The sequence below is a fragment of the Brienomyrus brachyistius genome, unplaced genomic scaffold (genome assembly GCF_023856365.1).
Source record: "Brienomyrus brachyistius isolate T26 unplaced genomic scaffold, BBRACH_0.4 scaffold749, whole genome shotgun sequence".
Lineage (NCBI taxonomy): Eukaryota > Metazoa > Chordata > Actinopteri > Osteoglossiformes > Mormyridae > Brienomyrus > Brienomyrus brachyistius.
The window spans coordinates 1-63,917 of NW_026043024.1; the positions used below are offsets into that span (position 1 = coordinate 1).

A 63,917-nucleotide genomic window follows, 5' to 3' on the forward strand; every position below is an offset into this window, starting at 1 on the left:
CCCCCAAATCTTTACCATATAAGGTTTTCCTTCTGCATGTAGCAGTATTAGATACTGATCATAAATCTTCCACCTCCATACATACTAAACCTCACTCTAAACACCTCACTAAACCCCTTATGCCAAACCTCACCCTAAACCTCACGCTAAACCTCACCCTGTACCTCACCCTAAACACCTCAATAAACTCCTCATGCTGAACCCCACACTAATCCCCACACTAAATACCTCACTCTAAATCCTACGCTAAACATCTCACGCTAATCCCCACACTAAACACCTCGTGCTAAACCTCATGCTAAACCCCTCACCAAACCCCAGACTAAACATCTCATGGGTCCTCCTCCCAGGAACACGACATGGCCAGTCAGGTGCCGGAATCGCGTCCACTTAAGGTGGTCCCAGTGATGAAGCTCCTAACACGAATGTTGGCCACTGCCGGGGTACTATCTGTTCACCAGGCTGCCTCACTGACAAGCCCCAGAACTGGGGAAGGACATGGAAACTGACAGAATAAGCGCACAGCAAGCAAGAACTGCGGTCTGGCACTCCGGCTCCAGCATCCGGGGACTTACACATCATTAATCTTACATTTCGTATCTATTAACTCCTCACTCATGACTCCCCTTTGGACATCTCCCATCGGCCTTTATATGACAGAAACCAGAAGAACAAATAAGCATCCAGTTATATAGTAGCCTTATAAACACCCACACTGACCCATGACAAGCTGACTAAACTCATTAGTAAGTTAAAACCTTAAAATCTTTCAGTTTCCAGCATCTGGAACATTCCAACTCGAAAGAGAAACCGAAAACGTGGCTATTTGGCTGGAAGGGTCCGACGTGGGACTGTCTCGAAATTACGGGATGAAAAGTGAAGGGCAGTGTTTTCCTGTGACATCAATCTTCAGCAAAGCCCAGATAAGAGTCAGGCACCAACTGTTCTCCGCCAGGGCTGGGGGCCACAGCTAATGAGGGCCCAGTCAATCACAGACATCCAAATGACAGACCCGCGTTTAACTCCTGTGGAGGCATCGTCACATTACGGGACGGTCCCTCAGGAGCCGTGCATGACTGCCACACTTATCAACTGATGTGGCACACTCCAACTCCAACAAGGTGACCGGCGTTATCAAGCTGCCATTATCATGCCATGCCCCAGGCCGGGGAGGGAGAAAGAGAGGGAGAACAGACAGAGAAAAAGAGAGAAGTAACAGAGAGACTCAGAGGAAGAAGAAAGGGAGATTCGTGGGGAGATACCTTCACCATGCAAGCAAGGCATCCCTCATGTGACGGAGGAGATGCATCTCTCTGCCAGAAGCCACCCCCCTCCCCATACAAAGCCTTACTTCATCAGCGACACAAAGCCACTTTGTCCTGAAGGGCGGCGCCGTCACTGAGCAGGAGGTCGGGATCAGTGGGAGAGACGTGTAATGGCAGGCATCTGTGCGGTCACACGATCAGCTCAGGCACATGATCAGCTCAGTCACACAATCAGCTCAGGCACACGATCAACTCAGGCACACGATCAACTCAGGCACACGATCAACTCAGCCACACGATCAGCTCAGCCACACGATCAGCTCAGCCACACGATCAGCTCAGCCACACGATCAGCTCAGCCACATGATCAGCTCAGTCACATGATCAACGGAATGAAGGGAAATAAGGCGACTTAAGTATCATTAAGCCAATCGTGCTTCATACCTGATCCCTATTCCACCTCTCATGATAATGTGACTCTGGGCGACATAGCAGAATATGGAAGTTACCAGCTCACAAGCACCAGCTGTCTATGCCCTACTTTGCTGGGTGGTCTGAGGAATCAGACAAGGAAGGATCTGGAAAACCCAGCGATGTATTGGAGGAGTTCTGCTTCCCCCGTTCCAGGGTCTGTCACACAGTTTGCTTTTCATTTTCATGCCCCCACCCTCTCCCCACCTCCGTGTCACCTCACTGCTTTCTAACATGGAGAATGCATTTCATACCCAGAATGCATTTCATACCCAGAATGCATTTCATACCCAGAATGCATTTCATACCCAGAACTCTGCACGTCCCAGCTGCCCAGGGACACGCCCCTTCTTATCTATAATTAGGTGGGGGGTGTTGGCAAAGCCTCACTCCCCGAGAGCGGCCTTGTGAGAGTTGCCAGTGTCTTTAAGAAGCCAGATCGCGTGTCCTGCCTCAGACCAAACAGATTTTTAACTCAGCACAGCTGTTCCTAACATAACGCTGTTTGCCCCCCGCCCCCCCCCAGCAACAAAACACAAAAGGCCCCTAAGTGTCCCGTTTAGCTCAGGAATGTAGAGTCTTCAAAGCAGGCATGCCGTTTGCAGATTAGCTTCCAGAGAGTCTGCGGGAGTCCATCGGCAGAGTCAGACGCGACGTAAACGGCGTAACACAGAGGAAAGAGGGGATTCTACAGGGATCCATCCGTTCGTCTTTAACCAAATCGAAAGAAGCACCCCCCCCCCAGCCCACCAAAACAGGCCTACACATAATTACAGCTTATACAGATCCACATAAATCACCAACAGCGGGACGTGAAGGGACACATCAGTGCGTAAAAGCGTCCAGTCTGCGAGCACGTTAAACTGCCTGCAATTCTCTCTGGAGCCTCCCTGTCTGCCACTGTAGTGACGACTGGCCCAAGTTCCCAGTGTGTGATCGAGAAACAGAGTGTGGAAATGTCCGGAACAGGAAGGGGACGGGGGCCCGGGAATCGCAGGATGCGGCATCTCAGGTGGGTATGAATGCATCCTTTTTGAAAAGGTTTTGCGACTTTATCCATTTATACATGAACAATGCCAATGCACCTTGTGCAATGACAATAAAGACATTCATTCATTCATTCGCAAACACACGAAAACAAAGATGGAAAGCATAAGACTGTAAGGCTGTAATTCATACAGAGGGGCCAACCTGAGGGGCGGGACTGAGGGCACTCTGGGGACCAATCAGCTTTCAGCTGGGGCCAGTGATGCTGTAGCCCCGCCCCCATGTACTTCCCCTGGGTTTACATCCAAATCTTGAGTGGCGATCCTTAGAGCCGTCGGTGGGAAAAGTGTCACTGGACGAACCATCTTTTCTGAGGTCATCGGCCGTACGGCGACTCCCTCAGGCAGAAGTTGGCCTGACGGCAAGAATTGTTTGCTTTCTTTGTTAATGATTACCAGGTCAGACAGGGCACCCCGTTAACATTAATGTTAATACAACAGAACTAAAGGCGCGAGATCAGGCCTCCATACCAGATACCAGACGGGAGCTGGGGGGCTGCAGCCCGTTCAGATGGGTGACTCAGGTTTGAGTCACGCGTGGAGTCATCTAGTCCGTGCAAGGAACTGACACTGTTTAAATGAGTCAGCTGACACAGGTGCCAATCCAGTCCCTGCACCCCCAAGTGGAACGAGGAGCCAGTAGAAAGCCCCACCAGCCCCCAGGCTGTATTTGGTCAGGGGGGGGCAGACTGAGAGCCCGAGCTGCCTAACCTGAGTGTCTGAGCCTGTTTTTGGTTTCTCCCCTCTGCTTCCTGTTTGATCTAGATAAACTCTGCCACCCCGAGTCACACTGAGTCACCTCCGTTCAGAGAGACAAAGTCCGGCTGCCAAAGAACGTTCCATGTCACGGTAAATTTCCTGGCTCAGCACTTCATCCAGAAAGTTCCCCTGCTGCTCTCACGTTGCCTTGTGCCTCGTGTGCCCCGTAGGCGATCTGCAAGCAGCGGAGAATCTCGCAGCTGGGACAGATGGCCGGTTCTGAGCCAGGTCCACTTCCGGCGGGAGCCGACACGAGGCCGGCCATCCCGTTGGGCGCCGTGCACTACCTCCCGCAAGAAGCAGAGCCGGGTGACCTTTGACCCTGAAAGGATTGATCAGAAGCAGAAACACGGAGAAACTACTAACCCCACCCCCAAACCATGCCCCTCCCCCAAGACATGCCCTGCCAACAACAGTGCCCCTCCCTTAAACCAAACTCCACCCACAAACCATTCCCCGCCTTTCCATACCAACAATCTCAAAGACACCAGCATAATTCCACCGCCAGGACTGACTTCCTCTGGACGCCAAAGCAGAGGCGTCACCACGGCGACCTCACGGAGCCGATATAAAGTACGATTTAGATCGGCCGTTTTCATTCACTCGCTAAGGAACAATGACTTCCCCCGAGTCAGGGCTCAGTGGAGCAGAGAGACCGAGGATGTGAATGGGAAGAATTAGGAGCAGCTTTCATTGCTGTGGGGAGCAGAAGCCCATTCCCTCTCCAGACACCCCCTGCGGACAAGGGACAATGGGGTCCAGACAATCGGGATCAGACACTCCCCCACCCCCAACCTTCAAACATCTAGGAGTTCACAGCCTCCTCCTCTATCGCTCCAACTCTGCCCCCGGGAAACATCTTATAAACCCCCCAGGCTGATCAGACCTCTGACCCCTCTCCGGGAACTGCTCCACTGTCCAGCTCACTAATACCCCAGCTCCGCGGCAGCCTCCCCTGCTGGGGTGTGCAAATGGGAGTACTGCTAGGAGGAAAATCTGCCCCCCCCCTCCCATCTGCTTTCCAGCACTCTCTCCCTTGCTGCTCAGGAATGCTCAAACTCACATGGCCATGTACTTGCCAGAAGATTCCGGAAGATTCCGAAGGCTCCAGTCCACACAGACTTGGCAGGGAGGTCGTCGTTACACAAGTCAGTGGAACGACAGTCTAAAGACTTACAGCTTACTACGGTTTTACCCAGGGAGACAAATACAATACAGAGTATAAACTCCGATATAAGCAGAGCAGAATGGCCACCCCCCAGCTCTGACCAGCCCCCCCCCACCCCCCCAAGGTTATGGAGGGGTCATCTCCTGTCAGACACCTGTGCCACCTGAGCCTGAGAGACCACTGCAGCTGCCCCCACCCTCCTGCAGGCTATTGCTAGAAATTCCCCAAAACACTGCCACTAAAGTTTCCCTGGATGGGACCGGGTTACTGCATGAGAGATCTGCGGCGTCAGCCAATCAAGTGGGTCGTAGCAAAGCCTTCAGCAGCTTGTGTATGTCTGTGGGTGGGTGGGGGGCAGGAGCACCAGCGGCCCTTCAGGCGGTCTGTGCGACCCTGCTGCGGGGGCATTCGGACAACACCAAGGGCCCTGTGCGGACAGCGAGCCAGCTGGGACAAAAATACGACCAGCTCCTAAAGGACTGAGCCCCACCCAGGGGCAGAGGGCAGATGACGTGCTCGCTCTCCCCCCCCTCCCCCCTCCGGGGCCAGTTTAGGGGGAAGGAATGTGGGATTCTGCATATGGAATTCCGGGCTTTGGAATGCTCAACTTGTCCGTAGAGAGAGATCCCTTTATGGAGCAGAGGAAACGGGCTACAGAGACGGTGTGGGGGGTGTGCAGTCCGGGGGAGGGGGTGCCTGGAAGTGGGGGGAGGTTGCTGGAACTTACCACTGACGAACTGGATGCCACCGGCGGCGCGGCCGACGGCGCGGGAGATGAGCTCGGAGACGCAGCAGCCCATGAGGGCAGTGAGCGCCACCAGCAGTAAAAGCCCACAACCCACGCCTGTCACCACGGTGCAGATCCGCCACTCCAGGCTGGGGATGGCCTGGAATGAGGCGTAGCGCCCACACTGCTCCAGCATGACCGTGGCCTGCCGCTCCTCGTCCCGCACGGGGTATGAGCAGCGGCGGAACGTGCCAAACGACACTGGCTTGTCCATCTGCGAGCCAAGTAGCCAGTAGGGCATGAAGAAGCCCACGCAGCAGGCGGCCGCGCTCAGGAAGGAGAGCAGCGCCCACACCACGCCCACGCACGTCAGGCTGGACGCCATGGCCTCGCCGATGCCCCCCCCCCTCCGCGGTTCGAGCCCTCCTGCTCCTCTCGCTGCTTTTCTCTTCCCTTCGTACAGCCGCTTTATTTGATCCACATCTGTACGCACGCTGCTAGAAGCGCCGCGCGCCTCGTCCTCGCGCTGTCAGCTGGTCCCTGTGCAGACGGAACAAGAGTATATATTAACCAGTTAAGCATCCCGAATATCCCATAACTGTCGGCATTTGAAAACCATAAATATCCCATAGTACTTTACAGATACAACAGAGCACGTTTAACCGTGTGCTTGTGTGGGTAATAAGGTAAATCAACTAGTTTTAGACTTCGCAGCCACAAGCGTATTAAACATAAAAATCATGAAGTGTTTATAAGCATCGCATAATGACACTCGAGCGTCTTACCGAACCAGTTCGGCGTGAAATAAATTCGTGTAATATAGAAATTCAAACCAACCACAATATAAAAAAGACAATTAACTCCTTTCAGTGTCTCCAAACACATTTGTGCGCGCTCCTGAACAGCAGCGCACATCCGCGCTATCGCATCGGTAATTTTACAGAGTAAAGATTGCGGATCGGAGTTTGCAGAGACGTAAACTTACATGAGTCAGTGTCTCCGTTCAGCAAAACCCGTTAAGTTGTGAAGAAAGACGACACTCACTTAGGAAAAGGGAGCGATCATCCAGACAGGGGTATACGACTGGTGTCCGCGGGTCCAACTGCTTGAGTTTTAAAAGAGCATGCACTGCGATCCCTGTCACTAACCCCTTGGCGACCCAGCTCCGTTCCCGGGTCCCCTTCAGCCAATGTCACAAACGAGATCGCCCCTTTCCCCGTGCTGTGGGAGGACACAGACCGGAATCACCTCCCTCCGGCACAACCGACTATCTGTGTGAGTCCTCGGTTATACTGTAAGGTCTGGGCGCTTCGTTGCACGCCGATCTTAAAAAGGGACGGCGGTCCGTACGTGCATTGGCGACTGAGCTGTCAGTCAAAGCGAATCCCAGCCCAGTGGGCGGGACCTCAACACAACCACGCCCTCGGGCAACCTGCCGGCACGCGCGGGGAGCGAACACCGCCTGGCTGCCGCGCGTGTTACGACGCGTGTAGATTTATGATAAACTTTATTTTAACTTAATGTTAAACCTGAACCTGATATAGCATGTGCACTGCAACTTTAAAGAAAAATGAAAACGCATTTAAAACAGAAAGGTGAGTTGGTCACTCCGGATTAAAAAGTTTATTTTGACACTGATAACTACATATTTCGTTAAATTACATTGTTTTAGAAAAAACACGGTATTATGTTAACAATGTCATTCTCGGTCACATACTTGCACCTTGCCCCCACCAGCTTTACTTAATCTCCACTAATGGCTCAGACTTACCTCGCATGAACCTCGAGCATTCGCACCCATAACCGGACCCGTAAATCACGTCGCTATGCATCGGTCACGGTGCGCCGCAGACCGACCTCCCAGCAGAGCGATCTCTCCAGGGAGAAAGGGCACCAAGACGAACAACAGTAGCAAGAACGGGAGGCAATCTGAGATAAGACGGATGAGAAATGAACATGAGGGCGCCTGCCGGGCCTTGGAGATAAAGAGCAATGAAGTGAGAGGGGCCGGAGTAAAACGGAAAGTGAAAGGCGGAAACGATTCCTTACTCTGATGGCGGAGATACGAGAAACACGTCAGGAATTTTATTGCATAACCCAGTTGAATCTGAAAGAAGACATCAAACTGATTATACCGCCATTGTTAAGGTTTGTGCAAATTAATATAAGCACATAATTCTACTTAAAATGGACTTTTAATAAAATGCAAATAACCGTGTTTCAGCTTGACTGGAACAGGACATATTATTAATAATACGTTTCATAACGCCGCAGGTATGCCCCACATTGGTAATCAAACTTTAGTGGGTTTTGAGAAGTAAGGGTGATTGTATAGAAAGATCCGGATTATATAGTAAGTTTATACAGTAAGTGTGAATGCAGGAAAAACGCATCTCACAGAGCAAATCACTTCACACAATGGAATTTCTTTCCGCTTAAGCTTCTTGAATAGTGACTCATTATTTTACAGTTGGCTTGCAAACAGATGTTTTTCAGTCTTTTAATGAAAGGGTTTGTAAATCCCACGGTCCCCGGTGCTTCCCCAAGGCTGGATCCTTGCAGAGACTGGCTTTGGAAAGTTCCCTATCGTCGTTTGACACCCTTTTTGACATGTTGGTTAGAGGCTTGACCAAGTACTGCTAGCTAACTCGATGGGTGTTTACCCGCCTACTGGATTGACTAGTCCTTTTTGGGCAGTAGTATTGAGGTTTTCCACAGATCTAATACATTTTCGCTTATGTACAGACAGTAAGTCCCCCTGCGAGGGACGCAAGAGCGTCGCAGGGAACACGGCTGGGACTCGCCCTGCGAGGGACGCCAGAGCGTCGCAGGGAACACGGCTGTGACTCATCCTGCGAGGGACGCAAGAGCGTCGCAGGGAAAACGGCTGGGACTCACCCTGCGAGGGACGCCAGAGTGTCGCAGGGAAAACGGCTGGGACTCACCCTGCGAGGGACGCCAGAGCGTCGCAGGGAACACGGCTGGGACTCACCCTGCGAGGGACGCAAGAGCGTCGCAGGGAAAACGGCTGGGACTCACCCTGCGAGGGACGCCAGAGCGTCGCAGGGAAAACGGCTGAGACTCACCCTGCGAGGGATGCCAGAGCGTCGCAGGGAAAACGGCTGGGACTCACCCTGCAAGGGACGCCAGAGCGTCGCAGGGAACACGGCTGGGACTCACCCTGCGAGGGACGCAAGAGCGTCGCAGGGAAAACGGCTGGGACTCGCCCTGCGAGGGACGCCAGAGCATCGCAGGGAGCACGGCTGGGACTCGCCCTGCGAGGGACGCCAGAGCATCGCAGGGAAAAACGGCTGGGACTCACCCTGCGAGGCACACCAGTATGTTCCTTTTGATAGTAAGATAATCAGCAGCCTCACAAAGACACAGTGACTGGCATACTAACATGGGGTGTGTTTATGCTGGTCTGCGTAGCGGCATGCTAAGCGTCCGTCTGGCGTGTCCTGAATCCGCCCAGCAGCTTATCTCACAGCACAGTTTCCGGGGGAACCCCAGCATGCCGCCAAGGTGACCTTCAGGCCGTGTCTGCTGATGCTAATCAGCTTGCGTCTCGCGTGCAACCAGCTGTGGTGTGCATGCGCTTGTGTCTTTGGGGGGGGGTGGAGAGCTTGAATAATAAAAACATCCTTATTAAATATTCCAGCCTCGTGAGATCGACCCACATCCATCACAATCACCACCCCCCCTCGCTGAGTTACCTCATCCGACTGAGTGATAAATGACAGCGTTGTTGGCTCATGGGTCAAAAACAAACCTCAGTCTCACTGTCCCACAGCCCCCCCCCCCCCCCCCCCCAACTGGCTCTCATAGTCTCTCTGTCTCTCCCTGAGATTAATGGATGTTATGTGAGAAATAACAGTTCTGAGCTTTGGGGGAATGACGCCCTTTTTTATGCAGACGTAAAACACTAAGGTTAGCTCTATGAGATAAACTTGACTATAACTATTACCAGTACACCCCAGGACAAACGTAATAGAACCAGTTTGTCCACAAGGTTGTGTTTCTTTAAAACACTGGGAGAAGCTTCCGGAATTGTGCCGGGCCTGCGGGGTCTATCACACGCTCCCTTCTATTTTTGACATATGACCTACAAATCAAAAGAAGGAATCCTGAGACTGTATGGGAAGCCAGGGCAAATGGGGACTGTCACTGTGGCAGGGCCTCATCTCAACGAGGACGCAGCCAGAGTGAGGAATTCTGGGAAAAGAGTTGAGCGGAGGGGGGGTACGGGGACAGATCTGTCCCTTATAAGGCCACAGCCGCCAAAGGTGTCGCCATCACAAAACACTGGGGGGGGGGGGGGGGTCCTCTCCAGGGCTGAAGGGGAAGGATGGCGTTGCAATGACCCCCCCCCGTAAACGTGCCCACAGTGACATAACACCACAATGTCTCTCAGTCCCGCTCATTTCCTCTCCCCTCCGTCAAGGTCAGCTGTCCCCCTGAGCACATCGGCTCAGTAATATGGTGCTTAGTGGAGTAGAAACCAAACCCCGCTCCCCCCAGGTACCGCTCAGGGCTGCCCCCCTCCACCACCCTTCCCTGCGATGCTGTGGCCGCATTTGATGCGTGAGCTTAATCTCTGGTGTCAGGGCCTGGTTCCTTTCTTTGATTTCCCTAAATTACCTTAGATGATGCCTTAGAGCGCAGCTGCACTCTTTTCTTTACAGAGCAAACATTCTCTCTTGCTGGGCCTGGACTGGGCCAGCTGGTTCCTCCATGGTCACAGTCAGGCTGCAGGTGCAGTATCAGGTGCTGGGAAATCTGCATGCAAAAAGCAGACATGCAGAAATCATATGCACAAGAAGCAGACATGCAGAAATCATATGCACAAGAAGCAGACATGCGGAAAGAATATGCACAAGCAGACAAGCGGAAAAGCGAGCGTGCAGAAAGCAGATGCGCAGGACGCATGCACGCAGAAAGCGAACATAACGCAGGAAGCTGATGCACAGAAAAAGGCCGCCCTGAGCCCACAGCGGCACTGTGGGTTTGATGGCACCTATCCAAGCTCCTTTGGAGTGGCAGGACGTCACTGGTCTGTGTGTAACACCTGGTTCAGAGCCAGGGGAGGTGGAGGGGGTGAGTTGCTGGGATGGTGCCGAAAAGCACTGTGCAGTAAATCACCCAAACTCACCCTGCCAGTGTTAACCCCTTCAGTCCTGGTGATGATTTGTCATGATTATGCTTTGAGGTTTGGGCCCCAGAAATTGTAACGGTCACATTGACTCTGCTGATGTGCCGGGGGGAGGGTCTCTGACCGCGGATCCAGCCGCCCGCGGGCAGGCTGATGGTGGTGAAGCCCCCCCCCCCCCGCCGGCAGTGACCCCTCTGATCCTCCGGCACACCAGCCCCTGCTCTGTACAAACCGAAACGCCTCCGTCTCCCAGCAAAAGCTGGTTAGTGTGGAAGTTAATACTCAAAACAGGCAGAGTCACCAGAGCCTTCGGCGGATTCGCGGCCTTTAACTGTGAGATGAGCTTTTAACAGGCAGCCTGCGTCACTGGCTGGGGCTGAGGGGGCTGATCACCCACTAGTGATGAGACCCAATTTCTCCACAAATGACAGAGCTGTCACCAGAATTATGTGTCCATACAATAAAGCAAGAAAAATAAAATCACCTCACGATACCCTGCTCTGCATTTCAGCCCACCCTGGCAGATTAGTAGCACATCTGTTCACAGCGCAGTGACGGGTCGCCCGTCACACTAATTTCATTTATCCACTTATATAATTCAGTCATGCAAGTTCCTCTGTTTTCATCCCAAGCAAGTCACATTTATTTTTAATCATATATACTTGGTGTTTAATGGAGTTTTTGTCAGAATAAGTGAATGGAGGGGGGGAGGGGGACTAGCTGACAAGTGCAGGTCCTTAACCACTCACTGTGAGTTCTGTAAGCATTCTGGGATAAACGTATCCATGGCAACCAGGGAATATCTTTTAGATCAAATGGTCCGGGTTGCGATTGTGGGACTGCAGAGCCAGGCCCGGGCTGCATGGTAAGGGAAAGGCCCGGTGGCCGGCGCTGCTGGAGAGGCTCGGCTGGCAGCAGGCTGCGGACGCACCGTGCGAGGATCAGAGAATCACACCGGCCTGCCACCTCCACTGGAGACCCCTAGAAAGACACTCCGAAGTCAGCCCATGTTCAGTCATTTAAAACGCGTGTCAGAGCCAAACATGACTCAAAGCTGGTGGACCGCACTCATCTGTCTGCTCTCATTACACGTCATGAGCTGTTTGTCTGTGCTGTGATCCCGATTCGTTTAACCTCAAAACAATTATTGACACTTTACACACAAGAACTCCACCAGCAACCCTCTGAGTGAGAGGTTGTCATAATGTATCCCATGGGGATGTGATGGACAGGCCCAAAGACGGGCTTCATGAAAGTGAGAGCCAACACCGTATCCAAATTTCAGCAGAGTGGGCAGTCAGTGAGAGCTGGCACAAGACCTCACTGTGGTAGGCTCCTGAAAACGTTTATATGTATAAATTCTGCCATCCCAGTGACCCATTAACAGCCCTCCATATAAATATACATATAAATGCAAATATCAGTATTTCTGTATACAAATATTGATACGTAAATATAACTCTATGTATTAAAATGCTCGCGCTTTTCAGCTGCGCTTTTTCTTAATCGCGCACACACACGCGCCCTCCAAGCTTCGCTTCGCTGTGCCCAGGGTATTTTTCGTACTCTGTAAAGCGGCGAACAGCGCCCCCTGCCGGAATCCGCGACCCACTTTTCTGCGGCGTCAGACTCTCGATTTTGTCAGACGGATATCTGTTTGATGAAGGATAGCAGTGAAATAGTTGGCTAGGTCGCGTTATCTGATGGTAACATGCGACATGATGAGAAATCAGAGCGAAATGACGGCCAACCGGTAGGATCTGAAACCCCCGACCTTACCGATATACACATTTTGCGACATTACAGACTAAAATGCAGAGTGGTGTTACTCTCAAATAGTTACTTTAGTACTGCCAGAGGTTAGGTGTAGGGCAATAACTCTTCTCCATCTTCTCCTTTACGAGCTGATCCCGAACCGACACTACACAGTGTGAACCCTCACCTTGGAGATAACTACACGAAACCAACTGCGACTTTTAAAACTCTATGGACTGAAATTAACGGCAAAGCAAACAATAAATACACAATATGGATAAAAGTATGGGGACACACCTCTTAAACACTGAGTTCAGGTGTTTCATTCAGACCCTTTGCCACAGGTGTATAAAATCAAGCACCCAGCTATGCAGTCAGGTTTACAAACACTTGTGAAAGAATGGGTCATTCTGAAGAGCTCAGTGAATTCAGGCGTGGTTCTGTCATAGGATGCCATCTTTGCAATAAGTCAGTTTGTGAAATTTCTTGTTTGTTAGATATTCCATGGTCAACTGTAAGTGGTATTATTGCAAAGTGGAAGTGTTTCGGAACAACAGACCATGTCGCTGAGTGCTGAGGTGCATAGTGTGTGAAGTTGGTTGTGGTTGTTGTTCAGGGCTAGGCTAGGCTCCTATGTTCCAGTGAAGGGAAATCTTCATGCTCCCAACATGGTGGGAACAGTTTGGCCCCTTTCCTGTTCCGGCATGACTGCACCCCAGTGCACAAAGCCAGGTCCATAAAGACATGGTTGTGTGAGTTTTATCTGGATGAACTTGACTGGCCCGCACAGAACCCTGACCTCATCCCCTTCAAACACCTTTGGGAAGAACTAGAATGGAGACTGTGAGCCAGGACTTCACGTCCAACATCAATGCCTGACCTCACAAATGCTCTTCTGAATGAATGGGCAAAAAACCCCTTGCGAAACACATTGAACAAGATATTATTTGAGTAAACTCACTGGAGGACAGAGGGTTGTAAAAGGTGCTGTTAAAATGGGAGGATTACCGTCACGAAGGCCAGGGAACACTAGTTCAGTACTGACTTTGTTCATTTAAAAATGGCACTATCGTGTAAAGCAAAGATGATCTCTAGCCCCGCTACTATATTGCGCCACATGTCCAAAAAGCATATTAATAACAAGAATGAGCCATCTAGTGTCTGCATAGTGACAGTGCACCCCATCACACGGATCTATTTTATGTATCGTAATTACACCTAATAAGAGACTATTTTTACAAATTAGGATATTTATCGTTATCATAACAAGGCTATTACATTAACATCATGAAAACTAATAGTAAATACACTAAATGTAACCGTATGGCTTACTTGGGGGTCGGTGATAGACGTTACGTTATAGTGGAATGTAATTAACCTGAAATTGTTGCGTTTCGCTGTTGTTTCAGGACGTGCGTGCATTCACCACCAGGTGGCAGCCTTCGCTAACAAACGCAAAGCACTGCTAGTTCGACATCACTGAACTCAACAAAAATATATATATTCTCGACCGATCGTAGACACGAGATCTAGCGGATGAATAGTTAAGACATTGATTTGCGGCATGAAAGTTGTGAGCTCAGTATAGAACACGCTGGTCCAGAAGAGAGAATGCTGGAGTAATTCCAGAGGTATGGTGACGCTCTTTTCGTACACAAAAAGACAGAATCTTATAGTGTCCTTCATAAGAACATGACAAACATGTTTCTAGAGCAGAAGCTGACAGGGCTCGTGACATGCTGATGTCTGGTATTTACCGCCAATGTTTTTATTTTTCACTTCTGGCCTGCAGCGAAATACTAAACCTGAGCTTCGCCCTTATCAGGGCTCTGTTTCCAGGAACTCTGAGAAAACATTCGTGTCCATCCACAGGAGTGTGGGAAATGGGAAGATGTTTGGGTTTGGCGCTACTCCGCAGCCGTTCCTCCTGCTTTATTTGTGTTCCGACATACATGGATCCCTCTGGCAGGCATAAAGCTCCAAGACTGGAATGAGGCGCGGGGAATCCGCATCTGACCCCGGCAAACCCTGAACCATCAGAGGCTCGGGGGTCTAAATGGTTTTGGTGCTCAGACGATCCTACTCGATCATCCGTGTCATGACCTGCACTGGATTATACCTGATCCCAGGTGGGATCCCTGAGTCACCATTCTCCGGCATTGCTGTAAACATTCTGGGAGCCTTTCTGGGTAACAAACATGCTCAAAAGTTACCGACTGGAACAAAGCATCAGCGGGGGATCAGGGTTGCAAGTTCGAAGCTCCAGCGGACAGTCAAGGTGCCTGATTGGTTCAAGCTGAAACATCCAGGCCCATAAAAGTGACCATTATGTTATCAAGTGTGACAAAGCACTCTTTAATAAAAGCTTGATTCAAATCACATTACATGTCTGCTTAAATACATTCACCTCTGGACCAAAGTCATTTAAGCCAAACTATATAGCTTTCACTTGCACATTCCTGAACCCATTAAAAGATCAAGATTTAATGTCTCACATGACATTCCGGAAGACTCCAGGACTCTGGGACTGCAGGAACATGAACCGAAACCTCGACGTGGGCTGGGTGTGGTGGGAGAGAGCGGATTCCCGTAGACACCCTGGCCTTTTACAGATATCTAGTCCACCATCATTCACCTTTGATCACTGTGAGTTTCGGGGAAAGAGGCGGATGCACCGCTGAGACCGAAATGCATCCAAAGTAACTCGCAAAGACGATTGTGACCTTTAACACCAAAAGGAAAAGCAAAAATATTTTTGCACAAACCAAGTGGATCCAAACGTATCCTATGACCTCTGACCTTCCTGCGCACCTACCTGGTACCTCTTTCCTCCCGTCTCCCTGCGTTTTCCCAGAATGCATCTGACGGGCAGTTGCCAGCCCAAGGCCGCGGCCCCCGTTATCGCGGCAAGTCCTCAGCTCCCATGTCTGCTCCTGTGCTCCTGTTTAGTCTGTCAAACATAATCCGAGCCTCAAAACCCAAACAGCCCTGACCCAGAAGACCGTGCCAGTTTGAGCCTCCAACCAAACAGCAGGACCGCTCAAAAAATCGTGAAAAACATGCACAGAGATTGAACCAGAACGCTGTTGCTGATGCCCTATGTCTTCTAGGATCTGATCTCTGGTCTCTGGAGCAGCTCAGGGGTCATATATATGTATTCGAACGTAGCTTTTTTATTCTCGATTTTATGGTGAAATCAGACAGAATTACACTGAAAACCATAAACAGCCTTTAAATGGATGATCCTTTTGCTACCTGCCCTTAAAGCTTGACAGTGGTAGCCCAGCTATCACCCAGAGAAGGATGTGGATTTTGGGGGCGGGGGGGAATTCTGGACAAGGCTGCAGCGTTCTGCATCTGGAACAAGCGGTCCTCTTTAAATACCCCCAGACATCTCTGCCGCCCCCCCTCATCACCCTACCCCGGCCTTTCCAGGAATACCCTGATAGCATTGGGGGGGGGGGGGGGGCAAGCCTTTAGAGGCTCATTCTCTGCTCACCGATGACCCCCCTCGCCTGGCAGACCTACATACAGACAAGAGTAAATCAGTCTGCCAGCGCCAGCCTTTCTGTTACGTTGGGTACCTGTACTTTACGACAAACTTACCCACATGACTAATGACGTCTTTTGCAAGGAGACCCTACTCTGTAATTTTGTTCCTGTGTAACTGTCAAAAACAATAATAAAAGCGATGATCATTATGATCATTGTTGTCCCTATAGCAGCACTATTCTGTTCTCCTGTGTCACTTTACTGTAACGAGACCCTGGTTTAAAGGCTTATACAGAGTTGTGTTAACCCACAAATATGTGTTTGCTTATATTGCATTAAAGCAAGACAGGTCCAGGGACATTGTATATACACTGATGCTAAATATTAGCCAATGAGATCATGTGACTGTTCCAGCTGACCCATGTATGGCGAGACCGATTGGCTGCACCACTGAGTGTATACTTATACCTGCAGCAAAGACACACAGATGTGTAGCACTACTGCGAAGACAAGCCATCAATTCAGATGCGTTTTCTCCTGTATTCTGCCTCGGTGCTGTTTGCTCAGCCCTCTGCTCACACCCAACGTAGAGGAGAGCGTCCCGGAGCCAAAAAACATGGGAAATTTACAGTAAATCAGGCTGTTGACTGTAACCCTAGATTCCGTCCTGTTTTTATAAGGACTGGATACGCATCCAAAGTGTTGTCTGGGTGTGAACAAGGAGGATAATGATTTACAACTGAAGGCTACATTCTCAATATCGTGAAAATATCAGAAAAATTAAATTTTTTTTTGGAGATAAAAATTTCCTTCATTCCGAGGGTTACTTGCGCTGCTTTAGTTGGGAGGACACGCAGAGGGGAGAACATTCTGGATCGATTGGCTGGAGGTTTGTTCGCCACACGGTGCCAGCGCTCTGAGGGAGGTCATCCAAGCCCCCCCCCCCCTTCATCCCTGGGGTGCCGTACCGCATTGTACCGGCCCACACATCACCAGCAACGTCTTTACATGTGAAGCACTGTCAATGTGGTGACACCCCGCCCTCCCCGCTACTGCGTTTCATAACCCCCAGCAGATGTTTGCATAAGATGCTCATGTAAGCGCCCCCGGTGTCTGACACGCTCACACGGGGCGAAAGATGCACTGTGAAACAACATCAGGATGCACCGTGAAAACGCGAGGAGCGGCCGTGAGGTAGCCATGGCGACGCCGGCACGAGAAGGGTGGGTAACTGGGGAGCACGTCCAGTGGATCGATGTGGGGACTCAGCCCGGCCTCTCCTCAGCGTTAATCGGATCATGGCGGGGGTCCGATATGCACAGAGGACTGAAGCAGCACCAGAGAAGCAAACGTCCCGCAGCTGACGGACGGGCAGGCAAGGCATGGGGGCCCCCCCCATCATCAAGGTGCTAAAAGGTCAATCGGAGGTCAGGAAATAAATAAATCACGAATGGGGGGGGGGGGGGTGGGTACAGAGTGGCCGTGGCTGAGTATGAAAGTCGCAGGTGTCAGCAGAGGGGGAACTGTCAGGATAGACCCGCCGAGTCCAGATGCGGTTCGGGGCCGTGCAGATCGGTCCGTCAACCTGCTCCTGCCAAAACACAGCATCACGTGGCGGCGTCACATCTGTTTCCATGCGACACTTCAAAGCCCGACGCATTTAAGAACAATCAAGACCGCAACCAACCAAAAGAACACGCCTCTCTGATCCCCAATTGGATGCTCGGTCACATGTGACCGACAGTGAACAGAAGGGCTCTGAACAGGACATGAAAGAGAAACAGACCATTCAGGAACAGCCCCCGTTAGCCACTAACACGGGTTCATAGTAAGACATAACATAAAATAACATAAAAATGTTCTTAGGGCAGGACAAAAAAAATGAGTGGTCCAGAGAGGTAGCCAATCAGATTATAGAAGAGGTGGATCCAGGCAACAAAATGAGCTGAGACCAACCAATCAGATGTTTTGGTCCCACCTCCTCTATTGCTTGGACCCACCTCCTCTTCGATCTGATTGGTTCTCCCTCTGAATCAATCATTTTTCGCTCTGCCCTCAGAACATGTTTGTGTACGTTAAACTCCCACGAGGCAGCCACAGCTGACTGTGTTAACATGAAGTGAGATCCTTCACACGATCAGGTTCCTAAACCATATCGATGTCTGTGACATTAAGTGGTACATTTCCATAGCTTCCTTAAAGGAGAGCATCAGCAGTTGCTGGGGGGGGGGTGAGATAATCTCAATAAGCCCTGAGTTCCATAATTCCATATCCATATCTGGAGTTGCGGGTTCGGTTATGTAGGGACCGTGCTAAACACAATGTCACCGCTATTTTCCAGCCAGTATGCACAGGAGGAGAAGTTTCCCCTGATCTGGTTGCGTTCCAGTCATCGCGCACTTGAAAACATGCTGATCCATCTCTCCCTCCTGAGATCTTGTCCCCTGGCTGTCTCCAGGACGACGGCCCCGGTATCTGTGGGGAATCTGCTTAACTCACCGTTGGCGATGAGGTGGGCGGGCCCGTTCTGGCTCGCCGGCGTCCTGCCCGAGAAGAGCGATCTCTGGAATGTTCCCTGTCCGGGTCACAGGTGGCGAAGCGGTTAAGGACCTGCAGCATCAGCAAAAGCGTCCAGCCGTGAGGTTACCGGAAGGTGAGGATAGTGATTTACGGCAAACTGAACACAAATATCCGCATCAAAACAAGGATACCAGCCACGAAGAACTAACAGATAATGTACAACTAAATATCTGTACAAGTGAAAGCAGTAAAAGACTGTATTTTGGCAGTTTAAATGATGTAATTCCAATATTTCTCCATCGAACACATTTTCCCGACTTTATACATTCACTGGCTACACCACCATTGTGTACACAACCTTTTTGTGTTACTGCCGTTGCCATGGAAATCCCATGACCCAGCTCACAGACACAAACATGCCATGTAATGAAATCAACCCACTGTCCCTCTGCGGGCCCCCGTGACGGGGATGGGGGGGGTGGGGGGTGCAGAGAAACAAAAGCTACACATACGGGCCACAGATACACATGGAGACCGAGAAGGGGAGGCCTGAACAGTGTCCTCCCAAAGACTGAACACCAGCTTGTGTAGGATCCAGAAGAGGAACTGAACTCAGAGCAGTCAGCTGGGGCAAGAGGTTACCCTCATGCTCAGGGGTGTGAGGTCTGTCTCCGCAGGCCTCGGATGCAGGCGTACATGGTATTGGGGTGGGCATGTGGATAAGAAGCTATCTCTTCATGCTTAATGGGAGTCATGTGACCAAATCACGTGACTCTTGTGGCTTCCAAGTCCTCCATCCTGCACTCCATCCTGTTCCACTCCTTCATGCCCTCTCTCCTCCTCCTCTGTCTGCCCCTCAGCTGTTCATGCTGGACTTGAAAGAGAGTAGGAACCTGCTAAGCAAGCATCTTCACGTGTGTGGTGACCTCCCCCCACCCGCCAACAACAAAATGGCTGCCCTGAGGCATTCTGGGAGATAATATTAAACCAATCGCTTCCTGCTGAGCCTCAGGGACTGTCTGACTCACCCAGCCGGCAGGTTTGGCGTCTGACACGTGGCCCTGGTGTGTCTGTCCGTGTCGGTCACGCTGTGCTTTGAACAAAATCACAGTGAGTGACAGCAGCCCAGCACTGGGGAGACATACTAAAATCCCTGGGGGGGGGTGGTACAGTGATAGGATCTCTTTTGTTATTTTAAATTAATGTGCTAACGTCTTTCCCTTCTGTACAGTTATGCACTTTCTGCGTATGAATGCATATCACATGTGTTTAGCATGCTAGGCAAGCATCCATACATGTACATACACAGACAAACACACAAATGTTTGTATTCCTATCGTTGTGAGGACTGTCTGTTGATTTCTGATCCCAACATGCCCAGCCCTAACCTTAACCAAAAGTAACCAGACAAAATACAAGACTTTTTGGCGTTTTTACTTTTTGCATTCACAGACTTTTGTGGGAACCGGAAAAATGGTCCCCACAACGTCAAAATAACAGGTTTTTATTACATTTGGGGGGGGGGGCATTTGGTTCCCAGAATGTAATATAAACCTAATCCACACACATACACACACTCACTGAACTCCCCAGCTTGAAGTGAAGTGTAACTTAACCAGGCAGATAAGACGCAGACAGAAGTAAAGGGGTGAGATCAAAAGCATATTGTTCTTGTGTGTGTGTGGGGGGGGGTTACTGACAGCAGGGTGGACATGGAGCCCGCAGTGAGGAACAGAGCATGTGTCAGGCGATGCCACTGCAGCTGCTTGTGTGGGGAAAGGGAGTCGCTAGTTTATCATTCAGTCAGTGTCGAATAACGTGAATTACTGAGACAAAACAGACAGAATTGGTACATTACACCTCTAGGTGTCACTGTGTGCTACGCAATTGAGGCACCATCGCCGTGGCAACGAGAAGTAGGCCCTGTTGCTACTGATGAGCCAGCGGAGTGAAGAAAGGCTCCCGGACACGCCTCCTTTAGTTTCATTTAACAACATGTGACTGACACACTGACATTCTGCTCCACAGACAGACTGTACTCACACAGGTCATACTCAGACAGGCCGTACTCACAAAGACCATACTCAGACAGGCCGTACTCACATAGACCATACTCAGACAGACCGTTTGCATAGACCCTACCCAGACAAATTATACTTACACAGATCATACTCAGACAGACCGTTTGCACATAGACCATACTCAGACAGGCCATAATCACAAAGACCATACTCAGACAGACCGTACTCACAAAGACGATACTCAAACAGGCCGTACTCACATAGACCATACTCAGACAGGCCGTACTCACATAGACCATATTCACATAGACTGTACTGTAGCAGGTTGTGCTCAGGTCATGCTCACAAAGACCATACTCACACAGGCCGTACTCACATAGACCATACTCACACAGGCCGTACTCACATAGACCATACTCACACAGATCACACTCAGGCAGGCTATACTCACACAGCCTATACTGAGGTAGACCGTACTCATGCAGACTGCTTTAAAACAGACCACACTCAGGCAGACGTCCCAGGCAGACTGTCATTTGATGGACCATACTCAGATACTCAGTTACTCAGATACTCAGTTACTCAGATACTCAGTTACTCTCTCTGCCAGAATCAGCCAGCAGCCTCAGAGAACCTGGATCATCTGGGAAACATCCAGGTTACATCATCCATGGCTACCTCTGACAGCAGAAACGAGTGAGCAAGAGACAGGAGGGCGAATGAAGTCTGTGTACCCCCCTCCCTAAAAGATCATCTCCACCCACCCTTTCTCACTACCTCCTCTGTACACCCCACACTGTAAAATTTAACAGCTTGTAACCACCAGCCTCAAGTGCATAAGAAAATACAAAGAAACCAGCCATCATGTATGTGCAGCTGTGCGTGGGCCCCCACGGGACAGCATGGGGGTGCGGCCCCCGCAGGTCACGTCCGTGCTGTTGTGAGCAGGTCCAACACTCCGGCTTCTCTAGTCCAACAGTCGTGCCCTAAGCTCTGCCCCCTCTAGCCAAATGTCACCAGCCGCTCCTTCTGTTTTTAAAGACAGACCAGCAGAGGGCATGACAGTTAAAAAACTGAACGCTGGTTCATTCAGAGAGTTATCACCACAACAACAGGTACCTTGTTGAGTATGTCTGCGTCACCAAAATGGCCGACAGACCAGGACCGTGGAGGACAGTAAATCCCGCCAACCCCCCGCCAATAATCCCACCCCACAGACATTGACAGGATACTCTTACCTTTAATCAGGAACAGTGCTGCCCCCCCCTTTTCCCGTCTAACTTCTCTTAAAACTGTGCTTATATACCTTGAAATGCTTCGATGTGACTTTGCTGTGTCCCAGGACCCCCCCCCCCCCCCCCCCCCCATTAAGCAGCACTTTGTGGGCAGTCAGAGGTCGCTGGGTCCGCTCGCTCACTCACACAATAGCGCCTTCACATTGCGACCCAAACTACAGTCACGCCTCGTTGTAATTGCAGCCGAAATGTGCGGCGGGCATCGTCCTCAGCCTCGCTTTTCTCTGCGTAAATGTGATATTATTCACCTGCTATTAATAGCCATCTCAGCTGGCAAAATAAAAAATTAAAAAAGAGACGAGTCATATTTTCCAGAGGGCTTTTGTTGGAGTACTGGGGGGTGGGCGGGTGGGGGGTCGCATGGCGGAGGTGGGGGGGGAGGGGTGGGCGTGGTGGGAATCCACCCCCCCCCCCCCAGCCACCCACGTATGTCCGGGCTGGGAGCCACCACACCTCCTCACTTGGCAAACAGAAAAGAAACAGAACAAAGAAAACCTGTTTGGATGCCCTCCCGTGCCCGCCGTCAATGCCCTCCCGTGCCCGCCGTCAATGCCCTCCCGTGCCCGCCGTCAATGCCCTGCCGCGGTCACATGGTGCGCCTTTCACAGCCGCGTAAAAAGCAGCACGCAGCCTGACCTTAGGAGGCTCGGGCTGAAACTAATCACCTGTCTTTCCCGGCTCGCGTGTTACTAAAGAAGCGGGCTATTTATGACAAATCGCTACTGAAAATATGGGTAATTAGTGTCAGCATTCCGCCTTGTTTACATGCTGCTCATTAGCTTACAGTAAGTAGTCCTATAAAGGGTACAAGTGTGGCTGTTCGGGACAAGGCCAGTGGGGTCACGGCGCTGCAGAGCTGCTCTTATGTGAAGGTTGTAGAGAAAGGGGAATATGGAGTATGCACCCGACTCCCTCCATGCCCACAGATAGGCGACTCTCCAATGGAAGCCGGCCTTGGGTTTGTACTGGTGGCTTTTTGGTGGAAAATTCAGGCCTGTGTCTGCTGGGTGATGGTGTGACAAGACAGAAACTGGTGACGTGAGTGACACCGAGAGCTCTGTGCACAGTGAAGCGCGTCACTCAGGAGATCCGTGCACAGTGAAGCGGGTGACTCGGGAAATCTGTACACAGTGAAGTGGGTGACTCGGGAGATCTGTGCACAGTGAAGCAGGTAACCCGGGAGATATGTACACAGTGAAGTGGGTGACTCTGGAGATCTGTGCACAGTGAAGCAGGTAACCCGGGAGATCTGTACACAGTGAAGCGGGTGACTCGGGAGATCTGTGAACAGTGAAGCAGGTAACCCGGGAGATCTGTGCACAGTGAAGCAGGTAACCCGGGAGATCTGTACACAGTGAAGCGGGTGACTCGGGAGATCTGTGCACAGTGAAGCAGGTAACCCGGGAGATCTGTACACAGTGAAGCGGGTGACTCGGGAGATCTGTGCACAGGGAAGTAGGTAACCCGGGAGATCTGTACGCAGTGAAGCGCGTGACTCGGGAGATCTGTACACAGTGAAGCGCATGACTCGGGAGATCTGTGCACAGTGAAGCTGGTAACCCGGGAGATACGTGCACAGTGAAGCAGGTAACCCGGGAGATATGTACACAGTGAAGCGGGTGACTCGGGAGATCTGTCCACAGTGAAGCAGGTGACTCGGGAGATCTGTGCACAGTGAAGCGGGTGACTCAGGAGATCTGTGCACAATGCAGCAGGTAACCCGGGAGATCTGTGCACAGCGAAGCGGGTGACTCGGGAGATACGTACACAGTGAAGCGGGTGACTCGGGAGATCTGTCCACAGTGAAGCAGGTGACTCGGGAGATCTGTGCACAGTGAAGCGGGTGACTCAGGAGATCTGTGCACAGTGCAGCAGGTAACCCGGGAGATCTGTGCACAGTGAAGCGGGTGACTCGGGAATGTTTGCACAGTGAACTGGGTGACTCGGGAACTCTGTGCACATGCAACCCAGAAAGAATTCCTCTCCAAATTGAATTAAGTTAATTGATAAACTCTGGATAGACACCAGTATTATTAAATAATTACTGAAAATGTTAGATAGATTATTATCCATAAAAATCCATTTATTAATGCATATTGCTAGATATCGTCTTACAAAGGGTCCCCTAAGAACAGCAGTGAGATCATTTGTTTGCTGGCTGCTAAGTCTCTGAGTCTTTTACACAGACAGGGATGCATTTCCTTTAAGATTTTAACAACTCTGAGCCATTAGCTAAGTTCTCCCCAAACGAGCTTGACGGGCCGAATGGCCTCCTCTCGTTTGTAAATTTCTTATGTTCTTACGTTCCCGTCTCCTTTGCACGCAGGTGTTTGTCTGGACGCGGAGGTCAGTCCTTTCCGGAGGCTTCCGTTCCAGGGAGGCAACTAATGGCAACTGAATAGAAATGCAAAAGAGCCAAAGCGTAAAAATGTCAAACAGCCACTTCACTTGATTGGTCCATTTGTGCACCTCTAGCAGATAATGACAGATCTTAATTATTATTAATCAGTCATTCAGCTACTTAATTCAGGTTATTACCCAATCAGAATAATTTTGTTAATCATAGAAATGCATTACATTATTGTATGAAAGAAACTATGAGGGAAAGAAAATAGATCTGAAGCGACCTTTATCTAAAGGTGAGGGTTAGATGATCGTTATATTTCTCTCCTCATCAGAATGTCGCCTGTACTGGTGTTGGGTCGTATACTGACTGGCAAGCAGCTTAGGACTGCAAGGTTGTTGGGCTACCAAGGGCTGCTCATGTGCCCAAAAAGCCTGTAGGTTTAAAAGTTTGAAACTGAATTTGAGGTAGCTTTCTTGAATCCTGATTGGTGGGACTACCAAATGCTTTCAGTTTCCAGCTGCTCTACGCCAATGGGAGAGTAGCTAGGCTGTGATTTGACAGCACATTATACAGCAGAGGCCTGCCTGAAGGCCTCACTTGGCTGCATGGGAATCCCAGATGATGTCACGGTCCAGGACAGCCTAACGGGGAGGGGGGCCCATAAACTTAAATAGCAGCCCCGAGATCAGCGGAATCACAAGACTGATGCCATGAGACCCCGTGTCACCCCCCTGGTCATAGCAAACACACGGCGGCACATGGGTAAAAATAGCACTCCAGTGGCCCCCACCCTGCAATCATCAGCGCCACCCACCTCCCCGCCCACCACCTCCCTCTCGCAGCGTCCAATAAGAACAGCCGATAATAAACCCTGTTTTCCTGGCTTTACCGTCAGGTAAACTCAGGGGAACATACACCACTGAGTAGCTTCCCGTCTGGCCTTCACTTGGATATTTTGCACCCCCCCCACCCCTGGAATGAAAGGGCAGTTGTGTACCAGCAGGGTCATGGGCGAGGGCAGTCAGCAAGACAAGATCCTCATTATTAAAAAATAGTAACTGCTTGATGTCAGACCTTGAGGTATCACTGCTGATGGTACCCTGCTTGTTCTGGGAGAGAGGTCTTTATTATCCTGATGATACGTCACTCCCGATCTTACTGACTTGGTATGAGGTACAATACACCTCTTTTCGCCAAGAAACATCATTCCCCATGTTCCGCTCGGATGCGCAGCTCTCCGCCCCGCTCCTGAAAAGGCTGCCTTTGAGCGTCCAACTTCAGCGGCACTGGTAAGTGCCTCGGCGATTTTAATCCATCATCACGTGTCCCTGCGCTGGACAATGAGAGACTCCTTTGTGTCATCAGTGAATGACGGTTTCTGAGGCGATTGTCTGAGGTCTTCAGCAACAGACCCCCATTCACAGATCATTCTCGCTCAACACGGCATTTTCGCACTGGATTGGAGCCTGAGATGCCAAACTGGGAGCTGGTGCTCCATGTGAACAGGAATGGCGCACCACAGTCATGTGATGGCGTTTCCCGTTTAATTACACCACGCGGTGCTAAGTAGGTATTTGGTTGACAGCCATTGGCAGCTGGGTCAAAATGAGCTTCATTAGTACTTGGACTAGAACAGTGGTTCTCAAACTCGGTCCTCAGGCCCCACTGCCCTGCTTGTGTTCCAGCTATCCCTGCCTTACACACCTAGATTACCTGGATCAGGTGTGTTCAGTCAGTCAGAAGCTGAAAGACAGCTGGGACTCGTGTGTGGGGCAGGGATGGCTGGGAAACCAGCAGGGCAGTGGGGCCCGAGGACCGAGTTTGAGAACCACTGGACTAGAGGCTTCCGGGAATCTTGCTGCTGGGAGTGACACTCTTTGGCCAGTAGGGGTCTCTTTCTACTGTGAGTGGTCCCTTTCTGATAGGATTGCCCTTACAGCTGACTGAGTTCTTTGACAGTGGGGGGGGGGGCTAACCCCGCATTCCAGGCCCACTGGAAACATGAGCCGCATCACTTAAAACGGACCGGCTGAATAATTTCATACCCCACCATCCAAAAAGTTGGTTTCTGGCTGGAACGGCTGAGCCACATCACCCAGGAGGATGGTGCACATTGATGGGGGCATGTTATAATGTTCATGAAAAGTATGAATGCGCACCATTATCCCAGTGACTGTCAAGCCTCCATGAAAATTAAAGTTTTCACCCACACGCACAAACAGCTTCTGCAGCTTTCTCGCCAGGTGATTGGTCAGCAGCAGCTGCCCTGTGCTTTGGGCTGCACTCATACTAGTCACCCATTGGCTGCTTGTCACCCGAGACTCCGCCCCATTCCCCCAACGTTGCCTATACTTATTTACTGAGACACACACAGTCCCCCCGTCACCACAGAGCCAGATATGAGACACACGCATCGGTGAGAAACGCAAGCAGCCCCCGTTTCAGGAAATCGCTGTCATATTTTTAATGTTTAAATGACATGTAAAATTACATCTGCCGTGACTTTCTATTAGTGCGATCAACCCCAAGACCGAAACTCAAATGCTGTTGCCTTTCTCCTTTATAAGCAGATCCCCACAAGACAGCACGGTTTCCCCCTTCCCCATGGGCGATGGTGAGGACCCCTCCCCCAACGCCAAGGATAAAACCATCAGGCATCAGAGTTTCGGCCTCAATACACAATGTGCTTCGCGGTGACATCATCGAAGGCCACCTGGAAAATCCTTGTCACCTCCCAGCGAGATGCCGTGGGAAAGTTCACGGCAGGGACCTGCATCTCCGGTGGCATTCCGAACAGATGGAATTCCGGATCGTTCAGCACTTCTGGCGGACCTTGCGGCAACTTGGCTGCACTGTCTGCCACTCCCGTGGATCTCAGCCGCGGTAAAAATAGCGGGAAGCCCAGACATGCCAAAGCCTCCTGATCCCACATAATTACAGGTGATTTACACCTCGATCAAGATTCCTAGGTCCTTCAGAAGCCCTGCGATTTGAGCAGTTTGGACGTTTCCCGGATAGCAGAGCAGTAACCTGCTGCTGGTCACCAAACCTCATGACTTCAGTTGTGTACAGCAGACGGCACCACGGTTAAGTATATGACCAAAGTACCTGAATCATTCTGGTATAACATCAAGCTTTATAAAAGAATAATCATTAAAAGCCCCAAAGGATGATGAATGTTAAGATAAACCCAGCGCAAGCCGACAATGTGGAGTCCATGCCAAGTAAACGTCCCTGTGGTGAGAAACGGGCTCAAATTCACCTAGGCCTACTTCACCCCAGTGACCTGGCCTGCTTTACCTCGGCCTACTTCACCCCAGTGACCTGGCCTGCTTTACCTAGGCCTACTTCACCCCAGTGACCTGGCCTGCTTTACCTAGGCCTACTTCACCCCAGTGACCTGGCCTGCTTTACCTCGGCCTACTTCACCCCAGTGACCTGGCCTGCTTTACCTAGGCCTACTTCACCCCAGTGACCTGGCCTGCTTTACCTAGGCCTACTTCACCCCAGTGACCTGGCCTGCTTTACCTAGGCCTACTTCACCCCAGTGACCTGGCCTGCTTTACCTAGGCCTACTTCACCCCAGTGACCTGGCCTGCTTTACCTAGGCCTACTTCACCCCAGTGACCTGGCCTGCTTTACCTCGGCCTACTTCACCCCAGTGACCTGGCCTGCTTTACCTAGGCCTACTTCACCCCAGTGACCTGGCCTGCTTTACCTAGGCCTACTTCACCCCAGTGACCTGGCCTGCTTTACCTAGGCCTACTTCACCCCAGTGACCTGGCCTGCTTTACCTAGGCCTACTTCACCCCAGTGACCTGGCCTGCTTTACCTAGGCCTACTTCACCCCAGTGACCTGGCCTGCTTTACCTCGGCCTACTTCACCCCAGTGACCTGGCCTGCTTTACCTAGGCCTGCTTCACATCAGCTCTGTTCCCAGACCTGACCCCGACCAGCAAGGCACCACTGAGGTACCCTGAGCAGGGTACCCCCCCCCCCCCCCCGCCCTCCAAGCACTGCTCTCCGGGTGCTGAATTAGCTGCGCCCTGCTATGTCACATGCATGGGATAAATGCATGTTTCGTTGTTGCGCACTGTGGTGTGTCAACACTGATCACCTGGTTCTAATTTCCTTAAGTGCACCGAGGGTCCCCAGGCTGAGTGTCACATGAATACCTCTGAATGTTTAACTGTGTCGCTTAGTGACAGTATCACCGTGGGTAAAAGCAGACCCACCTCCTCCCCCAGCTAGTAACTGGGTGTAATAAGTGACACGGAGGTGAGTCCTGGGGCTGTGCTCACATTGGGCAGGGGGGGGTCTGGGCAAACATGGTTGACGACGGAGCGTCGATTTCAACACGGCTGTCAGAGAGCCGGAAGGAGGAGTAGTGAAGGTGGGGTTCCTGATGCTGGAGAGGAGAAGGCAGTGGTGGGGGGGTGGGGAACTGTCCTGGGGAACCGATGGGGCCCCATGTGAGTGGCACACACACACACTCACACATACCGGTTCGTAATTATATCTTTGTGGGGACTCTCCATTCATTTCTATGGTGAAAACTCTAATCTCAACATGACGCCCTTAACCCCTACCCAGCCCTAACCCTAACCATAAGGAACCAAGCAAAATATAAGACATTTTTAGTTTTTTTTGACTGCATTCACAGATCTTTGTGGGGACCTGAAATATAGTACATGTAAACATAATACACACAGACACACGATGGACCGTCGCAAAGGATCCTGGGAATGAAGTGTGATGAGGAGTCTGAGCCGGCTGAAGCCAGTGCAGTACGTAATGACAGGCTGCCATCACTCTCACACACGGCTAATTACCACCCTGCCGCTCACAGGCTCGCGGGCCCATTACATGTCAGGTATGAGTAAACACGTGTAAATACATATCAAACACATGTCAACACGTGTCGTCACCGGGCCGGCCACTGCTGGCATCAACATCATCTGCGGGGGGGGTGAAGACAAGGAGCCATTGTTTGACAACTCTAGCATTTTGCACATGGTTGAAAAAGGTTCGCTAATCCCTGTAGAGAGGCATTTCTGCTGTGTTTTGGCATGAAGATGATGATGATGAAGAGCATAGGGAGCATGGGGGGGTTGGGCTGAAGTAAAGTCGAGCAGCGTCAGAGGCTTGTCGACAGTTACGCATGACAGCGAGAGTCTGCACCCAGAATGCAGTGACTCACCAAAACTAAACAGGGAGTGGCTGGCATGAGACCGTGTGACATTATTAATCTCGGCTGCACTACCACCCCTACCACCCCTGCCCCCCCCCCCCGTCCCCAGACCAGCAGGGAAGCCAAACCAAGGGCCAGACAATTCTGCTCGCTTAAGAGAAAACCAGAGGGAACCGGTCTAGCCTGTGAGCACCATGGGAAGGTTGGGGGGGGGGCGGGGCTAGTGCGGGGAAGGGGGGTGCGAGATGGGAGATTATCGGTGAGAAAACTGGAAGCACCACACCCTATGCGAATTACACAGCTTTTGACACTTAAGTATGCTTGACAGGATGACTCGCTGGATCGGACCTCAAATGACGAGCGAGGACTGGGAGGAGAAGGACAAAAACACAGGACATGAGGACGGTGTGCGTCGGTGCATGTCGGTGAAGAAGAGGAGGATGGGCTGCATCGTCGAGGAAGAGGAGGATGGGCCACGTTGGTGTGTGGCAGTGAGGAAGCCAGTGCTGGTTCCTAGCTCCCTGACACACATCCACCAGATGGAGAGAGCTTAAAATATATTTTAATTCCACCATGAATCAAACTGCATGTTTCCAGTTCAAAAGTTCTTTGTTTTTGTAGGGCCCATGAGGGGAATTTATTACAGCTGTAACTGGGGGGAAATTGTAACCTCAACCCCCCCTCCAAGGACTCATTTGAGGTTTGGAGGACGCCATCAAACACAACGGGCGTCAGCGACGACAGGACCTGAAATGTGGCTGTGAAATCCATGCTGTTCTGGATCATTATGTGCCATTTGTCACTGAGCAACTGAACCGGCTTTCCATTGGTCAGTCTGCTGGAAAGAACTAGGCAGTGGTTGTACAGTGCATACTAATCCCACCCACCTTCAACCAAATGTTAAGTCATTCACTGAAACTCACTTCAAGAACTTGGGTCTCTACATTGCCCCCTACTGGACTGAGCCACCACCTGCAGTCTTATGCTATATCCCTCAATCACCGTTCTTGAGGGGTAGAGTCACCCATTAATGGTAATTAAGATGTCCAAATTTACTAGGTTCTAAATATGTAATTATTGGTCGCCAGAACCCATTGTGGTTTGGCCCAGTTCCAGAAGCTTTAAGGGAAAGTCTAGGGTGTTTTATTGGCAGTTAGAGCAGCTCATGGAAAAGCCTCAGATGAACACACCAATCCACTCCTTGCAGAACCAGTTATTCAGGCAAGCGTGATAGACGCCCCAGACTGGGCCTCTTCCAGCAGAAGCCCTCAAGCCAACAGGTAGCTGCTCCGTTGTGTCTGCTTTGCACTGGCCACAAACTGCCTGTCGGCACTGAGGACATCATGCATGCGAAGCAAAATGCGACATGCAGGACACCACAGATGGTCGCTAAAGGTCATGCTTGCTAAAAATGGAATCTACTACAATGGCTCCATTCAAGGCCAAGTTCTATGGCCTGATCTGAATTCACTAGGTACACGTGCTAAACGGGGAATTCATCCATAGTTCCCGCAAGCAGCCAGCAGAGAAAATTTTCACATGAGACGTTGCTGAAAACCCCCTCCCCCCCCCAGCCCATAATAATTTACCCGTTCCCTCTACTCTTTTGTCATTCGATCTCACTGTTTATTTTAGTTGCCAGAGCAACGCCACTGGCTTATCGCTCACCCAGCTCCCCGTGCCGGTTAATCTGCAGAGGAACACGCCGTTGCCGAGCTTCAGTGGCGACGCGTGACGTAATTCGCCAGGGTGTCGCAACACGGCGCGGCTGCGACTCGGATCCGGCGGCAAAACGCTCCAAATGTCGCCTAATTACTAAGTCAATCCGCTTTTGTGATGTGAAAAATGACAGGCCGTTTTCAGATAAAACCCTTATCAGTGGAAAATAAAAGCCTTTCAACCACCACAGAGACGAGAGAATCCCTTCTTTGGTAAGATGTGTTTTGACTATTTCACAGCACTGCAGTAGCGTCACGCACCATCCCCATGCGTTCTACCTCACTTCCTGTCATTCGTGTGCCAATCTTCTGCCAGTTTTGCCCATAAGACTAAAAACAGCACAATTGCAGTACCTCTCAGATGTCCATCCATCCATGCATCATCTGTAAAGGCCTCATCCAGCATCACTGTGTCTCCTGGCTCCTAACAGAAAATAAAAAAACATAAAGTAGATCAATTATATTCTTGTTTTTGCATGTTGCAGTTACACTTTACCTTCTACATACAGACTGGTCAGTAGCAATGGTGGGCAGGTTCTGCTAATCCGCCAACCACTAATTAGTGAAGCTATCTTTTTTGTTAGCGGATTAGCGTTTCCACTAACTCTGAAAACCGCAAGCAGACCAATTAGCTTCCGCTAACATTTTTTTCGCGGGTAAACTGAATAAAGTTCAATGCGTTTCTAAACCCTAAAATCAAACAAATTCGTTTCTGTCTGTTGTAAGCTTGCCTGCAACAGTCTATCTGGCGTGCTTCTGACTGACTACGTGAAAACACAAGACATGACCAGTCGATAATGTATTTACGGTAATCTGGGCTAAATTTAAGTGACCATGTATTTTCTGGGTTCTGATTGACAGAGCTATAGACTATTAAAGAGCTGAGACCCTCCTTCCTAGTTCTGGGCAAAGAGCGCCATGTTTGTTGTTCCCAAGTGGCTTCACTGAGGGCAAAGCATCAACAAGGACTAGTTGTGAAACAGGCCTTCTCTGACAAAATGCCTATATCTCGCAAACGGAATATCACTGAAAGAAATTTTAAATGCAGGTTTATTCCAGAGACTCTACAGAATCCAACAATACCCAATTGGTAAGTCCTAAATATCCCCTGGTAATGACTCTAGTGCAATAGATGCAGGGTTACCATATTTGGTGAGACGAAAAAGAGGACATGTCTGGCAATCAGAATATTTATCAGCTTACACGCCCATTGACCAATCAGGTAGAGATTTTCTTATGAATATTAATGAGTTTTCCATAACCAGCCTGTAAACCAAAAATTAGCATCTGGGTTAACACAGATAAGGTAACTTTACAGGACTTTAACCCAGTCCTCAGGGTTCTCCCAACTGCCCGCCATGACGTCCTGTCTGCTGGTCCCTGAAGACTGGCTTGGGAAACACTGACATGAGGTGCAATGTTTGGTGATTTATACTAATTTTAATGAATTTTCAGAAACGACAAAAGCCCCCCCCCCCCCCCCAGGCTGTTCTAGGATTACCTATAACAGCACAGCGGCTCTTTCTGGGGGGTCATTCATGGCTCCTCTGATCAGTCGGGAGACGCGTCCTGCTCCGCAAGTCACTCTCACCGTGATTCCCTGTCACAACACACTCCCGCAGCTCTTGGGAGGATTACGGCACGTAATCGGCAACGGCGTTTCGCACAAGCACCACATGACAAGGTGCCGGAATGACGCTCCTCTCACTGAGCTCTGTTTAGTGGCCTCGTGGGAGACAGGGGGGCGTTCCCCACTCACACCGATGACACGCCTGTCATTAGCCAGGACCGAAGGCCTGTGACAGTTAATTAAACTGGCTTTGTTCCACCGTCGAGAGGGAGGGAAACACACTGATAGTCACTCCTCAGTCTAAAAAGCCAGGCTTCTTCAAGTATGTGGGGCCACCTGAAATTCGTTACATCGTCACCCTTTCCTCCTATCGACAGTTAACCTTCTTACACAGCATTTGACTGCAGGGGGAAAGAGGGCGGGGTCGATCTCCATACCTGGGACAGCATCCCGTACATCTGAGTACAGCAGGTAGCTACGCAGACCACTGTAACGTTTCAAAAGCTGTAGGTTAATTAAGCCCCGAAGTTGGAGGGAGGGACCACTGTAAAGTATTAAACTTGAACCGTCTTTGTGAAATGTTACATAAATGGGTCACAAAACTGCATGTTATACAAGTCGTTCTGTATCTAAGTGCTTGTAAAACCAAATGGAATGATGTAATAGATAGAATTAATTGTCCCTGCTATGTCCATTACTCTTAATGCCTAGATGATGAAAGCATTGTTAAAATAATAATTAAAGAAATTGTGTTCCTCTCCCACGACAAACCATTAGCTAATTGCGTTATAATCTGATATTCTGCCCTGGGCTTTTCTGACTAACAAAACTGAAATTAGAAAAGCGAGGACGCTGTCACGAGTTGCACTCAAAACAGCCTTTCGCCGAGAATAAACAAAATTGCGGCGATTCGGCGCTCTGCCACTTGGGATGGGCGATTTAGCCGTTGCTGATTTGGCCACCTGTCGGAACAGCAGTGTTACCAACTGAGGGGAAAGAATTAAGGATCTGAAAAATCTTTAGAAAACTGAAATTATTTTATTCCCTGGGAATAATGAATTGAACCGCTATTGCTACGTCACCATCACGGAGCCCAGCGTCGCCAAAAACACCTTCCGTACACGACCCATTTGAAATAAAAGGCAACAACATCCCGAATATGCCGCTACATCTCTAATAAAGGGCAAATACATCTCCTGGTCTAATAAAAACAAATAATGTATTAAAATTACGGTACGTTTAAAAGTGCTGCCCGTCCTGCTTAAATTAAAGGCACAATGCTGACGTACACGGGACTCGTAAAAAATCGAGCAAAGATAAATATGAAGATAGATGCGAGCAATGATTTTTGTAATGGAAAAAAATGTGGTCCTCTCACTAAAATACTTAAAGCCGTACTCTTAGATGTTATAAACATGGAAGAAGGCCGCCCAGGGACGCTGATCCATCAGGGAAACCTGTGGGAGACTGCATGTTCATGTTCTTTAAATCCCGGTAAGTGGAACGTTAACCTGCAGCCGAGTGTCACATGACATCAGCCCCTCCACCTTAATATTTGTTGTAGGCAGCTCCGTTTACAGGCACTGGAGCAAGTCTGGGAAAAAAAACAAGAAATCTAGCTTTTTATCTTCCTACAGTTTTTTTCTGGATGACTGAAATAATGATGTAAGGATTCCCGTTTATGAACCACATATAAACCTGCATAATTAATGGTATGGTCTCATACAGTTTTACATCCTTTCTGAGGAGGTTATGGTAGCTATCAGATCTCTGACACAGTAAAGGGCTCTCATTTATACTCAATATAAGGCGTAAATAACATGAATAACGTGAACGTTAAACACTAAATGAGTGACTTGATATTCCGGGCGCTCCCCGCATCAGCGCTTTACACACCGCCGGTTGTTTTTTAAACGTTTATTTTAGCTCTGTGTGTTTTTTGTTTTTCGCATCTACTCTTCCTGGAAAAGGCTTTTCAGACGTAGAGGATCCGCCGTGCCTGCGCATCCAGCGGCCCCGATCGCGCTCACAGTTCCCGGTACCGCTTTAATTCTGTTTGCCCGTCGCCCTGGAAACGGGCCGAGGATCCACAACCGGACGAGCAGGTGGATCGGCGGGATGCACTGTGCATTTCATTCAACGGTACAGCATCTGCGCCCCTGGTACCAGCTACGAACCTGGGTTTTTAACCACAGTGCCACCTTCTGGTTTGATTTTATCCCAACACCACCTATTTAAAACGTTTAAGTGTGAAGTCTGTGTCTTTGATGCCCGTTTTGTTCAGCATGATTGTAAAGATGTTATTAATTAAAGGCACCGGATCAAGTCTGGAAAAAATAACCTAGCGAGGCTTATAGAAGCTTTTTATCTTCATCGATTTTTTTTTTGTGGATGGCCCTGCAAATAATGATTAGGATTCACTGCCTAAAATAAGTCCCGTTTATGAACCATAGCCTATACAAAACTGCATAATTAAAGGTACGGTTCTACGCAGTTTATTAATTAAACACTATTCTGCCGAGGTCGCTATGCAGAAAACTCCATAAAGTGTGTCTGCAAATTAGAAAAACTTCACCTTTGATTCTTGTATATAAAAATATACATTCATATTTTCTGTTGGTATTTAACATAAAATAAACAAAACTGCGTTTTGATATTTCAGATGCTACTGTTCGATTAACCAGCATTATAAATACGTTTCCTTTCACAGTGCACATCTTATTGACTAGAATAAGAATAAGTGGCCTTGCTGGATTTAAAAAACGATACGGTCTTACCATTAATCCCGCTAATTGCCACGGAGCTTTGGGAGTCAGCGCGGGTCTTATCATGTATGTACACTCAAGTGTCACATTTAAACAGCATAAATTTTAACTCAAATACCTTTACACACTTGGTGGGGGCCTTAATCACCGTCGTTGATGCTACTCTTAAAATTTCCCCCTAGACACATGACGCATGGTGCGGTTTGACCTGAGACAGATCCGCTGATTCCCCCGATGTTCTGCTCACTCGAACTGGCAGCCCGGGCTGCTGGTCCAGTCCTCGCTGATGCCGGGCTGCCGTTTCTGACTCACCTTCCGAACCCCTTTCATTACAACCTCCCGAGTTTCGGGGGTATAAAAGCACAGCACTCGTGCTAATAATGGTTTGCTAATTAAGGGCTTTTCCCCCCTCTTCTTTCAGGCTTTATTAAAAGGCAGAGAGAAAATGACCTTTGTTGCAGGGAGCTTTTAACGTCACCCACCCTTTATCATCTCTTGTCTCTCCCTTCCTGCCAGTTACTCCCAGAAATCCTCCCAATTATGGCCATTCATTTGGCCCAAGCACCCGACGGTCGATTCTAATTCGATTCCTCTCTATCACGCTCGTGGCCCACTTACTTATTGAAACGCTGTGTTTTTTTTAGCCCTCGTCGTGATGCGAGGCTCTGAGAGGCAGAATGAGTATCTGTCCCAGGGGGGTGTGCGGCTGACCGGGTTCCCCATGCTGAGAACAACACGTCCTGCACACAGCTGCCCAGAACCTTCCTCTCGAGGCCTCAAGGGGGTGCTTTCTGCCCCCTGGGTTGACATCAGGCTTGCCCGGGCCTGTCAGAGCTCCACCCCCCATTGCCGCAAGGCCTGTTGGTTTCCAGACACCACAGGAGGTATAAAACAGGATAATTATTCCATTGGTCCCGAATCCCCATTTAGTGTGCTCGTTAGCGCCCCCTGTGGGTGCGTTACACAATCTGTAACTTCCGCACAGACTGACACCCACGGCGATAGGTGGAGGAAGCGTCTTTTTCTCAGCATCCTCTCCGCTCCGTTGCACAGGCCACTCTGAAGCATCGCAGTACTGACACAGTACCGACACAGTACTGACACACAGCACTGCATACAATCTTCACCGCCCCCGCCTGCATCCACTCCGCATGGAACGGCGCAACTCTGTCCGCTCAACATCACATGTGATTAGCGGCCTTTGGGGGGGGGGGGGTGGCGTTGCGGGCGGGGGATTACGCTAACGACTTCATTGCTGTTAATACACTCTGCGCGGTAATCACAGTAATTCACAGTCATTAAGGCTCGCTTGATAATTGTGGCAATCATCCCTGTGAGCTGCAGTATGAATAATAATTGTTCTTCCAGGGCTCTCCGCGTGCGTCCCCGAGAGTCTGAAGCTTAAATGGGGGGGGGCGTAGGGGGGGCTGGAGGAGGATGGTTGCAGCTTCAGGGCTTCTCCGCTCCTCTTCCGCTCCACTGTCTTAGGTGTGTTTGTGCGCTCTGTCTCCATAGCAACCCAGGCGTCGATGCGGCCGCTCTCTGGAGCAGGAAGGGGGCGCCGCAGAGAGACGTGTCATCCTGATGTGTCGCTCTGATTTCGCCGCCTTCTCCACCTGTGGATTCCCCGAGCACATTAACGGCCGGCTTCAGTCATTACTCACTGCCACAGTGCGAGGCCGCCTCTCCACTGCACCGGAAACAGGGTTAGGGCTGTATTTTTCGGCCAGATAATGATCACTTCGCAATTTGTCGCCGATCCTTCCTGTCTCGTACAAAGCACATGGTTGGCACACGTGTGGAGTGTCCTCACACGGAACACACGTGCTACACGTGTGGGTATGTGACTCGCTCAGGTCGGGTGACGAGACCCGCTCTCATCCTGACTTCTGGCCCTGTCAGGAGAATTTCCTTTCTTTCTTGAATCTCAGACAGACACTCCATTTCCCCCTTAAAATGATACCAGTCCAATCCCGCCATCCCAAAAAGCAAATGAGTACCCCAGGGATAAGCGGTCCCAGTACGTTCATGCCCGGCTGAGAAGGTCGTGGGGAACAGAGGTACCGTCCCCTCACCTCCAGAAAGGAGAACGACATGTGTGCCAAAAACAAAACAGATCGCCCCCTAGTGGCCCGGGGGACCTGTGGAAATCCTCAGAGTCTTAGGCCCAAGAGATCAGCTTTCAAAGCGGCCCTTCACGCAACCACTTCGGCATGCCTGTCCGCTGACAGAACCCCCAGGAGCACCAACAGAGCACCTTGGAGTGAGTCGCCGGGTTTAGCACGTGTGTGAAACACGGGGTAGGTGGCGGGGGGGGACGCTTAGCTCACATGCCACTCATAAACATGCTGTCACCCAAGGCAACCCCACCATGCGTGAGTCCTCACCTGCCTTCACAGCACAACTGGAGATTAATCCCATATAAAAAGGCTTTATGGCTGTTATATTTCCTGCCGCCTTTCAGCGATGTTTATTTAGTCACATCTGGAGCCCTGTCAGTACGTAGCCTGTGTGTGAGGACACCGTGGCTGGGATTACCGCGGAATGCTACTCTCGTTTTTGCAAACATCGGGGACTAAACCATCATCCTGGCTGGAATTCTGGGATCAGGCCCATTCATGGAGGCTGCTCTTCCGTCCCCCGGATGGGGGGGCGCTGAGGGATGTGCTTATGAGGTAGGTGGGGGCGGGGGGCATGTGAGGCAGGTGGTGGGAGCTGACTTGACAGTCATTATGATGCGCTAATCTTTGACGAGGCTCACGGGAATATCGCCATTAGCAAGTCCCAAGGAGTCCGACTCCCCCGCCCCCCTGTGCCAGTGCTTCTCACATGAATCACTGTGGCTTCATTAGCCTCACTGCTTAACTAGCAGCAACGCGCCCCCAGCCCTCATCCACCCCCAGACCCCCTCCCCTGTCCATCTCACCTCTCAGTCTCACATTCATTTATTTACATTCTACCAACAACCCGCATCCGAGAGTCTATCAGGGAACTTAAACGAGGTAAAAACACCCCAGAGATGCAGACATCCGAAGATGTGAAGTTAAACTTCACGCCTGACCTCAAAACGTCTGACTGCTGTCTTTCTGGGTCTCCAGAGTCGCCGTTTTACGCATCCTGGCTGCTTTTCGGGTACAACGGCATGGCTCCCAGCTGAGATTCTGCTTGGACTGTGTCACCGGCCCGCCTGCACATTCACACGCCCACCGCGGCAGAGTCACGGAAAGGTCGAGTTCACCGTGATCAGGAAAGACCAAATATGTCAAGCAGAAGATCCATAAAGCAGGGGCTGATCTCACTGGAGACACACCTGAAGGCCGTTAAAATCACCAGCGGAATGTGTCCGAAGAGAGGATTAAGCTGCCTGGTTTTCTTAGTTTTGCAGGAAAAAATATTGGCAGAGAACAATAAGAACGCGGCTTACGTCTCTATCCAGGAACGTAAATTGCTAAACACTTCTGACATGATCACAACAGGCGTCCCAGACGAACACGTGAGGGAAATATCAGCCAGCAGCTTCCAGAGATAACACCAATCGGATCCCTCTCCCCACCTACAGCCCATTAACACGCAACGGGACATGTAAGCGTGTCACTTCCTGTCAGGGGATTCCGCCCGATTGTTTTGCTCCTTGCCTTTGTAACCGACTTACATCGACTTCCTTTTGCCGATGCCAGGTCGCCATGGCGACCAAACACACATTCCTCGTCCGGATTCAGTTCCACCGTGTTATTTTAGCTGTCCAGGGCGGGGGCACGCAGGGCGGGGGGGGGGGGGGGGGGGGGGGTGTGTGTGTGGGGGGGGGGGGGCTTACAGAATATGGCGTAGTAACGGAGTTTGTTTTGGCACCTGCTCAGGTGACTTCATCGCACGTACGCTCGAAAACACGAGGGCTTACATGTTCCTCTAAATGTCATGAAGTTTCCTAATACTGTCCACTAAAATAATGATGGCAAAAACAATACACCGCGCTCTCTCCAGATGACTCACAGCGCGTATCGCTCATCGCCATATCCCAGCTTTAAGTTTTACGCCCCAGCCAGGACCCTGAATGAACTCACGTGACCCTGCGATGGGAGAAACGTCTCCTCGCAAACTGAACGCAGCCTCATTTGATGATGCGAGATGAGCAGCTTACCCCAGCAATTGAGCTGGTGGCTTCGGGGGGGGGGGGGGGGGGATCATCAGCCCAGGGTGGCCTAATCCTAACTGGTCAACTTGCGAATGCTTCCCAGTTGTCCTGTGGTCACCACAGCAGCAGAGCCAGGGAATAGCAGGTGTGACGATGTCATCGGTGTTGCTGCCCTTTTGCTTATATTCTGCTTTCCTCTGTCACTGTAATACCCCCCCATTCCGCTCTTGCCCACAAAAGAGGGGCCCTCGCCTCTCCGCAACACCCACATCAGCGTCCAGGAACCGGCGTCTCACATTCGCCCCATCCTGCAAACGGCATTAACGCCACCCTCCATCCCCCCCCACACACCTGGGGCGTGAGCACCGGTGCCACTCACTGCTTAGTGGCCCACTGCGCCTAATGGGCCACAGCGTCTCAGCATGGCGCGGGGGGGGCTGTGAACGGGGGGGTGGGGTGGGGGCAACATGCCATAATGCATGAGTCCGGTGGGGGCACAGGCACAGAGAATTAGCCAGGCAGCCTACTGAAGATCTCCTAATTTGCCCCGCCATGTGCGAAGGCATGTACGTCCGGCCTGAGGTCGGCGCTGCTCATTACTCCCCAGGGAGGGAGCTCAGACAAGCAGTTAAAGGCACCAGAGTGATGTTAGGCCCTGTTAACAGGGGGATAAGAGACATTTGAAAATGATGGACTGGACCCCCCCGTCCCAGCTGTGGGCCTGGAACCAAAGACAGGGGGGCCAGAGGAATGGGTGGAGGAGACAGGTCATGTGACACTCTCACCCACCGCTGTACCTGACCGTATGACACTGGGTTCTGCTCTTTTCCACGCCGCAGACCACGATGCCCGAACCCATGTCCTTTGCTGCCTTTCCTGGTGCCCCCCGTGCTGGTGCCAATCCATTTTGGGGGGGTTTCACAAGGACCCCTGCACACGTTCTTCCAAACATCACAACGCCACAGCACAGCAGAGACACCCAGTTCCTGAAAACCTGATATTACATCCCTGGAAACGAGAGCTAATTAACGAGTTTACAGCCAAAAGCTCCAGCCCCCCCCCCCCCCCCCCCCCCCTTGCCCCCACTAAATGGCTTCCCTCTACACTCGGGTGCTCAATTTAAGCAAGATTAACTGACTGTGAAACAGGCAGCATCTGCTAATCTCTTTATTAGCCTGTGATCTTGAAGCGACAGAGACCTGCTGTCACTCCATGGGCCCCGCCCCCCTTTCGGGAAACCATAGCAGCCCTCTGCAGTGCATTCTGGGAAAACTCACCTGCAGACTTTTTTCATGTGATCTGAGATCATACCTTTGGGTCTAAGTATTCCAAAATGAGAATAGAATGGCAGAAAACCATTTCGAAGCACAGATAGGTCAACCATAACGCACACCCCACCCACGGTGATGATGAGGAGGAAGAGTGACCCACTTTACTGCTGGGAAGTTGCAGCCAAGGTTTCTGAGCAAACAAAAGACGTTACAAGCCTACCGTATCATGTCACAATGTCCAACACCCCCTTCTGCTGTTCGTGTCACCACGGTTACCCTGTGAGCCATCTCTCGCTAAGCCACAGACTTTACCCTAAACCGGGGCCCATCGTCACGGCAGCATCATCAGTGTCAGCCAGCTGTCTCTGGGCTGCTCCCACTTTAGCTTCCATGCACTCAATTGCGTCTCCTTCCTCTAGGCTGAGTCCTTTTGCTGCCAAAAAAGGCAGATGTCTCGACCAACCAATCAAAAGAAAGACTGGCGCTCAAACCAGTGACAGATGGATTACAGACCATTTGACTTGCTGCTGGTGTCTGAATGGCGAGTCCTCCTTTAAAGACAACCTCTTTGGATTGGCTGATTTAGGATATCTCGATGGATTTGATTGGTCAGACTTTGTCCAAGTCAAAAGCATAGAGAGATTTATTATTGTCCCTAAATTAAAGTATGAAGACCTAAACAACTGCAAAGATCTGACCGTGGGGCTCGTTCTCTGTGTTTGTCCGTGTGATTCCTGGCCATTCAAGGCACTCCCTCCCCATTAGGCATTAGGCATTCCGCTGGAATGTTGGGATCATTCCAGGACACTGAAGGTGTTACCTCGGCCCCCCTGCTATCGAATCTGGAGGAATAAACGGCAATAATTAAGGCTGAAATAGGTGAGGTCACCCCGATTAATTAAAGACAGAAACAGCTCTTCATCCGCTCTGCCTTTGGTGTGTTTCTTATTATGAAAGGACGGCAGTTTATGGGTGAAAGAGGGTGGAAGGGAATCTCACGGAGAGCAGAAAGAGAGAGAGGAGAATGGGGATGCAAGGACTGGGGTGAGGACAGCGATAAGGATAGAGATGGGGAGATGAAGATGGGGACCAGAAAGAGGAAAAGGACAGGGACAAGCACTAGGGTGAGGTTGGGGATGAGGACCAGGAGGAGTATGGAGATGAGGATGAGAATGAGGACAGAGATGAGGATGGAGACGGGGATGAGGATGGAGATGGGAACGAGGATGGAGACCAGAAAGAGGACAAGGACAGGGACAAACACGAGAATGAAGACAGGAATGGGGATGAGACTGAGAACGGGGACGAGCACCAGAAGGATGACAGGAACGAGAATGAGAACAAGTTCAGGCACAAAGACGAGGACAAGAACGGGGACAAAACTCACGTGTCAATTATTCCCTCCTCTTTAAGAGCGCGTCAGCTGAGGATCTTAACTTAAGATTCCCTTCAGCATTCGTAACCACACAAGACCATTGACCTGACGATCGAACAACAGCCCCCAACTCCCCCCCCAAGCAATGCTCCAAGCCTCTGAAGGAAGAGAATGTCAGACTATCACAGTGCACAGACGCACGCACACTGACTGTGGGCCATTTAAAGACACCAAGTTAAACATACCGCATGTTGGAGTTAAACTCACAACGCTGGACGCGTGAGGCTACAAACGCTTCCCACTGAGCCCGCATGGTGCCCCCTAGCGTCCAAAGCTTATTTAATTGCCTTCCCCACAGATGCCCACAGACAGCGCACCGGAAGGTTGTTTGGACACGGCAGCTGCCATATTAACTTAAAAAGAGAACATTTATCTACTGCCATGGGAGAAGACTCTTACTTTGAAAAAACTTCTCCATCCTCCTATTCAAGGCTTTGGCTTAAAGCAAGACCCGCACACCCGCAGGTATGGATTAGGCAGCAGACAGGGAGCTCAGCCCTCAAAGCCTGGAAGTCACCATAAACAAAGACGCAAAGAAGGAGATCCTGGCGTGTTTGGGCAGGACCGCCATAGATCACGCCAGGCCCTCACACGCCCGCTTTTGGCTGGGGGATCAAGTGACCACCCACCGCTGTCAGCAGCCACGTTTCATTGGTCAGGAATGACTCATGAGAGCCGCAGCGTAAACACTGGTCCTGAATCACCCTTATGGAAGGTTTGTTTATGGCAACTAATGTCAGTAAAAGCGAGAGTGATATGATGGCCCAGAGCCTGAGGACGGACAATGCAATTCAGACACCCAGGATAGCAAGTCAGTCGGCTTTAATTCAGGCTTAATTAAATGTTAGCTCAGCTACAGCGTTCCGGCTGGGCCCTCCATCTTCATGCTCATCCTCATCTTCATCCACCTATATGTCCAAGCGTTAAAAATGCTGGAGGATCGATCAGCATTTTCAGAGGAAAATGGCCACGGGGCAGCTTCCCGGTTTATTTTGGGAAGCGATTTGTGCATATTTCTTCAGTTCCCAGTTCCGTGTTGTGGTTGGGGGCCCATGACAGCTCCGGGGTGAAGGCCCGGAGGCCTCACGCTTTTCCGCTTCCTCCCCCAAAACCCAGCAATCTCGTGCTCAAGGGAACCTCTTCAGGAAGCGCTGTGTCATCACTCAACGAGATGGCCAATTATGAAACAGTGCGACGCCACTCTGGCGAATTCTCCCCAATGCACCCCCCCCCCCCCCCCCCGAACCCCTACCCCCCCGAGCTTTACAAACATGTACAAGCACGGCGTGGGACGGCGATCGGACGCTATGTGAATATAAACCAGCGCCCGTGATGAGAGACAATATCTCTTCTGAACTAAACAAGCCGCACAGTCGCTCGAGTCGGACGTAAGGGAGACGTAAGATGGGGAGAAGTGTTTATGTGGGAAGGATTTCGAGCTGAACGTGACCGCTGTGCAGTTAGCGTCATGCTATTAACACAACATTGCTCGTATGCAAGATCACTGCCTTTACTACGGACCTCAACCTGGCCGCTGTGCCAATCTGCTCGCAGCTTTGGGGAGTTCCTTTTGGTTACCTAGGAAACTAAAATACATCTCTTTTACCTTGGTGCATTTGGTCATCCTGTGTAGTGATTCCAATTTAAATGTGTTAAAACGTGAACCTTCGCTTTAGATGTTTTTTTTTTTTTATTTTAACCTGGGTCTTAAACCCCCAAAGCTGCCTTATCAAGTGGTATGAGATGTCTGTTTAGATTGGGGGGGGGGTTAATACTTCCTGTGGCTGGCATGGTTTTTGAGACTTAAGCTGTGTGTTTGGGGTGACAGAGGAATCAGTGCACAGACAACAGGGGATGCTTTTATGAGGAGGTGTTTGGTGTTTGGTGGAGCTGCCACACTCCAATATGGGAGAAGCAAGCCCACTGCCCGTGAGGTTCTGACCGTAAAACATTAACTGTGAAACACTGACTGTGAAGCATTAACTATGAAGCACTGATTGTGAAGCATTAACTATGAAGCACTAACTGTGAAGCACTGACCATAAAGCAGTTAACCAAAAAGCATTAATTGTGAAGCACTGATTGTGAAGCACTGACTGTAGAGCATTAAATGTGAAGCACTGACTGTGAAGCACTGACTGTGCAGCATTGATTGTAAAGCACTGATTGTGAAGCACTGACTGTGCAGTATTGATTGTGATGCACTGACTGTGAAGCACTGACTGTAGAGCATTAAATGTGAAGCACTGACCATGAAGCACTGACTGTGCAGCATTGATTGTAAAGCACTGGTTGTGAAGCACTGACTGTGCAGCATTGATTGTAAAGCACTGACTGTGAAGCACTGACTGTGCAGCATTGATTGTAAAGCACTGATTGTGAAGCACTGACTGTGCAGCATTGATTGTAAAGCACTGATTGTGAAGCACTGACTGTGCAGCATTGATTGTAAAGCACTAACTGTGAAGCACTTAGCATGCTGGTGCCTCTTTAAGTTTTTGCCGACCTTGAAAAAAATGCAGGCAGAACTTACACAAAAAGCGAAAACCTGACCCTGCCTGTAGCTGCCACGAGACATCCGGAACATTCCTGTTCCTCAAAGAGACGTTAAATAAACAGCATGATCTGTACGCCCCCCCCCCCCCCCAAGAAAACCACAAAGAAAGGCTGGGAGGAGGCTGGCACGAGGGAGTGGGGGGGATGTCAATACATATCCTTAAAAAACCAGCCAGCAAACTGCTATCAGAGGCACCAAAGACAAACGCTGGGTGCTCGTGACAGGGGGTGGGGGGATTTCAGAGCGACAAGCGCGTGCGATTTCCCACCACCGGCCGCCGCTCGCGTGCTTCCCCTTCCGGCGCCTTCTGTCCGGTTGTCCTTCCCACCTCCTCCCCGCTTCTCCCTTCCCGCCATTTCGAAACACCACCACCTCCCCCCCCTCCCCCGCTTGTGAGCATGCTCTGCCCTTTCAGCATTACTAACGCATTAAAAAAGCCTCACCGATCACACACGGTCACACAAGGTCACAGCGCGCTGATTCCTGCTGCTTTTCTATTCCCATTCCCAGGTAATCCATCTCTGGGGGGGTGGAGAAGGGAGGTTGGACTCATGACTGGGAGGCTGCCAGCATACCATTCCACCACCCCCCCCCCCCCCCCCGAGATCAGGGACGCATGTACGGCGCCTCTCCAGCAGACTGTTAAACTGTAGTAACGGGCTTGCACCGTAAAACGGTTTTGCATTAAAACCATCTGCAGGGCAACCGGAATGATTCAGTGTGCTGGTGACTACAGAGGAAAGGCCAAACATGCAGGGGTGCCTGCAGGACACAGCCGGAGCATTGGCACGCCACCTACCCCCCCACACCAAGAGAGAGAGATCGTCCCGGGAAGGAGAGAGCTGTGCTGCTGCCTAAATGTCCTCAGCTAACCCTGGCTGAGGCAGCGAAAACTCCACAGGCCACCGCAAGTTGCCAAAATGAAAGGCAGATGTGGCTCTGTGGGTGGGAAGAAGGGAGGGAAGGAGAGAGGGAGCGCAGGCAAACCCACAGCACATTCGGTACGGCCCTGTTGGGCGGAGCACGGCTGCTTCCTGTATGCCCACATCCTTCATGTCCACTTCCTGACTGTTCAGTTCCTGCATGTCCACGTTCTGCAATGCCCACTTCCTGGCTGTTCAGTTCCTGCATGTCCACGTTCTGCAATGCCCACTTCCTGTGTGTCAACTTCCTGAACGCTCACTTCCCGTGTGTCAACTTCCTGAACGCTCACTTCCTGAGTGTCCACTTCATCAATGTTCACTTTCTGCGGTCCATGTTCTGCAGTGCCACTTGTCATGTGTCGACTTCCTGAACGCTCACTTCCTGTATGTCCACTTCCTGTATACCCACTTTCTGTCTGTACGATACCTGAATGCTCAGTTCCTTCATGTCTACAGGCTGCAGTGGCAGCTTCCTGTGCGTAAACCCACTGAAGGCTCCCTTCCTGTATGTCCAGTTCCTGCATGTCCACTTCCTGCGTGTCCACTTTTTGTGTGAAAAAAAGCTGAGAGAGCTAGTGTGGCTGAACAGGGTGGCATCACACAGGAAGTTGAAGTGCGGCTTTTACCGAGCTGCATGTGAGCAGCGTGCGTCAGAGGAAGCGCATCTCGTGTCCCACTTTACACCCCGATTGCAGGTGAGAAGCCCAGTAAATCAGAGATTTTCAGCGGTTTCACACTCTTAGTCAGTCTGGAGGGCGAAGGCAGTGGAGCACAATGATCCCTTCAGTTAATCCAGTTTAATGTGCCTCACAGTGGTGGGACATAGATCTATAGATGTATAGTGTAGTGTAGTGTAGCAGCAGAACTTAATATGTTATAGAAATTCCAGAGAGAATAGAAGTGCATAGCTTTGTTTTATTCAGGCCATAATCCCAGCAGAGCCCTCAGGCTGTGGCCTTCCCGTGTCACCCGTCATGCTCGCCCATCCCCCCCCCCAGCTTTCATAACCCCGCTCTGTTTCAGAATGACAGGTACATCTGTCGGGACCATCACAGGCTCTGCGGCACGCTCAGCAAAAAGCCCCGACATTCAGAGATGCCCTGCTTACAAGATCGGCGGGGAGATCGGCGGTTTAGATATCAGTTGGGGGGCAGTGTGGGGTGTTTTGACTAACCAGGATTTCAAGCGAATTTCATGCTTTACACTGTATTTTATCATTTCACACAGACAAAGACACACAGACAAAGACACTGACACTGTGTCACTGGCTGTATTCAGTGTCATTCACGACTGCCGCCGCCGCCAACCTGACTATGTAGGCCACGCTGGGACCTCCCCTTACATTTCCTCGCTATGTTCTCCTTCGCGGTGTTCTGCATTACCATGCCTTGGGATTTCCCAGAATGCTGAGGTACTCAGAGCGCTTATGCCACTTCGCCACTCACACACACCACTCACGGCTGTTTCTCCCACGTGTCTCGCTCTCCCCTCCCCCGAGTCCACCCTAAGGTATATTGCCATGGCTGTGGTCCCCCAAAGCCCACCTGAGTCTCCCAGGAGAGGTGGGGGCAGAAGGGCTATCCCAACTAGCTCAGAGAGGGCTCTTACTCATCTACCTTATCTTCCTCAGCTCCTGCAGCTGCATCTCACAGACTGGTCATGTGACCAGGTGTAAATAACACTCATCATATTTACCATGTTTAATCCATGCCTGTCCTGGTACAGGCATGTGGAAGTAGATTTACTGTCCCTTGAGGTTGTCGGATATTCTGTCCTCTTAATGATGCATCAGTGACTCCTTACTGAGACCCCAGAAAAGAGGCGAGAAGGTGTGACTAAGCAGAGGGTGAGTTGGAGAAGGGGCATCACAGTACAGATGTCCTTAAATGGCACAAGCCCCCCAAGATGAGCGTGTGCTGAGTTTAATTCACCTGCCTCACTAACGAACAGCCCCGCCCTCAAGTGGAACGTGGCAACAACAGACAAATCGGAAGGAAAGCGACACTTCTCTGCCAGGGACCAGAAGATCAGGAACTGGAAGATGTTTGTGATGCTCTGTGAGTCTCTGTAGTGCAGCCAGTGAGTTTTTGTGAGACACCCTGTTTTTGTAATGCAGCCGGTGCGTTTTTGTGAGACACCGTGTTTCTGTAAAGCAGCCAGTGCGTTTTTGTGAGACACCGTGTTTCTGTAATGCAGCCAGTGCATTTTTGTGAGACACCGTGTTTCTGTAATGCAGCCTGTGCGTTTTTGTGAGACACCGTGTTTCTGTAATGCAGCCGGTGTGTTTTTGTGAGACACCCTGTTTCTGTAATGCAGCCAGTGCATTTTTGTGAGACACCGTGTTTCTGTAATGCAGCCAGTGCGTTTTTGTGAGACACCGTGTTTCTGTAATGCAGCCGGTGCGTTTTTGTGAGACACCGTGTTTCTGTAAGCAGCCAGTGCGTTTTTATGAGACACCGTGTTTCTGTAATGCAGCCAGTGCGTTTTTGTGAGACACCGTGTTTCTGTAATGCAGCCAGTGCGTTTTTGTGAGACACCGTGTTTCTGTAATGCAGCCGGTGCGTTTCTGTGAGACACCCTGTTTCTGTAATGCAGCCAGTGCATTTTTGTGAGACACCGTGTTTCTGTAATGCAGCCAGTGCGTTTTTGTGAGTCACCCTGTTTCTGTGTGCAGCCAGTGCGTTTTTGTGAGACACTGTGTTTCTGTATGCAGCCAGTGCGTTTTTGTGAGACACTGTGTTTCTGTATGCAGCCGATGTGTTTTTGTGAGACACCGTGTTTCTGTATGCAGCCAGTGCGTTTTTGTGAGACACCGTGTTTCTGTAATGCAGCCAGTGCGTTTTTGTGAGACACCGTGTTTCTGTATGCAGCCAGTGCGTTTTTGTGAGACACCGTGTTTCTGTAAGCAGCCAGTGCGTTTTTGTGAGACACCGTGTTTCTGTATGCAGCCGGTGCGTTTTTGTGAGACACCGTGTTTCTGTATGCAGCCGATGTGTTTTTGTGAGACACCGTGTTTCTGTATGCAGCCAGTGCGTTTTTGTGAGACACCGTGTTTCTGTAATGCAGCCAGTGCGTTTTTGTGAGACACTGTGTTTCTGTATGCAGCCGATGTGTTTTTGTGAGACACCGTGTTTCTGTATGCAGCCAGTGCGTTTTTGTGAGACACTGTGTTTCTGTATGCAGCCGATGTGTTTTTGTGAGACACTGTGTTTCTGTATGCAGCCAGTGCGTTTTTGTGAGACACCGTGTTTCTGTAATGCAGCCAGTGCGTTTTTGTGAGACACTGTGTTTCTGTATGCAGCCGATGTGTTTTTGTGAGACACCGTGTTTCTGTATGCAGCCAGTGCGTTTTTGTGAGACACCGTGTTTCTGTAATGCAGCCAGTGCGTTTTTGTGAGACACTGTGTTTCTGTATGCAGCCAGTGCGTTTTTGTGAGACACTGTGTTTCTGTATGCAGCCGATGTGTTTTTGTGAGACACCGTGTTTCTGTATGCAGCCAGTGCGTTTTTGTGAGACACCGTGTTTCTGTAATGCAGCCAGTGCGTTTTTGTGAGACACTGTGTTTCTGTATGCAGCCGATGTGTTTTTGTGAGACACCGTGTTTCTGTATGCAGCCAGTGCGTTTTTGTGAGACACCGTGTTTCTGTAATGCAGCCAGTGCGTTTTTGTGAGACACCGTGTTTCTGTATGCAGCCAGTGCGTTTTTGTGAGACACCGTGTTTCTGTAAGCAGCCAGTGCGTTTTTGTGAGACACCGTGTTTCTGTATGCAGCCAGTGCGTTTTTGTGAGACACCGTGTTTCTGTAAGCAGCCAGTGCGTTTTTGTGAGACACCATGTTTCTGTAAGCAGCCAGTGCGTTTTTGTGAGACACTGTGTTTCTGTATGCAGCCGATGTGTTTTTGTGAGACACCGTGTTTCTGTATGCAGCCAGTGCGTTTTTGTGAGACACCGTGTTTCTGTAATGCAGCCAGTGCGTTTTTGTGAGACACCGTGTTTCTGTATGCAGCCAGTGCGTTTTTGTGAGACACCGTGTTTCTGTAAGCAGCCAGTGCGTTTTTGTGAGACACCGTGTTTCTGCATGCAGCCAGTGCGTTTTTGTGAGACACCGTGTTTCTGTAAGCAGCCAGTGCGTTTTTGTGAGACACCATGTTTCTGTAAGCAGCCAGTGCGTTTTTGTGAGACACCGTGTTTCTGTAAGCAGCCAGTGCGTTTTTGTGAGACACCGTGTTTCTGTATGCAGCCAGTTCGTTTTTGTGAGACACTGTGTTCCTGACAGTCAGTGCATTATCCCTTCTTCCCATTGTTCGTTACATGTGCACAGAATCATAATCAGGTTTAGGGGTGGATTGATCTGAATTTTGGAACAACATTCTCGGGAGTGAAATTGCCATCCTCACACGACCCCACTGCAGCCCCCGATTCCCCTCACACCCAGTGAGCTGCATTCCCAGGCAGTTTGCCTGCGCAGTGGGCCCACCATGATGGGCTGCGATCCCTGCCACTCCGCAGTCTGCAAGCTCAGGCCAGGCATGAACTAAAAGGTGAGAATAAAACAGCACTGTGGCTGTTTCACAGAGTCTCCATGGGACAAAAACATCCCATAAACACATCAACTTCAGGCCAAGGCATTGTAAACGCTTCAGGTTTCTGTGGTTACATGATGCCGCCCCCCCCACGTGACCCACCTAGATGTCATTGCCTGGCAAGATAACCATGTGTGGCACGTTCTGATTGGGCACCGTAAGGGCCCACTTCTGATGTCTCGAGACCAGATGCTCCCCCCCCTCCCCAGACTGGGACTGGGCCCAAACGAGAAATTAGAGGATAACCAAGAGAAGTAGTGAGAGGAACGTTGTAAAAGCTACAAGCACATTGTCCAAGACAGGACTGCAAATCACATGAGGAGAGCCACACCCTGGCAGGAGCTGGGGGGGTGTGACCAGCATCTGTGCCGGACTGGGAGGTGCAAACCAGAAAGCAAGAAGATCTGCGGCAAGAATTTGACAAAAAGGGTAACGGACTGAACTTTCACCGTGGATATACTGAACTACCACCATGCGTTTTTGAGTAATAAGCTCTAACATGATTTTATAGTGAAAAAGAAGCAAAGGATGAAATGCAACAAAAACGATTCAGGAAGGTGAGTTTTGTGAGCAGGTTGACCCTCGTGAAGTTCAAAAGTTCAGCTGAGGGGTTTTAAACAGGGTGGACTGGGAGGAAGGTGAACGAGGTGGGGGTGCTCTTTGGATACGGGATCCTGCTGTTAGAGGGTTGGGTTTTACACTGATGAGGTGCCTCTACTGCCCAGGTGCCGAGTGGGAGGCTGAGGGTCGGTCCGCCCAGCGTGAAGCATCCTCCGCTGCTCACCGGATGGATGCACCAGGGACAGAGTGAAAGATTCAGCTGTAAGCATGTTTCAGGCAGAATACAAATCTGTAACCTGCCCCAGTGGGATGGAGGGAGGGGGCATCAGTGAGGGGGGGTTGTCCTGGGGGAGCCGGCGAGTTCCCCTCATCTTCAGAGCGATAATTACATGGCTTTTTGTACAGAGCTCAGGAAATGTCTACAGAAACAATTGATCCGATCTCAGGGCGAGTCTCGGGGGGGAGGGTAACTGGCCCCCATCTCTGCCATCACCTAGGATGCACCCAGTGTGCATGAGTCTGCAACGTCGACATAATTTTAATCGTGGACTTGTCATAGATAAAGGAACTGGGTTGGGAATTTCAGTCGAACCCAACACCACCCCCCCCCACCCCCTCCGAAAAAAAAAAAAAAAAACAGTCAAATAACACATGACGATAATGAGACAGACTCTGTAAGCCACATTTTCTATAACATCATTTATGTACACATATAGCTGCATACAGCAATGACAGGAATGGGGATCCCAGCACACATTTTACACCATTTCTGGGAGTGTGTGTGCGTCCGTGAGTGTGACAGTCTCCGTTCTGAGAAATCTGTCAGGCACTTCCGAAGATCCAGAATGTCCTAAAGCCTCTGTGTGGAATCGCCCGGGGCGAGTTTTCGCATCACTCTCGGGGGAGTGGCATTCTTCTTCGCGGAGTGCCAATTGGTCCAAAAGGAGCGAACACGATCAAAAATGCTGAGGTATCCTGGTACACGCGTGGGGAATGTGTACGTATACCACATGTAGGAACAGCCGTACTCCAACAAATTTACAGGCAGATAGCAAAGCTAGAATTACTCTGCATACACGAGTTAAGAAACTTCTTTCTTCAATGCTCTCTATCAATGGAGAGGTACAGAACAGAAGTGAAGTATCTAAAATTCTTGTTAAAAAGATTAAAGTTGGTCCAGCAGGGAGGAAACTTGAGCACCTCTCACTGACATAAAGCATTAACTTCATCTGTCATTTTGTGTAAACTAAGGTAAATATAAAGATAGCAGTGTCAGTTAACCAAAAAAAAAAACACGGAACATTTAATCATGGCATCATCTCAAATCTAAATACTTCATCTTTTTCTCATACAATGATTTTAAAAGATCTGTGACATTAAACATCCATGATTCTGTAGTACAACATAAGCTTAAAACAAGAATGCATAGTTGGGACCATAATCACAATTCACAAAAATAACAATCACTTATAGTTTTCTGAGAACATGGATCTGATTGGCTTACTGCAGTAATTTCCTGCTGCTGACTGGCTGATAATAATTGACTGGCCACACCCATGCTCAGGCACCGCCCACCCACCAGCTAATGCGGGTCTTACTCTATAGGGATATAAGATTCTCACACTAAATCTCTCGTTCCCAAGAGAACGGGGCTTTGCCTAACAGTAAAAACTGTTAAACCTGCAAGGGCATGATGGATAACCAGATAAACGGCTATATTCACGTGTCAAGCAGAAATATTAGCTGATACGAACAGTAACTGATCCCTTCAAAACTTGTCGGTTTACATACAAGTAATGAATGAGAAGTTATGTGTGTTGGGGGGGGGCACACTGTGGCTCCGTGTCTGTCCTGGGTGAGGGGACCGGAATCGCAAAGTGCCGATATGTTTACCGGATTCTTTCCTATCAAGGAGCATCACATGTTATGTGTTATTTAGAAAAAAAATTATAAAAAGACACCGAACAAAAGTAACACTTCAAAAAGGCGATGTACAAGCTGCAATTAGATTAGGTAACACTTTCCGGTATTTAGCGAACCAGGCAGAAAACGCTGCTGCTGCCTCTCTGTTCAGGACAAAGAGTCGGACTTTTAAATCCATTACGAGCCTCGCATTACCCTCGCCTGCACCCACATCCCATAATGCACGTTGTGTAAGCGCTACGCCACCCACCTGAAAGTCAGGAGTATGGAAAAGGAGTATTTCTCTGAGCTATACCTAAAATGACACCCCATCTCCAAACCACTAAGAGTGGGCCACGTGGTGGAGAGCAAAAGGGGAGTCCGTCCTCATGTCTACCTGTCTGCACTGATTTGTGTCACTAGTCGGGCAGCTGCTCTGAGAGGGAGTCCATGATTCGCCGGGCAAGGGCCAGGGGGCGGGGCTAACTAGGGTCACGACCCCGCACCTCAAAACCAATTCAGATGATGAACAGGTACGTCGTCCAACCAGCTGCACCTGGCCTGATCAAACCAACACTCCTTCAAAACCTTTGCAGAAAACCATAAACAGTGCATATTCATATATACACATCTCCCTCAGATAGGACCACAGGGCCAATCGAGGGCCACCTAGCAGCCACTTGACGGGCCTGTGTGGCGTGTGGAACAGACTGACTTCAGGCTCCCGATTTACATACATTTTTATATTTGCACTCGCATAACACGGATATCTGAGCACCACAGAGTGCAACATCTCAGCCCTTCTGCTGTTCACAAGTCCGGCTCCTTAATGGCTGCGCCACCTGCTGCTCTCCGACTGTTATGACGTTGAGTATGCTTACATATTATATACAGAATTGCAAAATTAAATACAGACAAAAGGTAAATAAGAATTTGACATTTTTAGCCATTTAAAAATATATTCATTATACGCATATTTACAGTAAATGTAGCAAGTTATGCACTGTGTGCGTGACAGACCTTCAAACGTCACAGCAAACATCAATCCTGTATAAACTTTAAATCAAATCCAGTTTTCTAAAAGAAAGGACTTTTTTTTTTTACTCCAATTTCATAAACTCGCTGTACATGATAAAAATAAAATATCCTGGATGCTGTACACCTTTTGTCAGTTAAAAATCGATAAATACGAGCATCACGGAACGAAGCGTAATTAAGAAAATGAGGCAGTGACCTTGAGCTGGTGTGTGTCTGTGTGTGTCCGTTATCGCATGTCCACCTGCACCCCTGCATCTATCTGTGTGTGTCTGTGCATCTGCAGCTGAGCTCGTGATATCGGAGAGGCACTTGTTGCACGCCGAAAAGTGCTCTGTGGCATAAATAAACCCCTTGGTGATGCTGCCGGGTGGGGAGGGGGTGGGTGGCAGCTTTATCTCAAGTGGCCTGAATCATGCATGATGGGAAAGTCTCTCCCGCTGCCAGATCGGACGGGAGTAGGAGGGGAGGAATTTTTCCTTCTGTTTTGAACAAAGATGCATTTAGACTGTGGACCGTGATCCACTTCCTGATGCACGCGACTTATTTATTCTTCTGGTTCTTAAAGGGGCAGGCGCGTTAAAGGGGCAGGCGCGTTAAAGGGGCAGGCGCGTTAAAGGGGCAGGCGAGTTATAGGGGCGTGTGCCAAATCCCAGAGCCAGCTGAACATGAATAGCGGGGGGCCAGACCCCTTACTAAGCACTACACTGTAGGGGGCGCAATAGCTGCCCAAGCTGATTCTAACAGGGCCAGCTACGTACGGTCTTGAGTTCGGCTGATGGACACACAGCTGACACACTCCCTAGCCCGACACCCAGCTGTGCGTGGTGGTCTTGACGCCGTGCGGGAAGCCCTGTGGCGCCGCCACGCCGTCGAAGTTGAAATCCAGCGACTCGCCGTCCATGAGCGCGTCGTGCAGCACAGACTCCATGTCGCACTCGAAGCGCTCCACGAACATGCCATCCAGGTCGCTGGGCAGCTTCTCGTGGGGGTGGGGGTGCACGTGTGGGTGGTGCTGGTGGTGGGGGGGCAGCAGGCTTGGACGGCCGTAGCCGTTACTGCTTATGCCGCTGTAGCTGGACAGCAGGCCTGCAGGGGGCGCCGTGTGGGCGTGGACCAGCTGGGTGTGTTGCTTCCCGTGGGCCAGCAGGTGGGGATGGGGGTGAGGGTGGGGGTGGGGGCCACGGCCATTCAAGGCCACTGAGGTGGGGGGGCCCTGCCCATGAACAGTGTGAGGGTGGGGGTTCTGTACCTGGCCACCGTAGCCCGGATGGAGACGCCCCCCCGCGCTGCCGCCGGATAGCTGTGTCACCACTGTATCCACTGACGGCACGAGGTCGCCACTTCGGGGGTCGGCATCCGCAGCCAGCAGCTCCTTCAGGAGCCCCGGTGAGCAGTACTGGTTCAGGAAGGAGCCGTAGGCCTGCTTGGGCTCCGCCAGCGCCGCCGCCTGGCCATACAGGCACTTACGGTAGTCCTGCGTTGGCAGGGGAGCCCTGCTGGGGGTGCTGTAGACTGGATAGCCAGAGGCAGCGGCCTGCATCATCGGCGAGGGAGAGGAATGGGTGGGACCACCGCTGGCGCCCACCCCAACCCCTGACGGTGCCTTGGGAGACACCAGGTTGAGGTTGTCCAGCAGGTTATCCATGATGTCCTCGGAGCCATGGGGACCCAGCGAGCCTGTCACCTCTGACAGGCTGGGCAGCGTGGCACCCATCTTGGGCCCGGGACCGGCCGCATAGCCCAGATGCACATCGCCACCATCGGCCACCTCGTCCGGCTCGGCCAGGAAGGGCGAGAGGCGGCCGCTCAGCGTGCTGGCGTTGGAGCTGGTGCGCGGCCGGAAGGCGGTCCACGCCTCGAAGTCATCGGCGCTGTGCGAGTTGGGACTGCCAGGCCACTTTGAGAAGGGTGGAGCCGGGCTGTCGGGGCCCCCGTCACGGCCCTGGTGGGACACCTGCAGCAGGGAGAGGGGGGTTAGGCCTCGGCGGTGGCGGCATACCCATTGAGAGTGGGGAGCACCATGGGAGTGTGCAAGCCCGCAGGAAAGCGACAGGGTGTTAATGCCACAGAACAAAGGATGTTGGGTAAGGAAGTGTGTGTTCCAGGTGGGGGAGGGGAGGAGGAAGGGGAGGTGAGGAGGCAGACCTTCTTCTTGGCGGCGCGCCCGCGGCTTTTGGCGAACTTGCTGTTGTTATCCATGGATGCAGCACGCCGGCGGGGCGACTTGCCGCTCTTGCCACCCTCCGGGTTCAGCATCCACCAGGAGCTCTTCCCCGTGCCCTCGTTCTGGACGCGCACGAAGCGGCTGTGCAGCGACAGGTTGTGCCGGATGGAGTTCTGGATGGGGAGGGGAGAGAGGCGACCCGTCAGGCCTGAAGAGACCCTGAATCAAAACCGAAGGCTTTGCAGGAGGCTGGATTTCAAACCCGCTATTCTGGACAGGCTGACGACACTGGCGGCAGCGAACTGGAACACGAACGAAAACAGCGAGAGACATCGAATGAGGAGGAAACCAAGATTGAGGCCGCCAGGAAAGGATCTGCTCGCGAGACACGGTGGAAACGCTGCAGGCGACTCTCTAAAGCTGCTGAGAACATGGCTGAAGAAGACCCCCCCCCCTAAATAAAATCTGCCACGGGCTAAAGTACCCAGGCTTGTTCTCCCCACCCACCCCCTCACAGCAGCCCCTAACCACCAAACCCCACCCCAGGCCTCATCGCAGTCAAACACTTTCACATGTCGCTTTTATCTCCACTCATTTATCCACCTTTATCATACTCCTCGATCTCTTTCCTTTCTAGGGGTCAGGGAACAACCTTTTTAAAATTTCACCAGTTTTTCCACCATCCCCTGGGAAAGAAACTGAAAAGCGTCGCGTGAACTATTGACCCGTGAAGTGCGAACAGCCAGTCTGCAGACTGCCAGCCCCGTGGGCGGAGCAGAAACTCTGACACACTGAGGAAAAACCCTCCCGTGTTGGACTGTCACTGGTATTTCTGTGCATCGCTGTGTTTGTAGATTGGTCGGTGAGATTCTCGTGTGTGTCCTTAAAAAAGTACACAATACAGCCCTCACAAAATAAACACTGTCTTTTGAAACTTTCTCCTGTCTAGATGTGTTAAATACTAGTTTTTATGAGACAACTCCCCCCCCTTCCTGCTGAGGTTCTTGCCTCACAATCAGGGCAGCCCAGCCCCACCCTTCCTGTTATCTACAGTAAAAGCACAGCCAGTGCTGTGCGGGTGTTTTTCTGTTACATCACTCTCACCCATGGTGACCCCTCCCCTCAACCAATATCGGCCAATCAGCTATTAGCGATGTAGGTCAGGGTGCTCCACACCATGCCCCCTCCCATGAATAAATGGAGTATAACACACTCATAGATGGTGTCAGAAAAAAGGAGAAAAGAAAAGAGAGGCGAAAAGAAACTGCATTTCAATTTCTGGTCCCTACCTCCTTGCAAACACACACAGCACGTGTCCCCCCCCCCCATTACATCTAAGGGCATAAAAATAGAAAGGCATGGAAAGCAGCAGTACTGTGAAAACAGCCTTAATAATCAGGAAAGCAACTGACAAAAGTGCTGCCACTCCCATTCGGCAAAGATTGCAGTTTGGGGGTAATAACGTGGGAACCCCACTCTCTCCTGGAGCCGACACCTTATCGTGGTGAAGAGGTTTGCGTGTTCCAGTGATCTCAGGAGCTATGTTGTCTGGGGCTTTATGCCCCTGGTAGGGTCACCCAAGGCAAACAGGTCCTGGGTGAGGAACCAGACGAAGTGCGGCTCAGAAAACCCCTATGAAGAGAACAATTTTGGAACCACGGTTTCCCTTGCCCGGACGCGGGTCACCGGGGCCCCCCCCGGAGCCAGGCCTGGGGGTGGGACTCGATGGCGAGCGCCTGGTGACCAGGCCTACACCCATGGGGCCTGGCCGGGCACAGCCCGAACAAGGCACGTGGGTCCCCCCTCCAATGGGCTCACCACCTATGGGAGGGGCCATAGGGGTCGGATGCGATGTGATCTGGGCGGTGGCCAAAGGCAGGGACCTTGGCGGTCCAATCCTTGGCTATAGAAGCTAGCTCTAGGGACATGGAATGTCACCTCTCTGATGGGGAAGGAGCCTGAGCTGGTGCGCGAGGTTGTGAAGTTCCGGCTAGATATAGTCAGACTCACCTCGACGCACGGCTTGGGCTCTGGAACCAGTCTCCTTGAGGGGGGTTGGACTCTTTTCCACTCTGGAGTTGCCCGCGGGGAGAGGCGTGGGCATACTTATTGCCCCCAGGCTGGGTGCCTGTACATTGGGGTTTACTGCAGTGGACGAGAGGGTAGCCTCCCTTCGCCTTCGGGTGGGGGGATGGGTTCTGACTGTTGTTTGCGCTTATGCGCCAAACGGCAGTTCAGAATACCCACCCTTTTTGGAGTCCTTGGAAGGGGTGTTGGAGAGCGCTCCTCCTGGGGACTCTCTTGTTCTGTTGGGGGACTTCAATGCTCACGTGGGCAACGACAGTGAGACCTGGAGGGGCGTGATTGGGAGGAACGGCCCCCCCGATCTGAACCCGAGCAGTGTTTTGTTATTGGACTTCTGTGCTCGTCACGGATTGTCCATAATGAACACCATGTTCAAGCATAAGGTTGTCCATATGTGCACTTGGCACCAGGACACCCTAGGGCGCAGTTCGATGATCGACTTTGTAGTCGTGTCGTCGGACTTGCGGCCGCATGTCTTGGGCACTCGGGTGAAGAGAGGGGCGGAGCTGTCAACCGATCACTACCTGGTGGTGGGTTGGCTCCGCTGGTGGGGGAGGAAGCTGGCCAGGCCTGGCAGGCCCAAGCGTATAGTGAGGGTCTGCTGGGAACGTCTGGCGGAATCCCCTGTCAGGGAGAGTTTCAACTTCTACCTCCGGCAGAACTTCTCCCATATCCCGGGGGAGGCAGGGGACATTGAATCCGAATGGGCCATGTTCCGTGCCTCCATTGTGGAGGCAGCTGACTGGAGCTGCGGCCGTAAGGTGGTCGGTGCCTGTCGCGGCGGCAATCCCCGAACCCGCTGGTGGACAGCGGTGGTAAGGGATGCCGTCAAGCTGAAGAAGGAGTCCTATCTGGCTTTTTTGGCTTGTGGGACTCCAGACGCAGCTGACAGCTACCGGCAGGCCAAGCGGGATGCGGCTTTGGCGGTTGCTGAGGCAAAAACTCGGGTGTGGGAGGAGTTTGGCGAGACCATGGAGAACAACTTCCAGATGGCTTCGAGGAGATTCTGGTCCACCATCCGGCGGCTCCGGGCGAGAAAGCGGTGCAGCATCAACACTATTTATGGTGGGGATGGTGCGCTGCTGACCTCAACTCGGGACGTTTTGGGTCGGTGGAAGGAATACTTCGAAGACCTCCTCAATCCCACCGACACGCCTTCCGATATGGAAGCAGAGTGTGGGGTGGACTCACCTATTTCTGGGGCGGAGGTCACTGAGGTGGTCAAAAAGCTCCTCGGTGGCCGGGCCCCGGGGGTGGATGAGAATCGCCCGGAGTTCCTCAAGGCTCTGGATGCTGTGGGGCTGTTCTGGCTGACACGCATCTGCGGCATTGCGTGGACATCGGGGGCAGTGCCTCTGGACTGGCAGACTGGGGTGGTGGTCCACCTCTTTAGGAAAGGGGACCGGAGGGTGTGCTATAACTATAGGGGGATCACACTCCTCAGCCTCCCTGGTAAGGTCTATTCGGGGGTCCTGGAGAGGAGGGTCCACCGGATTGTCGAACCTCGGATTCAGGAGGAGCAGTGTGGTTTTCATCCTGGCCATGGAAAAGTGGACCAGCTCTATACTCTCAGCAGGGTCCTGGAGGGTTCATGGGAGTTTGCCCAACCAGTCTACATGTGTTTTGTGGACTTGGAGAGGGCATTTGACCGTGTCCCTCGGGGAGTCCTGCGGGGAGTGCTCCGGGAGTATGGGGTACCGGGCTTCCTTTTAAGGGCGGTTCGGTCCCTGTATGACCGGTGCCAGAGCCTGGTCCGCATGGGCGGCAATAAGTCGGACTTGTTTCCGGTGAGGGTTGGACTCCGCCAGGGCTGCCCTTTGTCACTGATTCTGTTCATAGCTTTAATGGACAGAATTTCTAGGCGCAGCCAGGGCGTTGAGGGTGTCCGGTTCGGTGACCTCAGGATTAGGTCTCTGCTTTTTGCAGATGATGTGGTTCTATTGGCCTCATCGGACCGTGACCTTCAGCTCTCACTGGAGCAGTTCGCAGCCGCGTCTGAAGCGGCTGGGATGAGAATCAGCACCTCTAAATCCGAGACCATGGTTCTCAGCCGGAAAATGGTAGAATGCTCTCTCCGGGTTGGGGATGGGGTCCTCCCCCAAGTGGAGGAGTTTAAGTATCTCGGGATCTTGTTCACGAGTGGGGGAACAATGGAGCGGGAGGTCGACAGGCGGATCGGTGCGGCGTCAGCAGTCATGCGGGCGCTGCATCGGTTTGTCATGGTGAAGAGCTGAGCCAAAAGGCAAAGCTCTCGATTTACCAGTCGATCTACGTTCCTACCCTCACCTATGGTCATGAGCTTTGGGTAGTGACCGAAAGAACGAGATCGCGGGTACAAGCGGCCGAAATGAGTTTCCTCCGCAGGGTGGCTGGGCTCTCCCTTAGAGATAGGGTGAGGAGCTCAGTCATTCGGGAGGGACTCAGAGTAGAGCCGCTGCTCCTCCGCATCGAGAGGAGCCAGATGAGGTGGCTCGGGCATCTGATCAGGATGCCTCCGGGACGCCTCCCTGGGGAGGTGTTCCGGGTATATCCCACTGGGAGGAGACCCCGGGGAAGACGCAGGACACGCTGGAGAGACTATGTCTCCCAACTGGCCTGGGAACACCTCGGGATCCCCCCAGAGGAGCTGGATGAAGTGGCCGGGGAGAGGGAAGTCTGGGCTTCCCTGCTGAGACTGCTGCCCCCGCGACCCGACCCCGGATAAGCGGAAGATGATGGATGGATGGATGGATGGATGGACCCCACGTCGGATCAGGGGGTAATAACGTGGGAACCCCACGTCGGATCAGGGGGTAATAACGTGGGAACCCCACGTTGGATCAGGGGGAAATAACGCGGGAACCCCACGTCGGATCAGGGGGTCATAACACGGGAACCCCACGTCGGATCGAGGGTAATAACGCGGGAACCCCACGTCGGATCGGGGGTAATATGGTGGGAACTCCACGTCGGATCAGGGGGTAATAACGCGGGAACCCCACGTCGGATCGGGGGTAATAACGTGGGAACCCCACCCCCTTACAGATGTACAGGCACTAAAGCCACACCCGTTTGAATGAGCACCCCATTCACTTCCGGGTCATTCCAAGCCCATCCACCACATTGCCAGGCACAGTGACTCACGGCCGGGATGCCTGGGCACTGAGTCACTCGCCTCCCCAAGGTTGACTCACCCACTCGCAGCTGGGCTCTCGGGTGTGTGGGGCTGGTCCGGTCCCACTGTTCGGGTAGGACACTTCGGAAGCAGCAGCCTTAACTGAAATTTACCCAGCCTTGTGTGAATCAACAGGGGGCACTTGACCCGCCAAGGCTAAGACCCAGCACACTTATAGGCTAAGATGTCAATTATTATACTATTTAAGTCGAACTGCATTGGAGACAATGAGAGACAGTAAGAATGCAGGGCGAGACCTCAAGCACCAGAGGGCGCAGTCATGCCCTGGAGGTATCAAATACCTCTTCCACTGCTAGCCCAAATCAGGCACATCCAGCAGAACCGGGCCATGGCGAGTGCAGTATCACACACAGGCCAACCAGGAAACTGCAATAGCAAGGATCAGCCAAGAAGGTCACAGCGCCTCCTACTGGTGGGCACCTTAACCAGCACAGAGGACAAACACAGCCTCCAGGTGGGGCTGTTGAAACCTGTCTGAACGAAACTGAACGGAAAAAAGGTCAAAGAAAAGATCACTCCCCCATTCCCAAGTTCGGGGAAAGAAATACGGAAAGGGAAAGAGAGGGGAGGGGACAGAGAGGGGAGGGGACAGAGAGGGGAGGGGACAGAGAGAGAGAAAGAGAAGGAACAGAGGAAAGGCATGATGGATGGAGGCTGCAGGAGAGGCAATGGGATGGACTTCTGCCCACCCCGCAGGACAGAGCCGGCTGACAGCACAGTGCAGGGCCCAATCACATCATGCTCACCCCCCCACCCCCGCAGCAGGGGTGGGAGGCAGGGCAGGGAGGAGGGTCAGTCTAGACAAGCACTTTCCAGAGGGGGAAAACAGGAAAAAGTGACTATTTGGAAAAAAAAAAAAAAAAACATTAATAAAAAAAAAAAAAGCACCAAACAGGGAAATTCCCGATGTAGTGGTGGGGGGGGGGGTGAGCCGCGATGCTGGGGAAGGGCGCAAAGCCAGACCGCTGGCAGGCCCTCGGGGAATGGCGGGGGGTGGGGAAGTGTACACATACTGCATTGAGAAATTCTAAACACACCTATACATCCCCGTGCAAAGGGAGCAGTACCCCCATCCCACTGACCTGAGTCCTCCACAGGCACAGGGGGCAGCAGAGAGCACAGGTGTAGGAGGGACACGTTAATATACACTGTACTAATGGCCCCCAGGTATGCAGTCCTCCCCCTCACCAGTGGGTGGCGGCCACACAGCTTTAAAGCCCTTTGATGACACCCACCCCTGCCCCCCAACATCCTCAGAGGTAGCATTTGGTGTAGGGGAGCTGGTGGCCATATTCACATCAAATTAGCCCCCTCAACATACTCCATAGTGGTAAACAGGACACATGTATGTGAGGGGGATGGGTCACTACCAGAATCCAAGGGCCAATGCCTTTCACTCTCTCTCTCTCCCCCACCCTCTCTCTCACTGTCTTGCTCTTGCCGCCCTGCAGACTGAGGTACATAGTACAGGAAGCGAGTCCCTCACTGCGGTCGGGCCCGAGGGTGGCAGCTATTCACATATAATCGGCGGAAAGACAAATCGGCACCGAAAAAGAAAAATCACTTTGACATTTCAGATACGGATTTTAAAAAGGCAGAGAAAAGAACAGGAAAAACCTGCAAAACTGCAGACATTTAGTGCAAGGCGGGGAGGGGGGGGGGGGGTCTGTGTGTGTATCTTTACAGAAGAGACTGAGTTTATAGGAGGAGAAGATCCTGGGACAGACGGAGCATCACTGCGGGCGACCAGGACAGGAGCAAAGCAAAACTTGTCGTGCACAGGAAGGCTGCAGCCGGAGCGGATGCATGCAGCACAGCACTGCAGTGATGGTGCAGAGCAGCCTAGCCCCCCCCCCACTCCGTCCCGCCTCTCCGATTTCTGTTTGACGAGTCGCGCCTGAGCATCTCGCTAAAAGGTCGCCCACACCGCAAATGTGCACCTCTGCACCATCGTGGGGATCCCCTCGACGGCCGAGTGAAAAGCTGACACTGCGGAGAGGAGGAGGAGTATGGGCAATGAATGAGGAGGGGCCGGACAGTGAGGAGGAGGATGAAGAGCGATTGAGGAGGCGGACAGCGACTCATGGGCCCACACGGCCCCCTGGGGTGACACACACGTCCCGCAGGGCCATGGACTGCATTACAGTCGCCGTGGCGACAGGCGTCGTGAGTCAGAGCTGACGCAGCATGGCGTTGGAGCAACTCTGACTTCCCCGGGCTGGACGAGGCAGAAACGCAGAAGGATGCAAACGCTGCTACCATCACCCTGAGACACACACCCTGTGGGGGCCCCCGGATTGAACAGGACCCCTCCCTGCCTGGACCCAGCAAATGGCACGATGCACACGCGACAGGGATCCACCCCCAATACCGCAACCGATCGCTAAATCCTCAGGCCCCCCCAGGGAGGAGCAGCTATAAACACAGCTGTGGGTGTGTGACAGATGGGGCGTGCAGGGCCCTCCAACCGCCACAAACAGGAGGCCGGAAGTCTAACGCATGCTGGGTAGGACAGGATGGTCCACTTGCTTTGCCGAGGTCAGCTCAGGTCGCCTGCAGGGGGCGCCTCCGCCCACCCCACAACACAGCGGCTCCCTGTGGCCACAGTGACCTCTGACACATATAACAGTGCGGCTGGGGGGAGCGCGATTGCGCACAGACACAGACACACACTGAGGAACACAGGGATGGTGAATCTTCACAGATATCGGCACAGATACAGTGTGGGCTCGGCTGGGGTGGGGGGGGGGGTGACCGCGTCCCACAGCGAGCTTCCTGCGATGCCTTTCTTGTTTTTCTACGCTTCACGCCGATGACAAACGCACCTG

The 63,917-nt window shown here is 51.4% G+C and overlaps 3 protein-coding genes and 1 long non-coding RNA gene across 7 annotated transcripts; 1 reads left to right on the forward strand and 3 right to left on the reverse strand.

Moving 5' to 3' along the window:
* Positions 1–6: 6 nt before the first annotated feature.
* LOC125729811 (LHFPL tetraspan subfamily member 6 protein-like) lies at positions 7–7,448 on the reverse strand. 3 transcript variants are annotated; one of them, XM_049005700.1, is made up of 3 exons: positions 7,208–7,448; positions 5,437–5,976; positions 7–3,863 (listed from the first exon to the last, which is right to left on the reverse strand). In XM_049005700.1, exons 2-3 carry the CDS (start codon positions 5,819–5,821, stop codon positions 3,646–3,648), a joined length of 603 nt encoding a protein of 200 aa, XP_048861657.1. In that variant the 5' UTR covers positions 5,822–5,976; positions 7,208–7,448; the 3' UTR covers positions 7–3,645. The 3 variants fall into 3 exon arrangements, with proteins under 3 accessions (XP_048861657.1, XP_048861656.1, XP_048861655.1); XM_049005699.1 differs by lacking the exon at positions 7,208–7,448 and adding an exon at positions 6,481–6,724; XM_049005698.1 differs by lacking the exon at positions 7,208–7,448 and adding an exon at positions 6,422–6,724.
* Positions 6,869–9,084, forward strand: LOC125729810 (uncharacterized). Of its 2 annotated transcripts, none has more exons than XR_007390216.1 (2): positions 6,869–7,031; positions 8,182–9,084. XR_007390216.1 is itself a non-coding variant. In XM_049005697.1 (2 exons), the coding sequence occupies exons 1-2, from the start codon at positions 7,007–7,009 to the stop codon at positions 8,824–8,826; spliced, it is 666 nt and encodes a 221-aa protein (XP_048861654.1). In that variant the 5' UTR covers positions 6,869–7,006; the 3' UTR covers positions 8,827–9,084. The 2 variants fall into 2 exon arrangements, 1 of the variants encoding a protein (XP_048861654.1); XM_049005697.1 differs by having other exon boundaries at positions 8,186–9,084.
* A 14,676-nt stretch (positions 9,085–23,760) lies between these two features.
* LOC125729812 (uncharacterized) lies at positions 23,761–32,550 on the reverse strand. Its single transcript, XR_007390218.1, has 3 exons — positions 32,429–32,550; positions 31,282–31,351; positions 23,761–24,065 (listed from the first exon to the last, which is right to left on the reverse strand). It is a non-coding gene; the product is annotated as an uncharacterized LOC125729812 (long non-coding RNA).
* Positions 32,551–51,405: 18,855 nt separating this feature from the next.
* LOC125729809 (forkhead box protein O1-A-like) lies at positions 51,406–56,288 on the reverse strand. Its single transcript, XM_049005696.1, has 2 exons — positions 55,811–56,288; positions 51,406–55,619 (listed from the first exon to the last, which is right to left on the reverse strand). Exons 1-2 carry the CDS (start codon positions 55,919–55,921, stop codon positions 54,465–54,467), a joined length of 1,266 nt encoding a protein of 421 aa, XP_048861653.1. The 5' UTR covers positions 55,922–56,288; the 3' UTR covers positions 51,406–54,464.
* Positions 56,289–63,917: the final 7,629 nt, after the last annotated feature.

Bases quoted from the DNA above. Each gene is read 5' to 3' on its own strand.
- LOC125729811 (XM_049005700.1), bottom strand. From the start codon at position 5,821: ATGGCGTCCAGCCTGACGTGCGTGGGCGTGGTGTGGGCGCTGCTCTCC. The intron at 3,864-5,436 runs GTAAGTTCCAGC...CAATCCTTTCAG, and splicing joins TGGCATCCAGTTCGTCAGTG to GGTCAAAGGTCACCCGGCTC.
- LOC125729809 (XM_049005696.1), bottom strand. From the start codon at position 55,921: ATGCTGAACCCGGAGGGTGGCAAGAGCGGCAAGTCGCCCCGCCGGCGT. The intron at 55,620-55,810 runs GTCTGCCTCCTC...TCCCTGCTGCAG, and splicing joins GGCGCGCCGCCAAGAAGAAG to GTGTCCCACCAGGGCCGTGA.
- LOC125729810 (XM_049005697.1), top strand. From the start codon at position 7,007: ATGAAAACGCATTTAAAACAGAAAG. The intron at 7,032-8,185 runs GTGAGTTGGTCA...ATGTACAGACAG, and splicing joins AACGCATTTAAAACAGAAAG to TAAGTCCCCCTGCGAGGGAC.